This window comes from Equus caballus, chromosome 1, assembly GCF_041296265.1.
Source record: "Equus caballus isolate H_3958 breed thoroughbred chromosome 1, TB-T2T, whole genome shotgun sequence".
NCBI lineage: Eukaryota > Metazoa > Chordata > Mammalia > Perissodactyla > Equidae > Equus > Equus caballus.
Genome location: NC_091684.1, coordinates 186,134,923 through 186,207,011, shown reverse-complemented (window position 1 = coordinate 186,207,011; position 72,089 = coordinate 186,134,923). Strand labels below are relative to the sequence as shown.

Genomic DNA, 72,089 nt, shown 5'->3' with positions numbered 1-72,089 from the left:
AGAGGGTTTGGCACATAGTGGTTCCGATTATAAAAGCACAGGATGCACATGGGAGTAAAGTGTGAGAGGAGAGGAAAAGGTCGGTGAGGACCAAATCATGAAGACTCTTGCCATAGTTGGGAAGTTCAGACTTCATCTTTTAGATCATGGGAAGTTATTGCAGGATTTTAAGCTGGGAAGAAATACCATCAAAATTTTCATTCAGAAAAACCATGCTAGCTGAAGCAAGAAAGAAAAACTAGAAGGAAGAGATTGGAGACGAGGGGCTGTATGAGTTTCCTATTGCTGTGCAACAAGTTACCCCAGACACAGCAGCTTAAACCAACATGCATTGATTACCTGACAGTTTCTGTAGGTCAGAAGCCAAGCTTAGCTGAGTTCTTTGCTTCCAGGCCTCACCAAGTTGCAATCCAGGTGTCAGCTAGGTCATCAGAGGCATGACTGGGGAGAGATCCACTTTTCCAAGCTCTCTCATATTGTTGGCAGAATTCACCTCCTTGCAGCTATAGGACTGAGGGTTTTAGTTTTTTCCTGTAAGCCACTCTCAACTCCTAAAAAGTCACTCACAGTTCTTTGCCACATGGGCTTCTCCAACATGGCTACTTACTTTGTGACAGCTTATTTATTCAAAGCCAGCAAGGAAAGGCTTCAGGGAGGGCCCAGACCCTCTTGTAAGGACTTTCACCTGATTAATTCAGGCCCACCCAGGATAATCTTGATTATCAGCTGATTTTAAGATCAACTCATATGGGACCTTAATTACATCTGAAAAACCCCTTCACCTTTGCCATATTCTGTAGGCTAGAAGCAAATCACAGGTCCTTCCCACTTTCAAGGGGAGAGAATTATAGGACCATGAACACCAGGGAGTGGAAGCCACTGGAGCCACCCCACAGTCTGAGTATGACAGGAACCAAATGAAAGGGTATTTCAAGAGTCCAGGTGAAAAGTTATAAGACCCCAGACTAACTAAGTTTGATTCAAAAATGTAAGAGATACACATACACCTTAAATATAATTTGACTTTTTATTAAACTTTAGGTAATTATCAGTTTGGTCCTTTTTTTGTTATCTATAGAACAGAACTCTGATGATACGCAAAGTACATGTTTTGACCTTTAAAAGAAAAGAGCCACAAATACTTCAAATATCTGGATCATTCTAGCCAAGAGCAAAAATGAAACAAAATATAGGCATATCAGATTACCAAGCATTGAGTCCTATGCCACAACTCACACACAAAAACTAGTAATTACTTAATAGTAACACCAAGAAGGCATATATATATATGGCTATATCTATATCTATATCTATATATATGTAGCACTTTATGACTTGAAAAATATGGTGCAGGATATAATTGATAAAATTTATGTTGGATTTTTTATGGTTTTCTATCAAAACTATTGTTTCAAAACATATACAGACACAGGCTAGCTTGATATACCTATTTGTATTGTTTTTAAAGGGTAAATAATTTAAGGAGTATTGTGCAAGATCTTAGCTTATATCATCTAAACTGCAATTCTGGAAAAAATAAAACCAAACAAATGTAAAGATGTCAGCTGAGCCAAGAGCGTTGCAGTCAGGAATGAGGTACAGAGACATTTAGTAGCTATCTCAGAAAGTGACAAACCACCTGCCTCAATTGGCCCTATCTAGAAATATCAGCCACGTGTGCTCATTATGAGCCATACATGCGCATAATTGACTAAAAGGAGGGGAAACGAACCGTAAATGTCCATTGACGTCCACATGACGCTTACCCTGTTTCACCTTTAGAGACCTCCTTAATACCTGCATTCTTGAAACGAGTCAAGAGTGACCACACAATTATTTTAGATTCTGTGTCAGCTATCACACAGTTTAGCTGAAATTAGAGGCAACCAGCAATTGAGGGAGAATGGATGCAAAACACATCATAAAGAGATTGATTTCACTCCATTAGGACGAAAATGCACTGGTTGAGAAATGTGTGGGACAATCTTTAAGTGAAGGCTCAATCTCTGTGCTAATCTTTAACCTGAGAGTAGAAACCAAGAGGAAAAAACCTCCCAAGTTTTCAATATCCCTCAAAGATAAATTTCATGAAGAATCTCTGTTATCTGGAATTTTCAGGGCTCCCAAACACTGACTGGTCACAAGTGTGTTTTGCATCCTAAGCTTCAAAAAAGGTCATGTAATTTGCATCAAAGAAAAAAAAGGAAGTTAATTATTTCACGGGAAACAAATCTGCAGTTTCTTTCTAAAAGCGCCCTTTGGGTATAAATGAAAATGTCGTGGGATTGCCAGGATCCCAACCAGCCCAGACACCACCTCCGTGCGCTTGCTTTTTAGAATTCTGGGACATGCACACAGCCTGCTGAGGATGTGAAGGGAGACGAGTCAGAAGTTAATAGGCCAATTTCCAGTGTCCTCGTATTCTGTCAAAGTGAACGCTGAGAAGTGTTTATCACTATTATTTATATAACATTGAAAGAAACAACATTTCAAAATTTGTTGTTGGTCTAGAACTCTTGGCCAACACTCCAAGGATAAAAACCAAAATGTAATTGCGTAGTAACGCTGCGGTATATTATTCAAAGGGAATCACTGAAAAAAAAATGTTTCATGAACTTTTGGGCATCCCAAACTAACATTTTACATATAAAAATTAGCTCAAAAACATTTTCTAAGGATTTATGATCCCTATCACAACCCATTACTAGTAGAATAAGGAAAAATGAATATAGCATCTTTATTTTTAAAAAAACCTTTATTGAGGTACAATTGACATGACCATACAATAAACTGATTACATATGTGTACAGTTCGGCAGGTTTTAACATACGTATGTATATAGCTGTGCAATCACCACCACAACATTTCTTCCCCATTTGTATTCTCTCCTCCTTTCCCTCCCAAGCCCTACCTCCCCCAGCCTCAGGCAACCACAGATCTGCACTGTATCACTTTAAATCAGCTTGCATTTCCTACAATTTGACACAAGGGGTACTATTTGTATCTTGCTTCTTTGAATCAGCACAATTATTTTGAGATTCATCTGTGTTGTTGTATGTATCATTCCTTTTTATTTCTGAGTAGTATTCCACTGCATAGAAATAACGCAATTTCGTTTTCTAGTCACCTGTTGAGGGATATCTGAGTTATTTCTAGTTTTTGGCTATTATAAATAAAGCTGCTAAGAGCATGCATGTACAAGTTTATGTATAGACATAAGTTTTCATTTCTCTTGGGCAAAATGACCAGGACATATGGTTAGAGTATGTTTAACATTTTCAGAAATTGCCAAACTGGTTGTACTCATTTACATTTACAGTTTACATATAAGAATTCTAGTTCCTCATCCTCATTGTCTCTTGGTATGCATTTTATTTTATTTTGTATATTTATTTATTTTTGGTGAGGAAGATTAGAGCTGAACTAACACCTGCGCCAATCTTCCTCTATTTTGTATGTGGGATGCCGCCACAGCATGGCTTGATGAGCAGTATATAGGTCCTCACTCGGGATCTGAACCCACAAACCCCAGGCTGCCAAAACAGAGCACAGGAAGTTAACCACTACACCACCGGGCCAGCCCCAGTCTTTTTTGTTTTAACCATTCTGAAAGGTGTGTGGTAGTACTTATTATGGTTTTAATTTGCATTTCCTTAATGAATAATGATGTTGAGGATCTTTTAATGTGTTTATTTGCTGTCTGTATATGATTTTGGTGATGTCTCTGTTCAAATCTTTTGACTGTTTTTAAACGGGACTGTGTATCCTTTATCAGACGTATGCTTTGCAGATATTTTCTCCCGGTCTATGGTTTGTCTTTTCATGCTCTTAGAGGGTCTTTGATAAGAAGAAGTTTTTAATTTTAATGAAGTCCAATTTATCAAGTTTTTCTTTTGTAGGTTGTGCTTTTGTTGTCATATGTACGAACAAAATCTTTGCCTAATCATGATTATAAAAATTTTCTTGTATATTTTCTTCTAGCAATTTTATAATTTTGATTTTACATTAGATCTATAATCCATCGTTAGTTAATTTTTATACATGGTAAAAAGTGTTGATCAAAGTTCTATATATTTTTTTGCATATAGATATCCAATTATTCCAGAACCATTTGTTTAAAAGATTTTTTTCCACTGAATTGCCTTTGCATCTTTGTCAAAAATCAATTGTCTTAAAAGTATAGGTGTATTTCTGGACTCTCTACTCTGTTACATTCGTCTCTGTATCTATCTTTACCCCAGGCCACACTGTCTTGATTACTGCAGCTTTATCATAAGTCTTGAAAAAAATTCATATTAGCCTATGAATTTTGTTTTTGTTTTTTTCAAAATTTTTTCAGCTATTTTATAGTCTTTGCATTTCCATATGAACTTTAAGATCTATTGTTAATTTCTATAAAACGATATGTTGAGATTTCTGAGATTGCATTGAATCTATAGATCAATTTGGGAGCACTAGATATCTTAACAATATTGAGTCTTCCCATCTGTAACAGGGTACATCTCTCCATTTATATAGGTCTTTAATTTCCTTTAGTAATATTTTGCAGTTTCCAGTACATAGGTGTTACACATCTTTTGTCAGATTTAACCCTAAGTATTTCATATCTTTGACACTATATAAATGTTATTTCAATTTCTAATTGTTCCTAATTAGTGTATAGAAATACGATTGATTGTAATATATAGTATATAACATGTATTATATAATATATTATAACATTATGTAATATATATAACATATAATATATTATAACAATCAAATATATTCTTCAACCTTGGTAAGGTCACATTTAGTATCATTTTTGTAGAATCCATCAGATTTTCTGCATGGACAGTCATGTCATCTGCTGAAAAAATAGTGTTAGTTCTTCCTTTCTAATTTGGATGCCTTTTATTTCTTTCTCTTGCCTGATTACACTGGCTAGCACCTTTAATACAATCTTGAGTAGAAATAGTGAGAACAGACATCCTTGCCTTGTTCTTGATCTTAAGGGGAATGCACTGAGTCTTCACCCATTAAGTATGACACTAGCTCTAGATTTTTCATCAATGCCCTTTATCAAGTTGAAGAAGTTCCTTTCTATTACTGGTTTCCTGAGAGTTTTTATCAGGAATGGATGTTGGATTTTGTCCAATGCTGTTTATGTATCTAATGAGATGGACGTATGATTTTTATTTTTTAGTTTGTTAATATGTTGATTTTTATTGATTGATTTTCAATTGTTAAACCATTCTTATACCCCTGGGATAAACTCCATTGGTCACTCCAATGTTTGCTTTTTATATATTGTTAGATCTGATTTGCTAAAATTTTGTTTAGAGCTTTTGCATATATGTTCATGAGAGATATGAGTCTGTAGTTTTCTTCTCTTATTAGTATCAAAGCAATTCTGGTCTCATGGTACGAATTGAGAATATTCCTTCCTCTTCAATTTTCTGGAAGTGTTCATGTAGTGTAGGTATTATTTCTGTCTTAAATGTTTGGTAGAATTCACCATAATTCTACCTGGGCCTGGAATTTTCTTTGTGGAAAGGTTTTTAACTATGTTAAAAATGCATTCAACTTCTTTAATAGATACAGGAATATTCAGGTAATCTATTTCTCGTCAATGAGCTTTAGTAGTTTGCATCTTTCAAGGAATTTTTCCATTTCATGTAAGTTGTTAAATTTATTGGCATAAAGTTGTTCATAATAGTCCTTTATCCTTTCAATAGCTGTAAGACTTGTGGTGATTTCCTTTCTCATTCCTGACACTGGTAATTTGTGTCTTGTCTTTTGTTTTTCTTCATCATCTGGCTAGAGGTTTATCACTTTGATTTCTTTGAAGAATCAGATTTTGGTTTCATTGACTTTACTGTTTTTGTTTTCTATTTCATTGATTTCCATTCTTCTCTTTATTGTTCCTTTTCTTCTGTTTTCTTTAGGTATCATCTGCTCTTCTTTTTCCAGTTTTCTAAGGTGGAAGTTGAGGTAATTGAGACTTTTCTTCTTTTCTAATATAGGCACTTAGTGCTATGAATGTCCTACAAGTACTGGTTTAGCAGCAATATCCAAAAAGTTTTGATGTGTTGTGTTTTCATTCTAATTCAATTCAAAATACATTCTCTTTTTTATTTTGAATTCTTCTTTGTCACATGGGTTATTTAGAATTTAAAAATGTGTTATTTAGTTTCCAAATATTTAGGAATTCCCCAGAGATCTTTTCGTTATTGATTTATAATTTAATTCCATAGTAACCAGAGAAAATAAGTTTTGGGTTTTTTTTTGAGGAAGATTAGCCCTGAGCTGACTACTGCCAATCCTCCTCTTTTTGCTGAGGAAGACTGGCCCTGAGCTAATATCCGTGCCCATCTTCCTCTACTTTATATGTGGGATGCCTACCACAGCATGGCTTGATGAGCGGTGCCACGTCCGCACCTGGGATCCAAACCTGCGAACCCCAGGCTGCCAAAGCAGAACATGCACACTTAACCACTGCACCACCAGGCTGGCCCCAGAAAATAAGTTTTTATGACATGAATACCTTTAAACTCAGTGAGACATGTTCTCTACCCCAAGATATGGTCTATCTTGGTAAATGCTCTGTGTGCATGTGAAAAGAATGTGCGTTCTGCTGTGGGATGGAGTTTTCTAAAAATATCAATTAGTTCAAGTTTGCTGATAGTCTTGCTCAAGTCTTTTATATCCTTGCTTATTTTCTATCTAGTTTTTCTACCAATCATTGAGAGAAACGTTTTTAAATTTCTGACTGTAACTGTGTATTTGTCTAGTCCTTCATGTTCTATCAGCTCGTGTGTCTTGTATTTTGAATTTGTGTTAGGTGCATAAATGCTAAACTCTCTTGATAAATTGACTGTTTTATCTGTACGAAATCACATTCTTCATCCCTGCTAATAGTCCTTGTTCTGAAATCCATTTTGTTTGCTATTGATAACCACTCCAGCTTTTATATGATTAGTTAGTGTGGAATATCTTTTCCCATATGTTACTTTTTACCTATTGGCATCTTTATATTTAAAGTGTGTTTCTTTTAAGGAGCATATAATTCAGTTTTGCTTTTTCATTCAATCTGATAATCTGTGCCTTATAATTAGGATGTTGGAACCATTTACCTTTAATGCCATCTTTGGTATGGTTAGGTAAAATCTATCTTATTACCATTTTTTCTGTATGTTCTGTTTGTTCTTTTCCCTTTTTCTTCTTTTTCTGCCTTCCGTTGGATTGAATAAAATAAATACATTTTTGCTAGGTATAGAATTCTAGATTGGCAATTTTTCCCCTCACTACTTGAAAGAGGTTGCTCCACTATTTTCTCATTTGTATTATTTCAGGTGAGAAAGCTACTGTCATCCTTACCTTTATTCCTTGTATGTAACATGTATGTGGTAGGCAGAAAAATCATCCATACCTGATTTAGATGATGAGATTTGGACTTTGAGTTATGAGATTTAGAAGGAATTTTTTACTTTGTGTGGATGCTGTAATTGGAGATCTTGGGATAGCGTGAATGCATTTGACACGTGGGACACGTATAGCTATACTTAAGGGCCAGAAGATGGGCTATGCTAGGTAGAATAATGGCCCCCAAAGATGTTTATGTCCTAATTCCCAGAACCTGTGAGTAGGTAGGGTTACATGCAAAGGGTAATTAAGGTTGCAGATAGAATTAAGGTTGCAAATCAGATGACCTTAAAATAGAGATTATTGTGGATTATCTGGGTGGGCCCAATGTAATCACAAAGGTCTTTAAAAGTGGAAGAGAGAGAGACAGAAGAGAGTCAGAAAAAGAAATGTAACTATGGAAGCAGGATTAAAGAGATGCTCTGTGCTGGTTTTGAAGATTTAGAAAGGGACCATGAGCCAAGGAGAGTGGGTGGCCTCTAGAAGCTGGGAGAGACAAGGAAGCTGATTCCTTCCTAGAGCTTCCAGAGAGGAATGCAACCCTGATGATACCTTGATTTTAGCCCAGTGAGACCCATGTCAGATTTCTCACCTACAGAACTGTAAGATAATAAATTTGGGTTGTTTTAAGCCTCTAAGTTTGAGGTAATTTGTTACAGCAGCTATAGGAAACTAAGACAATGTCCTTTTTCTTCTCTGGCAGCCTTTAAGATTTTTTTTATCACTGGTTTTGATAGATAGCATCTTGACATGCCATACACACATTCCCATGTTTTCCCCGTAAAAGACACTAATAGAAAACGCAATTTTTTTTTTCCTTTTTCTCCCAAAGCCCCCTAGTACGTGGTTGTGCATTTTTAGTTGTGGGTCCTTCTGGTTGTGGCATGTGGGACGCTGCCTCAGCGTGGCTTGATGAGTGGTGCCATGTCCATGCCCAGGATCCGAACTGGTGAAACCCTGGGCCGCCAAAGCAGAGTGCGTGAACCCAACCACACGGCCACGGGGCTGACCCCTAGAAAATGCAATTTTTTAAAAGTTTTGTGCCATTAAAGAAAAAAAGCAATAGCTGAGAAAAAGAAGATGAGAAAGTTTAACAATGCATAGTTGGGCTATTTATACAAAACACTTTCTACCGAAGGTACACCTTGAAAGTTAACTGCAGGTGATATTATCAACATTTTTAGAATGATTATACATTATCATCAAAGTTCTAAGGTCTCAAAATAAAGGGGGAAAAAAAAAAGCATACATTAAAGCTGCTCCATAGGGGAGCGGGTTCACAAATCAATAACATAAATGTTCCTGTGTGTACCTCTGAAGGACGTTATCTTAATCTAGCCCAATAAATTCATTTCAAGAGCAACGCTTTCATAATGCTATCTATTAATCCAACTAAATTCTACTTTCTATCAGAATTACAGAATTATATTAGACTTTTAAGGATCCTTTCTTTTGAGAAACTCAGACTACTCTTACATATAATGGCTTTAAATTTCACAGTGGTCGTAAGAATTTCATCAAAAGGCAACAAGTATTCCTAGATAAAGCCAATTCCCCACCCCACCTCCACAGGCTAACATTGTTTGGAATTAAGCAAACTCCTTGTTTTCTAACTAAAGAAACCCTGAGGGTATTTTTAAGTAAGAAAGGATTGAGGGTTGAGAAGGGCATTCAGCTGTGTAGGTACAAAACAGCTGAATTCTGGCAAAGCAAGTTCAAAATTTCAGAGAATTTAAGGTAAACTATTTCCATGAAAAAACCTTTTAAACTTTTAAAAAATTACATGTCATATGTGTTCATTTTCATAAAATTAGAAGGAAAAGACAAGAACATGAACTGCTAATCCCAGTGCCCGGGATGACCTCTATTAACATGTTGCTGTACGTCTGTTGAGCTGGTCAGTTTCCGTCTACCCTTCTAGATCTGCTCGCAATCCTGTCCACCCTGCTCTGTGCCTTAGAGACTGATCTGTGGGCCACAGCAAAGAACCCCTCTGCAGCCTATCTTCTGGTTTTGCTCAGTGAATGAAGAACACCAGTAAGAGAGCAGGGGGAGGAAGGAAAGGGAGGCCAAGATATTCGCTCCCCGGCAACCACACTGCAAAGTTGCTGTGGGAAATCTACATGGCTTCAGGACAAGTCACGAACCCTGTCAAGGCAGCCTCTATTGCTCTCTCTGCCTCCCAGCCCCTTCCTCTCGCTCCTTCCAGCAGGCCTAGAGGTGACAAGAGCATCCTACCCTCCACGCCCTTGCCAGCTCCAGGAGCTGCACTATTCCTTGTTGTTTCTCTGTATCCTGCCTACACCTTGTGAATAATCCCTATATTGAACTCTGCTAAATTACCCAAGATGAGTGTGCCCGCTGTACCCTGCTGCTACCTTGACTAAAACCCATGTCCAGATTTTTAAGTACAAATTATATATATATATATATACACACACACATTTGTGTTTTTACAAAACACCTGCATAATATGCCACCTATTGTATAGCTATATCAAAATCTATACAAATTACTATTATTCAAAATTTTCATTGTTTCCATTTTTTCTGTTCTAAACAATGATACAATAAATATCTATGTACATACCTATATCTTTGCCTTTTCGTCTATATTATTGTCATAGGATACATTCTTAGCAGCAGTATTTCTGAGACAAAGGGTATGTGCATAATCTAAGACTTTGACATTGCCAAATAGCCTTTCACACAGGCCGTAATGATGTTCACCTCCCCAGGCAGTGTACAAGAATGCCCAAATGCCCATTATCCCACCCACTCACTAACACTCTACCAAAACATTTTTGCAGAAAGAAATTAACCTGTTTAGTTCTATTGTATTCACACCACTTAGTGCTGTGCAGTGAAGCTATAGCCAAAGCCAGCAAGTGGCTACTGGATAACAATTCAAACATCAGCTCTTAATTCCAATTTCAAAAATCATAAAGTAAAGTTTTCTGACATCTCCTCCCTTTCCTACATGCTCCCCAGTAAGCAAAGCCTTTTAACTCATAAAACATAATGGGTAGAAATTTGCCGTTGATTTGTTGGGAATGGAAAAACCCATCATACATACAAGTTCTAAACTAAAAAAACTAGAGCAAGTTCAATAAAATCCCTAGTTTCTTCTACAAAATGTCAAGGAAAAATAACACACATTAAGATTTAAGTCAATTCTGCAAAAATGAATCAAATCCCATGGTTGTGAAAGACATCAGCGTGAAGCATTATTGGGGATCTGGGATGGGTGAGATGTGTCGTCTCCACCTACGGCCTGCTGTCTAATGTAGGAAACAGCAACGGGCAGGAACAACCTTAAAAGTGGCTTAAAAACAGTGCAATTGAAAAATAAATCTAAGAACTGGTTCTCTGAAAAGGAAAAATGAAAACAAACTAACCTCTAGCTAATCAAGAGAAAAGAACAAATACCTACAGAAAGTAAGGAATGAAATGGGGGCTGTAACCATAGATATGGAAGGGTTTTTTCTTTACAAAATATTATCTACAACTCTATGCTAAAACTTTAAAAAAATATATGAAATATACAGTTTTCTAAGAAAATAAAAATACCAATCATTACTTAATGAGATCAGCATCCACGGAGGAAATGGAAAATGTTGTCAAAGAAGGCAGAATAGATGACCTGTGAAAAGTGCAGGCTGAAATTCCATTGTCCCATTTCCTTCCAACCTGCATAACTCCCTACCTCCTCCACTGTCCTCTGAGCTTTGCTGGAGAAAAATCACAGTCAAACAGACGGAATCTCCTATAGTTTTATGGTCATCAACCACGAATGTGCTTTCAACACTGAAAAGAAACTACTTTTTCTAGCTGTTACTTTCCTATTCTCCACATCTCTGTAAAATAGACAAAATCCTCTCTGTTCTTCTCAAACTTCTGAGTTCTACACACACACACACACACACACACACACCCTCCCAGCCCTGCCAAGTCACTCAGCAGGCAATCTGAGGCAATCAGACTTCTGTTTTTGTGGAGAAAGAGAAGCCATCAGAAAGAGCCCCCTCAAATTCGTGCCAGCAGAACAATAACACAAACCTAGCTATAGATGAATGTTCTTTTCTTCCCTCCTGTTTCAGGGAAGAAGCAGCCTGACTCTTGTGACTTTTCAAGTACCTTACTCTGTCCTGTATCTTCAAACTGCCTTCTCCACTGGCTCCTTGCCCTCAGCCTCCCAACATCTCCCCTCCCACGAGCTCCTTCCTTCTCTGCTCCCCTTCATTCCTTCCTCTCCCTTTTGTTTCTCAACCTACCACATTCTCGCTGTTAGTCCCAACAAACTTCCCCTTGTCAAATTCGTCACTGACCTCCATATGTTCAATCTCACTGACACTTCAGTTCTTCACCAGCTTGTCCTCTAGACAGTATTTGATTCTGTTGACTTGGTCCTGCTCACCTACTGCCTAATTAACGGGGTTTTTATATTCTACTTAGTCATGTCTCTGTGGATTGAATTCCCACTTTGTAATACAACTTGTAATGGTATATGGGTGCATTGATCTAATCAGTAGCACAAGGTAAAAAGTTCAAATCCTGCTACAGTAAGTATCCTTCCCACCCTGCGCCCCTGTGCCCCAGTTTTCTCACCCAGAAGTCAGGTCTGTAAGCACTGTGTAAGCCTGGAGCCGCAGGGCCGTCTTTCCCACCATAAAAACTTTGCTTGTCCAAGAGTAAAGAGTGCACAGAAGGAACAGAGCTGAGGGATGGAGAGAGGCAGTTTCCTGGTGACGTTGTTTAAATAAATGAGTCTAATTGACTCAATCTGGATTTTTCCAGAAATGAGGAAGAATAAATTCCATTTTTTGCAAAGCTAGCTTGAATGCTGTTTCTGTAATTTGCAGCTGAAGCAATCCTGCCTAATGCTGAGGGAATGGGTTTTAGAAATTTCTAAGACACAAATTTGATAGCGTTTCATGATCAATTGGATGTGAAAAGTCAAATTTTCCAAGCGTCGATATAAGCCTGGAGAAAGTTGGATAGGGTCATCGGTCCAAGCCTGGCAAGAAGGCGTTTACATTTCACAAAGTCGCCACATGTGATTGTGTGAGGAAAGGTGAAGACCAGAAACAAGTCAAGAGTCCAAAAGCTGGTAATTTGGGTGGATGGTCAAAAAATAAGCTAGAGTCTAGGAGTCAGACACTAGGGAGTCCACAGGCTCTGGGTCTGGAACAAGCCTCAGGTTGGGAAACAGATCAGTTCAGCTAAGGGAATCTGAGATGTCAACTGCCAAGAAAAAGTCAAGGATCTAGAAATGAAGAGGTCAAAGTTACACTGGATAGGTGGAGGGATAACCAGGTCTTGATGATCAAGGCAAGTAAATCACCATGTGAAAGGGAAAGAAAGTGGGTTAGATGCAAAAAGACTGATACGAGCAGCCAAAGCCGTCAAATTACCTTAGAAGAACAGGGACAGTTTGTTCTCTGGCTTCTTTTGCAGTTACCACTGAGAGAGGTAGCTCTGGCCACAGGGGACTGTATAAAAAGTAGCTGTTGTCACTAACGTTATGTGACTGTGATATCATCAATCTCATTAAGGCTAGGCTAAGGGTTGGAAAATTAGATATACTGAGGTGTTTTTACGAAAAAAATTGAAAGAATAGAAAGCATAGAAAGATCAAAGAAAATTGCAACCAGGAAGATCATGCATATTCTGAAAAATCAAGTAAAAGTAAAGCAGGAAGGAGACGTTGAAGTTCAAATGACTGGGCGAAAGCCCACACTCCAGTTACACACTGATGTTTTCTTTTGGAAAGCACAAGGAGAAAATCATGTTCAACCACTGATGTTGAAGGTCTAAGAAGTGACATTCAGCCTAGACGTCTTTTCAGATTAAAAGTAGGCAATTCTCGTCTTACCAGAAGTAATTCATTGCACAGTTGGGGTAGTGTTTCCCCACACTCTGTGTGAAGCATGAACACTGGTTCAGCTTTGGCTCTGTGCTAATTCAAACATTCTTTTCTATCTGTCCACCACCCTGGATGGAACTGCAGGCTTTACCTGAAGTTAAGAAAAGTTGTCTGTGCCATATTGCTGGTTCTTCCAAACCCGCCCGTCCTCCGTAAGGGGAAGCACAACTCAAGGGCAAGGTATGGAGCAACTCTCTGTTATTCAGTGTGTATTTATTAAACAAGAGAGCCCATGTTAAACTTTTCAATAGAAAACACATTTTATAAGACTTTGGGGATATAATTCAGTCATGAAAGAGACTTTTTTGCTGAGTGTGAGGTTCCTCAAAATACCTTGGGAGCCAGTGCAAGGTGCTCATGACCCTCAGACTCTCATTCTCTCCTCTACACCCATCCACATAAGGACAAAACAATCAGAAGTAACACAGACTATCCAAAGAGCTGGTTTACTTCTATTCATTTTTAATTGAATGTTTATTTCTATTTGTCTTAACTGAATAGTAAGAGCTGAACAAATGAATAAAGATCAACATGTTCTCTACCACGACTGAAATATTTAAACCATAAAGACAAAAAAGTATAAAACTACATCATCAATCAGTTTCGGAGCTGGCCCAGTGGTGTAGTGGTTGGGTTCTCACGCTCTGTTTCGGTGGCCTGGGGTTCACGGGTTTGGATCCATGGTGTGGACCTATGCACTGCTCATCAAGCCATGCTGTGACAGCATCCCACATATAAAGTAGAGGAAGATTGCTACAGATGTTAGCTCAGGGACAATCTTCCTCACCAAAAAAAATCAGTTTCCTTTTGTGTAGTTAAGAGGCAGCCATGGAGATTTCCACTTCCAAGAAGATGGGGTAGACGTAGTTTTCCCTATTCCTCCCACTAACTAAAACTGAAAACTCTGGATGTGATATAGAAAACAAACATAAGAAGACTCCGTAAGGTGGAAAAAGAAGGCAGACTGGCTAGAGGTCTTGGAATCTGAGGAACAGCTGATGGTTAATTCCCTGGGTTTTCATTTTGCCTCATATATCTCAGACTCAGAGCTAAAGAAGCCGGCAACCCACAGTTTCTGATGGGTGTAGACCAAAAAAGCCCCAACAAAGCCTGCTGTCTCTAGGAAAGAGGCTGCCCAGCAAGGCAGAAACTTGCAGACGATAACCGCTCTACTCTATCCAAACACCACAGAAAAAGCTGCAGTCTCACTCCAGAGAATTATGCTGAATGAGGAAAGTCAATCCCCAAAAATCACCTACTGCATGACTTCATTTATATAAAATTTTTGAAATGATAGCTTGCTCACAAGTTCAGCAAGGTCTCGGTTCCTCACCATGTGGACCTCTTCACAGGACTGCTTGAGTGTCCTCAGGACATGGCAGCCAGCTTCTCCCAGAGTGAGTAATCCAAGAGACAGCAGCGTAGAAGATACAATGGTTTTTATGACCTAGCCTCAGAAGTCACACTTCATCATCTACATAATACCCTCTTGGCTACAAAGGTCAGTCATATTCAGTGTGAGAGAGTGCTACACAAGGATGTGAACACCAGGAGGTGAGCAAGATCAAGGGCCATCTTGGAAACTGGCTACCACAGTAGAATAGAAAATAGCAGAAAAGAATCCTTAGCAAGAAATGTGCATATTGCAACAATTACTGCAGCCAATTGCTATGAGTGGTCTGAGAGAGACAGTGGAGCAGACGTGATAAAGGCACAGTGTAGAAGAGATTATTCATCATCTGAAAAGCAGCTTCTGACTTGCTACTGGGGCTCAGTAGAGGCTGAGCACCTGACCCTGCAGCTCCTGAGGAACAGCTCTGGTCGCAGAGTCACTTGCTGTCCCGTGGCACATAAGATGGGGGGCAGGAGAGACTGAGCGAACCCAGAGGGCACAGATAAGTAACACAACATGTTGCCCAGTTCCGCATTCGCCTGCCTCTGTTGCACAAACCCCTCTCCCTCAGCACGCATCTGTGGCCTACCAGACGTTCCCTACAATTAGCTGACAGGAGGGAAAACGCAAGGCCCAGTTCACAGGTGAGATGGATGAGTGTGTTGGTGCAAACCAAAAATCCATTTGGAATTTATCATTTAGAATCTTTTTATTGTAAAATAAAACGTGAAGACAGAAAAACCATATACAACAAATGTATAACTCAAGAAATTACTGTAAGGCAAACACCCCCCGGTTAAGAAGCTCAAGAAGCTGCTTCCGCGTGTACCATCCCAGTCACGAGCCTTCCTCTCCCCACATACGTCACCACCGTCTGGCTGTTACACTAATCACTGCCTCACTTTTTAAAAATAGTTTTGTTACCCAAATGTGCATACCTACACTATCAGCTAGTCTCGCTTGGTTTAAAAAAAAATTATGTCTTTTAATTATCTCTTATTCTATAAAGTTCTTCCTCTATCCTTGTCATTTCCTTATACTTTTTTCAGTTGAAGAATCTGGGCCGTTTGAAACTGTAGTTTCCCACAGACTGAATTTTGCTGATTGCATATTCTTGCTATAATCCAAGATTTTCTTCTGTCCTCTGAATTTCTGCAAATCGTCAGCTGGATTCAGAGACTAGATCAGCCTCAAGTTCAAAATGATAACAAGCATGTAGTTGCTGATTATCACCGTATTTTGTGAACTTAGCAGCCATTGATGTTTAGTGCTTATGGCCATTTATTAGAAACTGGCAAATGGTGATATTCAAATTCTGTCATTTTATTTTCATTTATTTGTTGGATTATCCTTATAAAAATCCACTCTTTTGTTACCATACCAAGTGATGCAGTTTATATAAGGAAAGGTAGGATAAATGTTGAATTCTTTGCCTTTTGTTCATCAGTTTTCAAGATAATGAATTTTTTCCTTGTCATTCTCTAAAGGTTACACACACACACACACACATACAGTTACACACACACAGACATACAATCATTAAGAACTTTTCGATTTAAACATGTTGATGGGCTTTGATCCATTGTAATTATTATCATTATTTTGCTCAAATTGCCCCATCTTTGACCATTAGGAGCCCTTTAAAGCTGGCCCCTAAATCCTTTTGACATGACTCTAGTAATTTTTGTTGGTTTTTCTTTCTCTCTGGTAATACAGATGTTCTAGGCTTGTCTTGCTCATTTCTTGCCCAAGTCCTAGATTTGATCATTTCTCTAAGAACCTCTGGTTTCTTTTAACGAGAAACTGTAATGATAATTGTAGATTGTACCACAATCTAGGTACGAACGATGCTCTTTATTTCTGGGTTGATCGTTGTTTTTAGGCCTGTTCAGTGGAAAGAACCAGTAAATATACATAAAATATTTATTGCATCCATATTGATAATTGCAATTTCAACCCAAACTTTTAGGTAAACTCTTTTCTATTACATGTATATCTCTTTTCTTCCATATGAGAATTCTGGTTCTCAAGAATGTGGAGAATGATAGAAGTAATATATCCCGTAATTACTTATTTTATCTCATACTGTTTCAGAAGAATAACACTAATATTACCAGCAATATGACTACTGAAAACATTTTAAAAATTCGTCTCTTCTATTCTTAAAATAGTTGTACTCTATTCGCTTTGTCAGAACAATTACCTACTACACACTCTCCCTCTTGTGTGGTGGTGGGCTGGAGCCAGCTCACACCACCTCAGGAGAGCCAGTTGTTACATTTTCAGGAATCTTGTGAGCTGGTTGTTAAACACATCCATTATTAAAATGAAATTATATAGATGTACAATTAAATAAATTATATTAAAAGCAAACGTAGAAAATTCAAAAATCATCATTCCCTAATTACTTTACTGCATGTTTTTACTAGCTACGCTTTTAAGGTTTTTCACATCTATGACATCTGCACGGTGGAACGCTGTGTGACTGTGGAATGGTGAGCCACTGCACGACGCTTCCAGCTCCACATTCAGTGATATCGTCTTGGTAGCCTGAAGTCAGCTGTGGTGAGAGCATTCACACCAGAGAAACCAGCAAATTCTACAAATTAGAGTTTGATTTATTGCGTTTTATAATTGTCTAGACTTAAGAAAGTGATGGAGAAGATGTTAATAATGCACATTAAACTTAAAAGTGTTTGTGTCTGTAGCCATTACATTTTGAATAGCACCCAAAAGTGAGGAAATATTTGAAAACTATTATCCAGTTCATCAGAGGTCACTTGCATTATTGACAAACGAGTGAAGTTCTGATACATATCTTCATTGTTCACATTGTTTGTCTTATTAATATAAACAAAAGTATCAACCAACCTTCATGTTAGAAGGAATCTCATTCATCAATAACATGCATGAGTGACTTCTTTGCTGAATCAGAGAGTAATCTTGCATTTACCAAGTCTGACTTCCATGACTCTGTTGTTGGGGAGATAAATTTAAAAACTGGTAATGGATTTTCCAAGAAATAGCATCTCACACTAAAGTTATAGGTATAGGCTGAAAAACAAGGTGTTTTAATTTGAAATGTATGTTATTTCTCAAACAACACGCCACTGCTCTTATCCCTCAGTCCTAGTTGTACAGTAAAGTATGTATTTAATCCCCTTATTTTGATGTGCCTCTGGGCACTTTGGTGTCTGAAGCTCATCCTCTTGTGGATTTCCGAAGTATGGTTCACTGGAATAACATGTCCTGAGTTCTTGTCTGTTGACAACAATTTGTGCCCTTTCTTTCTTTTCTTTCTTTTTTTTTTTGGTGAGAAAGACTGGCCCTGAGCTAACATCTGTTGCCAATCTTCCTCTTTTTGCTTGAGGAAGATTGTTGCTGAGCTAACATCTGTGCCAATCTTTCTCTATTTTATGTGGGATGCCACCACAGCATGGCTTGACAAGTGGTGCTAGATCCACGCCCAGGATCCAAACCTGTGAACCCCAGGCTGCCAAAGCAGAATGTGTGAATTTAACCACTATGCCACCAGGCTGGCCCCTGTGCCCTTTATTTCTGAAAGTTAGTTTTGCTGAATATAAAATTCTTGGCTTGCACTTTCTTTCTTTGAGTATCTTAAATACATTTCTCAACTTTCTTCTGGCATAGAGCATTCTGCTGAAAAAATACAATGATAATCTAAGTTTTTTCCTTATAAGTCACATGGGTTTTTTTTTTTTAGATATCCCCCCAATTTTTCTTTTTCCTAAAAGTTCAGTAATCTTACTAGAATATGTCTTGTGACTGGTTCTTCTGATTTGATATTCTCAATTATGCTTTCAATATAAAATTCAAATCTTTTTTGATTTCAGGGAAGTTTTCCTTATTATATTTTTCTGTATTTGTTGTGTTCCTTTCCTTTGGCTTTCTTCTTCAGGGATGCCATAATCCATGGAATCAATCTTCGTTGTCTATCTTCAATATTTGTCACTTCCTCTTGAATCCTTTTAATCTCACACTTCATTGATTTTTCATTTTTTATTTTTCCTCTTTTTCCCCATCTATTTCTTCTAAGGCAATATGCAGTGGGTTTATTCACTCGTGTATCTTCTAGTTTAGTCTTCACTTTTGAAATGATTTCTTCTTTTATTTTGTATTTCTGGCTGACCTCTGTCACCTCATTTCTGAGTTTTTCTAATTGTGATATGTTTTGTTCTTTCATGTTTTGTAACATTTCCTTAGTATCTTTCAGTTGTTGTGAAATAGTGGATCACAGTTTGTTGGGGGGTTTTTTTTGGTTTTTTTTTTAAAGATTAGCACCTGAGCTAAAAACTGTTGCCAATCTTCTTTTTTTTTTCTGCTTTTTCTCCTCAAATCCCCCCAGTACATAATTGTATATTTTAGTTGTGGGTCTTTCTAGTTGTGGCATGTGTGACGCCACCTCAGCCTGGCCTGACGAGCCGTGCCATGTCCACGCCCAGGATCCTAACTGGCAAAACCCTGGGCTGCTGAAGCAGAGCTCGTGAACTTAACCACTTGGCCATGGGACCCATCCCCTGGATCACAGCTTTGATCTGTTTTGAGGACATATCTTTCTGGCATAGGAATGTTATTCTATGCCTTACTCTCTTTGTCTGGTAATAACTTTGTATGGGATTTGACCTTGATACTTTTTATTTTTATACGAAAATGGCTTTTCTGGACCCCTAGACAAGCCAGGTGCAGAAAACCTTCTCCAGCATCACAGAGCTCCCTCTTCAGTTGTTTCTGAGTGGCGCTCAGTAATATGGCAGCTTGTTTTCTGGACTTCTTTGGTTCTGTTACCCCACTTCAAGCTGAACTTTCTCTTTTCCTTCATCTCTACTGTCTCTATCCTGCTCAGTTTTGATGCCATTCCCAGAAGTTTCTCCTCACTGCGGGGCCCTGACCCACAGGGCCCTGACAGGTCCATTATGAGAGCCCATGGGGCCAGACTCCTCCAGCTCCACCAGCTTCTTACTGCCGGCCTCCTGCACTCACCCGGTGTTGGAGAGAGAAAATCTCTCCAAGTTTCAGCTGCTCTCCTCACACTGGCCACCCCACCTCCCAGCGAACAACTGCTGGCTACTTTCAGGGTGTGCTTCTTCCCTGCTGCCTCCTTCTTCCTCCTCCCCACAGATGCTGTTTGTGCTTTGTGGCTGATGGCATTGGGCACCACTGCCTTGTCGGCCGGGGTTTTCAGGGAAAATTCTCCATTTAGTTTTGCTGTAAATGGAGTCCATCAGTTTCTAGTCTTCCTATCTAGTTTCTCTGACTGTTTTTATGTGGAGAAGAAAAGGGATTGAAAAACTATGCTGCTGTCATCATCATCGCTCCAGAAGTTTCCATCTGAAATTAATTTTTCTGTAAAGGTAGAAGTCCAATTTCCATATTTTCCTATGGGTAACTATTTTTCCAAAACCACTATTGAGAAGTCCACTCTTCTCATTGCTCTCAACACCCCCTCTGCCATAAATCAAACATCTGTAGATGCACAAGGGTGATGAGTGTGCTTCTGAGCTCTGTTCTGCTCCATGGATCTCATCACCTATGCTTATGCCACTATTTCACTGTTTTAATAACTGAATCTTTATTAAAATTCTGGTATCTGATAAGGGGCTATCTCCTCATGTTATTCTTCTTTGGAAGTGTTTTGGCTATTCTTGGCATTTCTTCTTCCTTATACATTTGTAAATCAAGTGTGTCAGGTTCCTTGAAAAACCCAGTTAGAATTTATTTTCTAGGTTTCATTTAAGTATTTAAGAATTATATATACCTCTTTCATACATTATAAGGGTAAATATTGTTTCAAGGCACTTTTGTTTTAGGGGTGTGTGTGGTATATGGTGTGCATACACATGGATGTATTGGGACATGTATCCCTATCAGAAAGGATGAAGACCGCCGCCCTCGGTCATCCGGACGACTACCTCAGCGTTGGTTCCCCCTCAGGCTTCCTCTTTTCTATTTGGTGTTTACATTCTTGTTGACTAAATTAGACAGTTTTAAAACCACAAACTTTGATTTCTGGGCTCCATACCGATCTCTAGGGGAGAACTCTGACAGTGGTGATGGAGTCAGTTGGAAAGAGTCTGGGAGAAAAATCCAGGGAGCCTCCTGCCTCCCTCAGATTTCACATCACAAGACCGTCTCTTAGACACCTGTGGTTCTGTCTGCTAGGAACGGCAGCTGGTTTTTTCAGATGGCCGTCTTATCCCTTGCCAGACAGTCTGGGAGTTTGTAAAACGAGACAGGAAATCATAGGCAATAAAGAAATGTTAGAGATGTCTTTACTCCTAGGAAACCCATTTGAAGAGTCTAGACTCTTCCGCCACCAACGTCTTGGAATTCTAACAGATAAACCTCAAAGCGCCCTCTGCTGGCAGCCAGTATTAACCACCACTAGTGAATAACTACAAAATAATGCAGATATCGTTGGTACATTTTAAGTTTTAAGCTGGTGATAGGCCATAGGGTGTTATATTTATATTTACTATTAAGTTCACCAACGAACGAAATGGAATTCAAGTACCATAAGTTAAAAGATCTCTAAATTATATAGAATCTATAGTTAAAAGGCGTTCTTTTTTAATTTTACCACATTTTCAAGTATTACAAACAAATAGACGCACTATTTAAAAATGAAACAGACTAGTCATTTATAATTATTGAAAATTGTTATATTAAAAATAGATGTTTTGGAAATTTTTTATTGTGAGCATGTGTCAATATTTCTGGAATAAATATATGTCATATGTCTATATTTCTAACTTTACACTTTTCCCGGTCAAAAAAAAAACCAAACCCATGACTATCCTCTTTCAGTCTCTGTAAAATTTCTAACTGCCTAAAAAAGATGACCAAAAAAGAAAAAAAAAACTTCTACAGAATTGTGAAAATTAAATTTGCATTTACTATTGTTAATAAAGTAGCTATTATTATAGTATGACTTTAAAAACAGAGTTAAATAGGGGCCGGCCCCGTGGCCAAGTGGTTGGGTTCACACGCTCTGCTTTTACGGCCCAGGGTTTTGCTGGTTTGGATCCTGGGCGCGGACATGGCACCGCTCATCAAGCCGTGCTGAGGCAGGGTCCTACGTGCCACAACTAGAAGGACCCACAACTAAAATATACAACTATGTACCCGGGGGCTTTGGGGAGAAAAAGGAAAATATAAAATCTTTGAAAGAAAAGAGTTAAATAAAATTAAGTGGAGGGATAAAATATCTTGAAAACTCAGATCATCCATATCAACAATTTCTAAACTGATAGTTATTTCCATGTCAGCATCATCATAGGGAAGTCTTTAAAACAGAGCATTATTTATCTTGCTCAACAAGACTGATTACTTTATTTTGTGTATTTACACTCTAATATGTATACTTCTTGTTTATTTTACCTTTTATCTAGAAAGGTTCTAGAAATTCTATGCTTCCTAATTTTTAAAGCTATAAAAATCTTGTGCCTATACACTGAGGTCACTAAAACCTTGTTATAATTTTTGGTATAACTCAACATACCAATGACAATGCTTATCTTCTAAGAGAAGGAACAATGAAATGATCTATTTCTAGATCTTTATATAAAAGACCAATGAAGCAATTCATTTTCCAATACAGATTAATCTTTATAAATTTGCTATTTGTAAATTTGCTATATTAAATTATTCATTAGGCCATTCTTGATTAATAATAGTCTAGAGATTCTATTGATTATAAGTAGGTCATTGGGTAAAAATACAACTATACAAAATTCTACCTGAAGAACATTGAGGATAAAATTGGAGAAGTGTGGAGCAAAAGCCTAGGGTTAATAATTTAATAGACAAATATAAACTGTCTCTTTACTGCCACATCCCTTCAGAGCACTTTGATCTGTATTAAAAGTTCTAATGTTTCCTTTTGTTTAATTACATACTGTGTTTCTATAGTAACTGTAAAGCATATAATCCACTGCAATGTTCCTAAGCCTTTTACATGGTAAATCTTTCTCAGTCAATAAACGGTAATAACAATATAATCCTTGTTTCTAACTTTATCTTCTTCCTGAATACGCCTTGATAAGTACGTAATAGAATTAATACAACTGCAGCCTCACTACATGATTTTGAATAATTAGGAGAACAAATACAAATTCTAAATTAAGCACCTAAGTCTTGTAGGAATTTACTGCCACCTTCAGGTTTTAATCAAAATGCATGGGTACTAGAGCTTTTACATTTCCAGGAGACAGTCCCTAGTTAATGTGGTAGAAATATTAACACTATTTGCTAGTTTGGAAAGCAAAGTGCTATCTAACTTCGATGGCAGAACAACAGGCTTTTCATGAAATGTCCTTTCGCCTTGTCTTTTATGATAGCGTGTTTTATCAGTCATTATAACTATAATAATATACTGGGAGCTCCCAGAAACTGTCCAAAATATACTTGAGTATCTTGAGGTTAAATAGAATGAAAAACTCTTCAACCGAAACTGGTAGGGTTTTTTTTTTTTTTTTTTGAGGAAGATTAGCCCTGAGCTAACATCCACCGCCAATCCTCTCTTTTTGCTGACGAAGACTGGCCCTGAGCTAACATCTGTACCCATCTTCCTCTACTTTATGTGTGGAACACCTGCCACAGCATGGCTTGATAAGGTCCATGCCCAGAATCGGAATCTGCAAACCCCCGGCCGCCAAAGGGGAGTGTGCGAACTTAACCACTGCACCACCGGGCTGACCCAGCCAAGACTGTTTTAAACGTGTGTCAATGCCCTCTAGCCGAAGACCACCAGGAACATGCTGCAGTCGAACAAGTTGGGCTTCTTGCTCCTTGCAGGAGGAGAGCACACACCGTAGGGAACTGTGGGTGTCTGAGACAGAACGTATTCACAAAGGGCTTTCAGGATTTGGGCTTGTGTTTGGCTTTTGGTAGGATTCAAGGAAATGTCAGGAAGTGGGGGCAATTCTATGATGGGGTGTCCTAATAAACCTTATTTATGAGGCAACAGTGTCATTAATAAAGCAGCAGCAGTTGTTCGTATTCACCAGGATGGGGGGAGGTCTTATGTTTTTGTGGTTTGCAGGCTGACCTTGTTTCTACTTAGACAAGATGATGAGGGGGAGGGGTCTTGTTTTTCTGTCTCACTTCGTCCGGTCATAGTGGCCTTCAGGAGAACACCAAGGCTTAGCAGAGAGCGCCTGGCAGTTCCTCGTAGTCGGAGGCTGCATTTCTCTTTCTCACATGTACCTTTGCAATTCTACCAGTGCCTTTATTTTTCATTCCTTGAATTTGTGGTGAAATTATAAAATTTTACTATAATTTTTTAAATGAAAATCAACAGAATATGAAGCTCTAGTGTTCATGATAAATGTTGCAAGAGTCAGAAACTCAACTCAAAAAAAATTAGAAAAAGGGAAGTTGATTAAAGACCCATTAACGTGAGGAACATTGGGGGGCTGATGGACCATGGGTCAGCTGAAAGCAGAAAGTTAAATGCCAAGCTTCTATCTGTCATCTCTCCTCTCTTCAGCTTTATGCCATCTTTCTCCACAGGGCAGGAACTTCATTGCCTATAATTCCAAAACTTTGTTGTCTTGCCAGTTTCAAGACAAGAGGGAGACTGACTCTCTTTCCACAGTTATAGTTTGAAAGATCTCAGGGAAGGGTTCTAAGTGGGGCAGCCTGAATTACGTGCCTGCTTAGTTCAAACAGTTGTGACCAAGATTGGCAGAGAGGAGAGAAACGGATGCTCCCGTTGGCACCACACAGTTGGGAAGAAGCGTTTCCTGGAAAAAGAAGACCTGGAGTGCTGGGCAGACAAAAGAGTTGAAGTCCAGCAGAGAGTAAAAAAATTAGTTCTGGGTTTTAGAAATATAACATTTGCTACAGAGGGCAAAGGCGGGAAGCGAAGAGACCCGTTAGCTCACCACGGTCATCCCAGGAAAAGAAACTCGCAGCTTGAACTAAGGCAGCATCGGTGGGACTAGAGACAAGAGGATGATTTCAGGAAATGTTTTGGAGTTAAAATCTATAGGGCTTGGTAATTAATTAGATATGAGGAGTCAAAATACATAAAAAGCCCTTACATATAGGATTTATCATGTAACAGGCGCTATTCTAAGCACATAGCGTATATTAACTCATTAATCCTCACCACAACCCTATGAAGTTTTATTATTATTTCCATTTTCAGATGGGGATATTTTAGGCACACAAAGTTAAGAAATTGCCCAAGGTCATACAGCTGATAAGTGGCAGAGTTCACACCTAGTTAGTCTTGCTCCAAAGTCCGTGAATTTGACCACCTGCCACGGCCTCTCCAAGGTCTGAATTTGGGCGGATGGAGGCATGAATCAAGGATGAGAACACAACAGGACTACCTGTGGGGTTGGGGGAGGTACGTGAAGGGGAGATAATATTTGGGATTGTAAGTGTTAGGTGTAAAAAAAAGCGTGAAGAGCAGATGGAAATGCCCAGCGGAACCGGGGCGAGGGCAGAGGTTCAGGTTTGGGACTGTCGGGACATGGGTGGCAGCTGAAGTCAAAGAAGTGAGTGGAAACTTCAAAAAGGACTTGAATGAGGTCCTAGCACGCAGCCTGAAGGTAAACAAACAAGTAAAGAGAAGGTAGAAGAATGACCTTGAAAATCAGTCACCAACAGTATTTCTGATGATAAGGAGAAAGAGGCATCCTCATACACTGCTAGTAGAGGTGTAAACTGGTACGATTTCTTTGCAGGGAAATCTGGCAATATCTAATAAAATATAAAATTCCCCTACCATTTGACCAAGGAATTTCAAGTAGACTGGAAATCTATACCACAAATATACTCTTCCCCGTGGTCAAAGATATATGTCCAAGAGTATTCACTTCAGCCTTGTTTGATAAGAAGGAACAAAGAGAAGGAGGGAAGAAGGGAGGGAGGGAAGGAACAATTATATGTCCACCACACTGTGCTGGTATTCCACACCACGGAACGCCATGTGGTTATTCCATAAGATGAACACCACGCCATCACTAAAAAGAATGTGGTAGCTCTCTAGGGGCTGATGTGGAAGGATCACCGAGATACAGTACATTAAAAAAGAAAGAAAAAGAGAAGCACAGAAGAGCACAGACACTATTCCTTTAATGTAAATAACAGGACCTGCTATGCCCTATTTAACTGGCAGAAAAACCACCAATATACGGCATAGGATCTTACAGAACCTTTTAAAGCTGAAAATGGAGGTAGAAAAAGAGAAAGTCCAGAGATCCAGGAGAGAATACAGGAGGCATCTTGCAGACAGTGGCCGGAGCAGCAGCCTCTCTTTCTTGCGTCGCCTCCCGCCTTGACAGCCTTGCCCAGAGAGTCAGCTTGGGCATGACTGGTGCCGAGAACTCCCTTAAGCAGCCACACCAGGAGGAGGGAGAGGCGAGGAGAGCTCTAAAGGAGGAGAGGGGTGACGACTGGGTGCAACCCTGTGCCTTCATCCGTGCCCAGACCCCCAACAGAACCCTTGGCATGAGAGAGGGTACAGTTCAAGTGCATGTAGGAAAGGCCCAAACAAAGTTGGCCCTTGTGTGTAGCTACTGTGATTACATATGCATACATAAGTATATTGATAAAATAAAAGTTAACACCGTGGAGTGTAAGCCTCAAATCAAAAACTGCTCTAGTCAATGAATAATTTAAACAGTGCCTGAAGCCTGCAAAAAAAAAATCACTTTTCCTTAATAAGTGCAATTACCTATAGATGTACTTAAACATAATAAACAGAAATCATAAATTTGTCATCAAACAAGTGAAAGCACTTTACTCTTTGCTACTTACAATGCCATTTTCAAATTGTTTCAATAATAAATGAAATATGATATTTCTTTCAACATCCTTCTAATAGTAGACGTCGTTGAACCTCTGCTCAAGGAGATGGTTTTCTAAGTGGTTTAACATAAATTGTAATCTTTATTAGCAGAGACGCAACATTGCCACGTGGCTGCATCTGGACTAGAATTACGGCACTTCATTCTTCAAGAGAATGCAAAAGTCTCCTGGCAAGGTCACCCACCTCAAAGCGCTATCATATACAGGAAAATGGAAAAGGAAAGGAAAAAAGAACTTTAAAGACTGTTACTACACCTTCCCCTGACTTCCTTTCATAATGTGTCTTTGAAAGAGAATACATTAGCTTCAGGGTTAGGAGCAAAGAAATTTTAGACTTATGGTTGCTTTCTAGTTCAGACAGATGGATTAGATAGATAGATGTAACACACATTTTTCAGAAAGACTAGCAACTTGAGATAATCAACTCAATTTCAGAACATTCAAAATATAAGTTCTGGGGGCCAGCCCGTGGCCGAGTGGTTAAGCTCGCCTACTCCACTTCGATGGCCCAGGGCTTCGTTGGATCGGTTCCTGGGCACGGACATGTCACAGCCCGTCGGGACACAGTGAGGCGGCGTCCCACATAGCACAAGCAGAAGGACCTACAACTAGAATATACACCTATGCACTGGGGGATTTTGGGGAGAAAGAAAAGAAAAAAAAAAAGATTGGCAACAGATGTTAGCTCAGGTGCCAATCTTAAATATATATATATATATATATATATAATATATATATATATATATGTTCTGCCACAGTACTTTGCCTCTCATGTCTTAAGAAAAACATGATGACCAGAAATTCCTAACATAGGTAAATTTATAAAAACATACCAGAATTCTTACATTTATGTTCACTTTGTTTTAAGCATGAACAATATTACATGATGATTTTTCTGTTAATTATATATTAAATATAGTTCCTGGCACATGACAAGCACTCTGATTACAAGTATTATTATCCCCAGCTGCCCAGAAGTCAGGGGCCACACTGGTCCAACAAACTGGCCAGAGTGGCAGAGCGCAGGGTATAAGAAGGACTTAGAGGGGCTGTGGGCAAGGACTGTGCAGCGCGTTAACACGGGAGCGATCTGGGTCAGTAGGGCACCAAGAAAAAAGAAAGTCAAAAGTAAGATTATAGCAATGTGTCCAGCACAAAAGCAGGAAGGAGGTACCCTCCACGAAGGACTGGTCCCTCCCTGAAGTTTCACGAGAACAAGTTTACTTTCACAAAGATTCCCCTCGAAGAAAGACTATGCCAACTAGTTGCTTTGAGGAGTCAGGTCTCCTTCTGTTATACTTCCCACTCTAAACGATGCAATTGACACTCAGCTGTCACTTCAGTCCACTGCGAATTGGCCAATCTGCTGCTTCCAGAGCTGTCACCTTGGGCACGTGTGAGTTTGTGAGGGCTGCCATGACAAAATACCACACGCCGGGTGACTCAGACTACAGAGATTTATTTTCTCACGGTTCTGGAGGATAGAAGTCCAGGATGGGGTGTTGGCAGGTTTGATTTCTGCAGACGGTTGCCTTCTTGCTGTGTCCTCACATTATCTTTCCTCCGTGCACACATCTGGTGTCAAATTTCCTCCTCTTATAAGGACACCCGTCAGATTGGATTAGGGCCAATCTACCAGCCTCAATTTAACTTACTCACCTCTTTAGAAGCCCTATCTCCAAATACAACCACATTCTGACATACTGGGATGACGGCTTCAACACATTAATTTGGGGGGGTACACAATTCAGCCCATAACAGGGTATATAGACAGAGTTCAAGTTTCTGGGCCTATCAAGTAAAGGGGAAGACTCTGGGCCACAGTGACCAATGGGGGACACTTCCATTCTTAATCCCACTTGAGGAGCCAGCCACAATTCCCCTAGTCCATCCCTAAAGACAATACAAGGAACACGCATTTTCTCTAACCTCACTCTGAGCTTTCACGTTTGGTTTTTTTTAATATTTTAGATTTCCTTATCTTTAGCAATTAAAACTTTATATTCCAATTTGGCAAGAAACTACGTACACTCTAACTAGTATATTCATTCATCCTATATCCATTTTCCTTATCTTAGAAATTCATTTGGGTTCAGTTTTAGTGCATTGGTCTTACTAGGTCTAAAAACAAAATCTTAGAAATAACAGCAAACATCCCTGTTCTTCTTTCTAAATAACCATCAATAAGGTATATACACAGTTCTGTCAGTGGTGTTTGAGTTCTGAGTAACAATGTGTACAACTTTTACACGAGGAAGGTTCCAATGAAAAGTACTCAACACCCAGGCAACCAGTGAGAGAAAGGGACAGAATGATGAGTGGGCCATTAATGTTAATGTCTGTTAATGTTAGTGACGAATTGGATTAGTGATGACTGGATTCTTTTTAATGGGAAATGGCAGGAAGGGGTTGGACTGAATAGGAAATACTGGGAGCTGTCACAGGAAAGGCCCATAAATTGATCCTAAAACAGAGGCTGATCATATACATAACAGCAGCAGCAGCTGTGACATCACATTTCACAGCAATTCTCCTAAACTGAACCCTTTGACCACAAGTCTAATGGCAAACTGCCAATAACAAAATACATTTTATAGTAGTAAAATCAAAATAAGCATATGCTTACCTGAATCAACATCAATATTATAGAATCATTGGCTATAAATATTAATGTTTTGAAAGTAAATGTACTAAAGCATAGTTTTTAAAATAAAGATAGTCCATTTAGAATTTCAGAGCATAGACAGTACATTTTTTATTAAAGTATAACATATATGCATATTTTTAAATTAAGTATAACTTAGCCATCTTGAATATCTAGATATGCCCCAACAGATGTTGAATTGTGCTTTAGGGAAGCAGAAACATTTGTTCAACACTCCAACACTCCATATCTATTAGTGTAAATTGGCTCAAATAGTTCTTAGAAGTGGATAGGTTATAAATAATAAAAGAATTTATGGACAAGTAACTCAAGACACTACAGATGACACTCAAACACATCTTTTTATTATATACTAAAGTTAAAAATACAAATCTTATTAAAAATGCTTATGAAACATTGTATACATAAGTACTGTCAAATACTATTGGATTGTGACATTATGTACATTTGCTAATGTTCATTAGAAACAGAACGTACATAACTTTGCTGATAACGAATTTCAGAAGTCAAATATTTTAACATTTGGCAACGGTGAAGTAGTGATCTGCACAGGAAGATGTTTGCAGAGGTAAAAGAGTAAGAAAATAAACGGAATAATGCAGATATTCCTGCCCTAAGTGTTAATAAGTAGATCTCTTCCTCATCCTCTTAAGTCTCGTTAGAACAGAAATTAAAGTGCACAAGACCACCAGGAATACTTGATTTGGTTGTCCCTTAAGATATACTCCAGCCAACTGCGCTGCTGTAGTGAGGGTTTCGATTCTTTGTACTGTTCCTGAGGTTTTAGAAGCTAATTTTGCATGTGGCTAAGGGAAGAGGAGCCAATGCTTCCTCAATTGCACCAAGTGGCCTTAAAGTGTGGAAAGACCAAAGATAAAAACGCTAATTTGGGAAAAGATTCAAGGAAATTATCCCAGTCTATCTTGCCCTAGGAATAAAATTAGGATAGCAACCTAATTTTACCTCTGGAAAATGCTTACTAAACTCTGTTTCAAAAGATCAGACGTGTACAGCAAGCACCACAATACTGTCAGTTACCGTCCACTGTCAGTTACCGCATCGTGAACACCAGGCGCAGAAACTTGCCCTCTAACGGGTCACGAGAAATACAGGCAGAAGCATGTTATTACTTGACACTAATGTTACTAATTAACATTCAGTGTAATTTGTAAAAATCGGTCACCACCGTCAAGTCAAGGAAGAGGAGAGGAGAGCTGCTAGTCTACCAAAGTGCTCCTTTTAGCTTTCAAACCCAAGAGCTAAATTGGGGTAAAACAAGATTGTAGAGTAAGGCCATCAGTTCTAAGTAAGCTGATGATGCCAAATATACATACTCATGTATATATGTTTAAATTTCAGTTCTGATTTAACACTAATGTACTAGTACAAACCATTTATAGGAAACATTTTATCAGGCTTATTTACAAACACACGATGAAAGACAAAGACATGGAAAATCAAAAAATGGCAGATAAATGCAGCCATTTAGCAACATAGTTCACTAAAGACAAGACAGGTTTGCATAATGTTTTTAAAAAACAAAGAAAAAAGTTCAGTAAGAAACCCCTACCATATATACCTATTGGTCATTGGACCTACAAGGCAAATAAATGTAATGATCATGATTAAACTTTTATTACTGTCTCTTAATAACATATCAACATGAGGTCTACTTAGAGTACTACCTACAAATACACAGTCTCTCATGATTCGATGAGAATATTAAGTTACTGAATACATTTTTTACTCCCATGGCACATCACATTTGGTAACACTAATAAGGTAGCTTTAGATAACACTTAAATCATGATTATGAATGTTTAATTGAATATTTTCCTTTCTGTAGCTGTGAAATGTAAAGCTTAGATTTGCTTCCATCAGGCCTCTTAAACCAAACTTCATCATGGTTAATTGTTGTAATTACGGCACTAAAAAGGAAAAAAAAAAAAAAAAAGGAATGAATGAATGAATTACAATATGCCTCCTCCACTCATTTTAGAGTACCAGCTATAAAACCAAAATAGCTGGACCACAAGAGTAGATCCAGGGATGTAACTGTCATTTACCAGAACACTGCACTATCAGCAGGGCATGCTGTTAAAAATATCACATTCAGCAACACTTAATAGATAACCACCTTTCTTTTCTTAATAGAGTTGGTAAAATTCACTACTAGAACTATTAATGCACTTTGTTCCCACTCCATACCCAGCCCACCCCCCAAAAATATAGAGTGCAGCTAAAATCGCTACTTGGGCGGTATGACACCTCCAACTCACAGCAGCCTGGGCTGTAGGAAATCTTTCCAACACCAATGCCTTATTCCCAGGGTCAAACCATCTACGGTACTTGTACGAATTTTTCTGGACACTACTCATCTTTATGTAGAAATCTCTTTAAAACTAGATTTGTGTTTAATCCTCTTTAATACTATTTCATCTCAACCACTTTCATGCTAAGTAGCAAGTAAAATGTCTCAAAAGCAATACGATAAAGCAAAGAATCCAGGGGTATCGTTTATAACCTAGTGATTAGTTCAATGGGCTTCTATGAGAAAAGTTATTGTACACAACACTCCTGGTATCCTAAAAATTTAAAGATGAAATTACAATCCAATTAAAACCACTGTGTTTGGAAAATGAGTATTCTAGACTAAATGCAAACACTTTATTTACCACTGATACCTAGGAAAAGATGTTTTCCTACTGTAGAAGGTTACTACTCTGAGAATTACATCCTAAACTACCAAAGGAACAGAAGCAGTGATTAGCATTCACATTTTCCAAAGGCCACAACCAGATAAAACTTAGAAGGCCATATACATAATTATATAAACTTTATTTAAGCCTAGACAGATTGGGTCTTTTTAAAAGGCAATTTTTACTTTCAAGCTATATTTTAATTACTGTTCCTCTTAAAGTTTTCATTAATTTTCCATTCCTTTCCTATTCTAATTGATACAAATTCTTTTTATCCAAAATACTGTAATACACCCAAAAAAGTTAAGGGTTAATATTAATAGGTCCACCAAAAATTCATAGTAGTCTAATTTAAAGGTCATAATATTAAGATCATAACAATTCATCAACTATAAGAATTAACAATCAGGATCACTTACCTGCTAAATAATTCCAACATTTCCACTTGTATTAATGCTGCATTCACGAACTTAATATGTAACTCTGGTGTATAAATACTAACACTGATGTACACACATGCCAATCAAATCATATGTCAAGAGAAAAAAAGGATCCACAGAGAACTAATGATGCACTATGAATGTATGCCTATGGAGGCAGCAAATATTTATTGATAACAATGTTGCAAACTCTAATACTGAGCAAGACCGAAATGATAAAGGCTTTTTACCTTGTAGGACATTCATCTTTTTTATCAATACATATAGTTTGTCCACGTATATACCATTCACCATCATAATACAATCTTCCCTCTTCAGATCTAGCACTGTGCAGATGTTTTTCCAGTTTCACAGGTGCTAAAGGGATCAGTTCAAAAACTGTTATATTAATAAGACATTGTCAGAAGAACAAAAGCGCAGAGCATTAAGAATTAACACCAATCCATGCATATACGTGAAAAAACACTAAAAATATTTCTTAGATAACAAACCTAAATCTAATAGAAATAAGAGAAATTTCTTACGTTTTTTATAAAATTCACTAAGTTTTTAGTTTAATTACTAAACAAAAGCTAAACAATGTACAATAAATCATTCATCAACTAGACAAGTGCCAGAGGGGAAGCAGGTATATTATCAACTACTAGTGCCAATTTTAAGTAGGATTTAAAATATTCTAATTCCAGATATAGTGTTTACTGATGAAATGAAACCCCTGCTGGGGGAGCTCTTCAGTCTGCAGACGAGTTAACAAGCCTGACTCAACAAGTCCTCATAGGGAAGATTTCTGAACTTAGACTAAATGACTTACGTTCTGTTTTCACTCTGTGTGGACCCAATGTAGCCATTGCCTTAATAAAAAAAAGAGGAAGGAAGACATCATCTGAGTTCATAGACTAAAAGTATATTTTCGTATCTATTTAATATTTACCACACTACTGATAACCTCAATAACAAACAGTGAAATATAATCTTCAGCTGCTCTAATAAACTGTTCACGTCTAAGAAATATGAATAAGGAATATATACAAAGAATAACAATTTCTCCTGGAAGTGTTATCAATACCTGGAATAATCTCTAACTCTCAACTAAGAAGTTGCTAAAAACGGAAAAATTCAATAAGGAAAACAAGTCTCCACTTTCAAACAAGCACAGAAAATCCTGTAACTCTTGAATGTTTGATGACAGACTGTAAGACACGTAATAAGGGTTCAAACATCCACTTTTGTTTATTCAACAAACATTGAGTGCCTCTGTAAGCCAGGACCGGGCGAAGGACTGGCATAGAATGGTTATTTATTACTTGTGGGGCAACCTAAATAAAGGCTTTTCTGTATACTTTTGCATAAATTGCTAATTACATTATTACAGGAGAAAATATAATCGAGCTGCTGACATGTCTCTCCTAAAATATTCTTGCAATCCACTATTATGTGTATTAGCATTAACTGCCTTAGAGAGATTGTTACAAAGTAAAGCATATTTACAATAATCGTATTTTGATATATTAGTGAAAAACCATAGAATCTTAAAAAGTAGGCTATAAAAACATACTTATATTCCATTGCTCTTTAATCATACCTTCCTAATTGTTGTCCAGTCTTCAAGAATATCAAGATCTTGCAGCATATAAACTATATATGGACGTTGAAAAGTCAAGGTCAATTTAGCTGTAAGAATTTCACACTTTGAATTATATGAGAACGGAGCGATGATTTCTGGCCATAATCCTCTGGCATACTGAATTCTGACTTCAAATTATTCTTCAAAAAACTTAGTACCAGGATAAAATATATTTCAATACTTCAGATGTTATAACGATATTCTCTTAATTCTATGATATCATTGATGGTAAGATACACCACCAACCTAATCACTGTTTTGAGGTGCAGGGGGCAACATAGGGAATGCCGAGATTGAATGCATCTATTAATTTAATTTAAAGGCACTCCAATTTCAGAAACATTAAAAATGTTAAAAAGTACACATCAGAATTAAACAATCGCGCTATATACTAAACAGCTGTTGCACATCTAAGCCCTTGTGAACTGGAAGGCCATATGAATTTTCAAAGTTGAGATTGTAACTAAATTTCTACTCCTCCCCACCCCTCTTAATCTAATCTTACCCTTAATCTACCCTTCTGCCTTCAATCAGTTTTATAAATCATCTTTTGCTTATTCCAGGATCATACAAATAAAGTCAGTGTACTAACAGAAGTTACAGAGGTATGCACAAGGCAAAAATTCACATCAAGGCAAAAGAACCCCCCGAGAATTTAGGAAAGGATATCTGAAACCACAACTGGCTTCTTCTTATCAGGACTGAAAGGATCCTTCCTCTTTTTTCTTGACTGGAGCTCATCATTCCACAGCTCTGGCAAGTCAATAAAAATCAAGTATTAGCTGATTTCTGGAGATCAAAGGGGTTGAAAAAAGGCTATATAATTTCCTGGTAGCAAAATGGCATTGGTGGCTATGTATATACACATATGACTATATAATTTCATGAGCAGCTATAGATAGATGAATTTTTCTCTGCCTTTATTAAAGTAAACATCAACTTGGCACTTAATGACTAATAATTGATGAACATGCATCAGGCACTTTGTTAAATACACATTACATGCATTGTCTCATCTAATCCTCAAAGCTACCTCTGAGGTAGGTATTCTTATCATTTCAGTTTGACAGATGAGAAGACTGATTTAGAAAAGCTAAACTGTCACCCACTCACCCAGCTGGTAGATGATGGAGCAGGGGCATTAAGGCTCAGCTCGTCTGACCCCACTATGCCTACTCTATACTAAAGAAATCAAACTTACAACAGTAAAATAATACATATGCAAGAACTGTAGGATAACCCAGTAAACCTGCCACACAGTGTAGAAAGCCTTTTCATAATACCCCTGAAAAAGCCAATTTCACATTCGATTGATCTAATTATTAATAAGTCTTTTTCCTTTTTATGAGACACAAACCGGCCTCCCTGAAACTTCTATCCATTCGCCCCGATATGCACGGTCCTAACGAGAAAAGGTTTCTGTTCCTTCTTCCACGTGACGGTCTTTCAAGACTCAGAGGAAAGAACATATACTGTGACTGTCTCCCAATACTATTCTTACTGTCTTCCAATCCTATTCCTATATTATAATAACATTCTTACTGTTCTCATTTGCACAGTTCCTGTCACATTTCGATTTTGTCCATTTTCATGTGCTCCATTTTCTATGTCCTTCTGAAGTGTGAGCTCAAATCAAAGCAACAATCACAATCCTGTCAAGTTCTTCAGAAGTCTCCCCTTCCCCTCATTAGGAGACCTCACTTTACATACCCTGATAGCAGGAGGCTAAGCTATCACGAGGCACGACAGTAAACCAAAGGCTCAGCGTCACTTAACCAACCACGCCAATCCCATCACGGCCTTCACCTGAGGTGATGTCAATGCTGTGCCTGTCCTCTTCGAGCCTCCTTATCTTCTCCTCCAGCTCACTCTGGACGGTATCATATAACAAAAGCTTTTCACTCTGGGGAAAAAAAATAGGTTACACATAAGCAGAAAGGAAAAATCAGTCTATCTTAATGAAGAGTACTAAATAACAAAGTACTTTAACATATGGCGCTTTTGCTTTTTTTAGCTCAACTTAAAAATGTTAAAGATGAAATGTCAACTACGTGAAAGAAATGAAACTATAGAATAGAGAATCTAAATACAGATTTAACTACATGCAATTGTTTAAGAACATCTAAATTTATACGTGATAAATAAAGAGGCAAATATTTACCTAATAAAAAGGTAAAGTAAGCTCTCATGGCCCCTTTTAAATATAAGCAGGTCCCACCTGTCACCATAATGGAGAAGCTGTCCTATAAAGTACATCATTATAAAATGGATCATGTTTTCTCATTGGAACAATAATCGGGCCTTTATTCCTCACTGACATCTCAGCATCATATTAAAAGAGACTAATATATACCATAGAAAGAAAGATTCAAGCACAAATTTTATAATCATTTTAAATAACCCAATTATTTACAAAATCATAAAATTACACACTAATTATATCCAAATCTCTCAACAAAACTATAGAAAGATCGAATGACTTTCCCAAAGAGACAAGACTGCTCACTGGCAAATCAAACTAGAACCCACACCTACTAATTGTAGCCCATTGTTCTTCTAATTAGAAAACACTGTACCCCTTATTTTATTTTATTTATTTATTTATTTATTTTGAGGAAGATTAGCCCTGAGCTAACTACTGCCAGTCCTCCTCTTTTCGCTGAGGAAGCCTGGCCCTGAGTTAACATCCATGCCCATCTTTCTCTACTGTATACATGGGACGCCTACCACAGCATGGCATGCCGGGCAGTGCCATGTCCACACCCGGGATCCGAACCAGCGAACCCCAGGCCGCTGAGAAGCGAAACGTGTGAACTTAACCGCTGCACCACTGGGCCGGCCCCTGTACCCCTTATTTTAAAAACCATAAAATGTGCATAAGTCTAATATACAGATTCATTATGTAAAAAGCTTATGTCAGACTCCCAACCCACCCACCACATGCTCATCTCCAGTAAGGATATTAGGCTATTGGGATCTAGCTAGACACGATTGTCTCATAGAGCCTACACAGTTAGATATGATTTAAGCGGAAGGCATAGACCACAGCCATTTGGCAGCATTCCTGGTGTCAGTCATGAAGTCCTCTCTTTCAGGTTTGAAACTGAGAGTCCACACATACTTGAAGGTTCTCCTGAGTGGTAGAGAAGATGGCTTTTGTCAATCTCAAGCCAGGAGCTAGAGAGAAAGCAAAGCTGAAGAAGACTAAAACTAGATCTCATTTGAGAAATTATCTCATTGCTACTCTCTATGCTTACCCCCTTTTACTTGTTCCTCTGTCTTTGCTACAAAGTCTTACGAAATATTCCAGCCTTATCTACATTGTGCTAGAAGAATTGGGAAATGTTATATATCAGAGAAAAAGGGAGAGCAGGCCCCAGCCATGGTCCAGAGAGCATGACCGCTGTAAACATACCTGGACTGTCCAACCAAGGCCGACTCTGAATGCAGAGCAAGAGCGATAATGCTTTTGCTTTTATGAATATGAAAGTTTAACTGGTGCATTCTCTTTCCTTTCAATTGACAAATTTGTCCTAGGCCAAGCAGAAATTCTAAAATAAATCCACTAATCATCCTTTATAATTAAAAAACAGAGCCACAGTGGGACTGAAATGCCTGAAGCTTTGAAGGCATCTCTAAAGATATTCTAGGTACACTTTCAGGTGTACAGAGAGAAGGGCCTTGAATCTATTCTCATTCTTATTTCTGTGTTCTTCTCTCCTTTATCCGCACCGCCACAAGACCCTCCAGAGGCTTCCCTACGGAGGAAAGAAAGTCATAATGGAGCAGCTGGAAGACGCCTGGAAAAGACAAGGGCATCCAAACTCCTTGCTTTGGTGCCTGCAGAGGCTTCTATGTTCAACAGGTACTTCAGCTTTTTGAAAACACTAATTATAACTACATATCTGGCTTCCAGATCCCATACCCCTCCAATCCCCACACATGTACTTAGTGAACCTGCTCACTGAGCCCTTCCAACGCTGACACCCCTGCTGTCCTCATCAGGGCAGCTTCGAAGGGCCCCAGGAAAGTGGCTCCGAGGTTCCGCGTTTGTGCTGGTCTCCCCCCGGCCTGTGTTCAGAACCAAGTCCCCTTTGGCGGCGCCCTGACTTCAGGACTGGTGTTCTGGGAGATTTTGAAGGGCTAGCATCACCAGAGAGCAAAATATACTAAAACTCTACAATCATAGTGTTTTAAAAGCGTACTGCACTGGAATAAAAAGATAAGCAGAATAGAATTTAAAAGCTCAGAAACAGATCTGATTATGGGAAATTGTGGTATATGATAAGGTAACTTTTCAAGTCATCTGGAAATCTGATGACAATAACTGACAACAGAAAAATGAGTTTAACTATAAAAAGAAACAACTCTGGTTCTTTGCCTCACATTATACAAAAAAATAAATGGATTAAAGAGCTAAATTTACAAAATAAAATCTAAAAGAACTAAAGAAAAGGTGGTGACTACTTGATGCTGGGATGAAGGAAGCCTTTCAATGCACAAAATTAGAAGGAGAAGTCATAAAGGAAAAGACTAATACATTTAATCACATAAAAATTAAAAACACATTAAAAAGCAAACAAAAGTAAAAGGAAGGCAATTAAAAAATATTTGCAAGATGATAAGAGCTTAACCCTAAGATAGCATTAAACAAGCAGGGATAAATCAGTAAGAAAAATCTAAGTATTTTCCATACTCTCTGCCAAAATAGGCCAAAGAAGAGAGAGTGAGAAAACACAAATGCAAATTAAAATGGGTACTATGTGATATTATTGTTCAGTTGGCAGGGTTGTTCTATTTTTTCAATTATAATAAACAATGTTGACTAATACTGAGTGTATAAACCAATTCAACACTTTGGAAAGTAACTTAGAAACAAATATTAAGGCCCTTAATGACTGTATCCTTTGATCTACTAATTATACTTTGAGGATTTTATCCTAAGGAAATAGAAACCTCAGGTAAAGGTGTATGTGAAAGGATGCTCACAATAGCAGTATTTGTAACGCATAAAATGAGGAACAAAGTAAAATCCACTGATAGAATACTGGCTATACAAATTATGGTGATCCATATTACTGCTCTGCAGACAGTAAAAATTCAGAGTTCAAAAAAGTAGGGAGAGACTTCTAGGATAAGATTACAGATGAACTCAGATCATAAACTCTCTCTTCCCTTAGACATAATAAAATCAACAAAAAATATGTACAAAATAAATCAACAAACACCACTTGTAGTTCTCACAAAGGGAGGGGCACAATCTCATGCCATAATCTCTGAACAGGGTAACTAAACTAAGACAGGACACCGAGATCTGCACTATGTTACGCCATCCACGAGTGTGCACTTTGTAAAGAAAGAATGTGAGAGAAGGGACAATGTTCTAAAAAGTCTGAGGACAGCTGTCAGATCTAGAAAGAAAGGAAGGAGGGTCGGGATAGACGCTCTAGGGGAAAACAGACAGAAGGTCCTAGAGAGAAGGCCCCTCCTCGTCATGTTAGGCTCAACGGTGAGAAGAAAACTTCTAGAGCTCAGTAGTTGACAAGCTCTGCACACAGGCAGGTTTTACTGACTCACTCTTAAATATGAATAATGGCCAAAGATGACTAGTCATTTGCGAAAAGCATACAAAGCGAAAGGCAGAGAGAAACACAGAAAAGAAGTATAAAAAAACAGAGACAAGTCAAGAAGGAAAAAATTTCAAAGTAACTATATTTAATACTCAGAGAGAAAAGAGATTACACTCATGAAAAAAGAACAAGATGTTATAAAAAATATAAAAAATGAGTAATCAGAGGACATAAGAGCTCTTGGAAATTAAATATATAACAGAAATAAAATATTCAGTAAACGAATTGGAAGAGAAAGTTGAACACACTCTTAAAGGGAACAAAATAAGAAAGGGAGGGGGAGGGACAATAGGAACAAAAAAAAATTCAAAGATCAATCTTGGAGGTCCAGCATTCAACCAATAAGAGTTCCAAAAAGAGAAAACAGAAAATTACGGAGAAGAAAGTATTAAAGAAACAATACAAGAAATTTCCCAGAACTAAAGATAAGAGTTTCTTGATTAAAAGGTCCTCTGAGTATTCAGCATAATGAACGAAAAGAGACCCACATCGAGGCATGTCATCTGTGCTATTCCACAGCATCAAAGGTTAAAAAAAAGATCTGAGAGGTGTTTAGGAAGAAAACAGGTCCCATACAAAGGATCAGGAATCAAAATGATAAGAGGCTTCTCATAAGCAATACTGGGAGCTAGAAGACAATGGAACAATGCATTCAACATTCTGAGGAAACATGATTGCCATCTAGAATTCCATATTCTTTTAGGTATGAGCTTTTGGACATGAAAGACGTGGGAGTTTTAAAGCATGTCCAATAAATCTTTGACACTCCTGCCTTCAAAAGGTACAGGCTAACTCCTCGCCCCTTGAATGCGGGCAGGACGTAGTGACTCACTTCTAATGAACAGAATGTGGCAGAAATCTAGGTCATAAAAATCACAGTCACTTCTGTCTTGTTTTCTTGGATCACTCACTCTGGGAGAAGCCGGTTACCAGGCAGTGGGGGCCCTCAGTCAGTGCAGAGGCCCCTGGGACTAAGGTTTCCAACCAACAATCAGCAACAACTGGACAGCCTCGTGAGAGTCACTGTGGAGGCAGATGCTCCAGCCCCTAGTCGAGCCTTCAGGTCTGTGCTTCCCTGGCTGACCTCTCCACTGCAGCTCCATGGGATCCCCTGACCCAGAGCCACCCAGCAAGGGCGCCCCCAAATTCCTGGCCACAGAGACCACAAAATAATAAATGTTTGTTGTTGTTTTGAGGAAGATTAGCCCTGAGCTAACATCTGCCACCAATCCTCCTCTTTTTGCTGAGGAAGATTGGCCCTGAGCTAACATCCATGTCCATCTTCCTCTACTTTATATGTGGGACGCCTACGACAGCATGGCGTGCCAAGCAGTGCCATGTCCACACCCGGGATCCGAACCAGCGAACCCCAGGCCACTGAGAAGCGGAACGTGTGCACTTAACCGCTGTGCTACCGGGCTGGCCCCAAGTTTGTTGTTTTAAGCCACTAAGTTTTGGACTAATTTATTACAAAGCAATAGATAACCAATACAAAAGGTCTCAAAAAACTGAGTTCTATATACCTTTTCTCAAAAAGCTACTCTACAAACTGAAAAAGAAAACAATATCTAGCAGGAAAAATGTAAAGGGGAGCTCCAGGGTGATGCTGAAGAGACAGCCCATGAAGACAGAGATGCAGCTGGCCTGGACAGCATCTGAAGGATGGAGCAGGAGGACAGGGGATCCAGGAGTTTAGGGGCTGCTCCCATGAGGGAAGATTCCAGAAGAAAATAGGACTCATGGATTACTTGATGCACTTGATCACAGGGAAAACAGCATTAGGGGGCTTTCTTAGATCTGCTGGAATCTGGAAGGAATTGGTAAAGACAGAGAAAACTAACAATAAATGAAGCAATTATTAACTCCAAGGTTAAAAAATACTTGTACAAGAAGGGAAGTTTAAGCATAGTATAACTCTTGGCTCAGTAAACAATGGTTAGTTACAACAGAAACAAAAATTGTGGCATAACAATATTAGGAGAATGGGATGAGGCAAACTATCATGGAATCCTCGGCTTTCATAACAGGAAACATAAACCTGATATTATTTAGAAACATGAGGATAAATTGCAGAAGCAGTAGCTAAACGAGAGAGAGAGAACTGCCGCTGGGACACAGGACTGAGAGATGGGAAAGGGGACTGCTGTTGCTCCTTATAAGCCTGTGCCTTCAGAAATGTGTACACACGTTATCTGTTCAAAGCAAATTTTCAAAGAGTATTTAGAGATGTAGGGAAAGGCTCATGAAATGCTGCTCGTAAAAAAGTTAGGTTAGTCGTGGGGCCGGCCCTGTAGCTGAGTGGTTAAGTTCTCCTGCTCTGCTTCCACAGCCCAGGGTTTCACCGGTTTGGATCCTGGGTGTGGACATGGCACCACTCATCAGGCCATGCTGAGGCAGTGTCCCACATGCCACAACTAGAAGGACCCACAGCTAAAAATACACAACTATGTACCGGGGGGCTTTGGGAGAAAAAGGAAAAATAAAATCCTTAAAAAAAAAAAAAAAAGTTAGGATACAAAATAGTATATATATAGTCATACCAGGTACATGAAAAACAATTTTACAAACATATGCACACTTTTTAACAGTGATTAACTCTGTTTAGCAGATTATGGTTGATTTTATTTCCTTCTTTAGATTTGTTTCTCAAGTTTTCTCAGTAGACACATTAATGTTATAATCAGAAAAAAAAAAACCAATTAAATGAATAGAAACCAAAAGATCAGAGCCCTGAAGAGCTCTCATCAATCTTCTCAAGAACTGAATCCTAACCCTGAACCCTAAGAGCCTGACGGAGACCTTGCTCCCTCCTGCTGTCAGCTCTTAATACTCATCTCCAGCCCTGTGGGGGCTTAAATGAGATAACCCAAATAAAGTACCTCCCCGTTTCAGTGTCTGGCACATTGTAGTATTCTGTCAACGTGATTTCCTGCCCGAATTTGACACAAACCATCCAGTGCCGTGGTTGCCTCTGTGGGTCTGGGCGTGCTCTCTGCACACGCACCTGTGTAAGCAGCTCCAGCCTCTGCTCCTGGCCCCTCCTTCCTATCTGCTGCTCATCAAACTTTTATTCCGACAGTTGGCAGCGTGTCTTCCTTCTTCCCACTTCCCTTGCCTCTCAGAGTTTTTTCTATATGAGTCAAACGCAGAACTAAGGGATAAGCAGGTGAAAAGCCCTGAATAATAAGATTCAGATTTAATGATAAACTGCACGAATACTAGAAAGATCAAACGATTTCAATCCTGGTTCTGCTGCTCATTAATTGTGTGACCCCAAGCAAATTACTTAACCTCTCTGAGCCTCATTCATAAAATCAAGATAATTCCTATTCCATAAGGTTGCTGTAAGGATTAAAATGAGAATGTGAATATAAAACACATAACACTCTAAAGATAAGTTTCCTTTCACCCTTTATTTCCCTCTGTCTAAAATGTCCTTGAATTACTGGTGAGTACCTTCAGATTAATTATATAATTAAACCATTATTTATAACATTAATTATACGTTAAACATAAAAAACATCAAGCCATAACCAAAGTAGAAGAAATTTAGGTAAATATTTAGCATCTTTATGGAGGAGGGAAGACTTTCAAAGCTGAAAAATGATGGAACAGAAAGAATATCAATCTATTTGTCTAAGTAAAAAATATTACTTGAAGCTATCTTGTTGGCTTCTATTTCTGGCAATATAGTGGACTAGATATCCCCAAAACACAAACAAAACTCCCAAAACACCTAGATAGATACTCTAGATAAAATATCACAAAGATCCTTCTAGAGGTACAGCTAAGCTGTTAAGAAAATCAGAGAGACCCTCAACGACCAAAAGTAAACACGGAGCCAGAAACCAGCATGCTAACCGGATGGTGAAGCTCGGGTCTTCTTGAGTGTATTTGCCGGTGTCAATAACAGAAAGGCAGGGTTTTTAGTGGCTGTTTGAGAAAAAGAGAAAGATCTTGGGCAGAAGCAAAGTGGGGAGTGAGAACTAGGATCCTGCACAGCTCTGAAGGGTTACCGCCTTCCATGAAAAGGCAGACTAGAGAAGACCCACCTGAGGGAAATACAACTGTCTCAGCCCAGGCAGTAAGTGGGGAAAAACGTTTTCCCTGAAAAGATGTCATCTCAGGCCTGACCTCCACGTATTTGAGATTCTAATACAGACTACCTGCATCTTCCAGGAAATCCCAAGCCAAAAAACCACAGCAGTCACGTGCTGGTGGCAGGCCAGGATGCCTAGCTGAAACAACCTAGCGGAAATAAAAGCAGACACTATCGCTATATCCTCTGCCCAAGGCTCAAAGAACTCCTACCATTAAGCCTGCTTTAGTCCAGAATGATGAAGTAAGGAAATAAGCTGTGAGGTCTGGCAGAAATTTAAAGACAGCAGAACTAGATTCTAAAGAACTTCAGGTAATGATTTATTGAATAAAAAATATGAATTAAGTATTAAGCAATATGAAAGACACAAAGAGGACTTACATACAGCTGATTAGAGCTCCTGAAGAAAGAAGTAGGGAAAATGGAAGAGAGGCAATATCAGAAAAGATAACAGCTGAGAAGAATAATCTCTGTGGGGACACACAGTAGAGAAACTTAACAGTAACAAAGAAAAGAGCTTAAAAGCAGCCAGTGAGAGGAACTAAAAGAAAGTTATCTACAAATGATTGTAGACTTCTAAGCACAGACTGTGGAAAGTAAGATCCTAAAAATGTTAAGAAGAAATAATTGTCATCCTAGGATGTTATATCCCTCTAAACTGTCCTTCCAGAATTACTACAGATAAAGCTATTTTTGGAAAAATAAAAATTGAGCTTACCACTAAGAGACTCTCAGTGAAAGAATGCCTAGGATGTTCTTCAAGAAGTAAAAAATAAACCAGCAAGGAAGAGTTGCATCTCAGAAACAGTGAGCAAAATAACTAGTTAAATGTAGATAAACCTAAAAAGAACTACATCTATGAGCTCAAAATAACATCTCATTTGAAGGGTGAAAAAACAAGATGGAACCGAGATAGTGAACAATTATCATCTGTAATTTGGGAAAGAGTAATTGGAGTTAGAGACTTGTAAGGTCCTTTATAGCTCAGGAGGAGGACAGAGTTATTGATTAATATTTAGATCCTACTAAGGTAGGTATGCAAGCTGAAAATTTAAGGTAATCGTTAAAATAATAGAAAGAGAAGGTATGGGGGCAAACATTAAAATAATAGAAATAGGGGCCGGGCCCGTGGCCGAGTGGTTAAGTTCGCGTGCTCCGCTTCAGCAGCCCAGGGTTTCGCCGATTTGAATCCTGGGTGCGGACACGGCACCACTCGTCAGGCCACGCTGGGGTGGCATCACACATGCCATGACTAGAAGGACCTACAACTAAAAATGCACAACTATGTACCAGGGGACTTTGGGGAGAAAAAGGAAAAATAAAATCTTTAAAAAATAAACAAATAAATAATAGAAATGGTATGATTTTATGATGTTATTTTTTACGGAACTCAATAAATCATACACACCCCCAAAAATGTCAGGAAAGAATAAAAAAGGATAAAGCAGAACAACTAGAAAACACAAAATAGGTTGGTATTAAAAATCAAAATAATCACTATAAATATAATTAGACTAAATTTACCAGTTAAAAGACATGGATTGTTAAGATGGATTTTTTAAAATCAAGGCATATACTACTTACAAGTAATACACCTAAATATAAGGCCAGAAAAAGTTGGAGGATACAAAAGGATAAAAAAAACCTCTTATCAGGCAAATGCCAGGCCAAATAAAACTAGGATAGCTGTTTTAGTTATTTCTAATGATCAGACAAAATAGACTTCAAGGCAAAAATCATCATTACAAAGAAGAGCATTAAAAAAGGATAAAATGTTACACTTATTAAAAGATGTAAACCTCTAAAATGTGAGAGTCTGATAAAATAGCCTCAATAGACATATACAAAGCAAAAACTCCTAGAAATATAAGGAGATACGGGAAATTGACAAACACCAATCCCATTTACAAGAGCATCAAATACTTAGGAATAAACTAAGGAGGAGAAAGACTTGTACACTGAAAACTACAAAACACTGATGAAAGATATTAAAGAAGACACAAATAAATGGAATAGACATCCATGTACATGGATCAGAAGACTTAACATCGTTAAAATGCCCATACTACCCAACGGCAATTTACAAGTTCAATGCAATCTCTATGAAAATCCCAAAGGTATATTTTTATAGAAATAGAAAAAACATTAAGTGGACATTTGACACAAAAAAGAGATGGAAATGCTGATTGGCAGAAAAACAATGGAGTATGTAATAAGTAATGTGGAGATTACCTATCCACAAGCAAACAATAAAATTAGATCCCTACTTTATACCACACACAAAAATTAAAGGTAGTTTAGCAATCTAAACGTTAAAAAGCAAAACTTCAACTTTTAAAGGAAAATACATCTTCTTATCTCAAAACGGGGAAGACACAAAAAGCACATAACATAAAGGAAAGATGACAAATTCAACTACATTAAAATGTAAAACTTTCATTCATCGAGTCATCAAAAAGAGTGAAAAGACATCTCACCACTGGGTAAAAATATTTGTAAAGCATATAATCAGCAAAGCATTTGTATCCAGAACATATAAAGAACCTCCACAGTCAATGAGGCAAAGACTGATGGCCCAACATAAAGGCAAAAGATATGAACAGGTACTTCTTAGGAAAGAAAGTCCAAGCAACCAGTAAACATCAAAACATAATTCATCCCAGTTGCAATCAAGAAAATGAAACAAACTCCATCATTTTTATACCCATCTACTCTTAGTATTTTGATAACTTATAAAGATTTGGTATATTAAAGGAAGATAAGAATCAGTATAGAACTTGTCATTTTATTTCCACTAGTATATTTATAATCTTGTCTAGGCTTTATGAAAAGTTATCTGCCCTAAGATGCAGAAATAGATCTAGAGAGTCAGAAATTAATAATATAGACCAACATCCTAACTATAGTCCTGGATATACATTTTTTTGAGTCTTAACTTGATTATACTAATTATACTAATATTTTCAGTGATGCTATATGACATAATCTTTACAAAGTCTTTTTAAGGTAATAGTTGCAAAACTTCTAAAATTATCTCACTTAGTTTTTTTCTATGGTCTCTTCTGTGTGTCCTATACAGCTTCCAATGCAACTGTATTTAAAAAAAAAAAGAAAGAAAGAAATCATACAAGCGATGAGCTAAAGTACTATTTAATTTTATCTCACTTATTTACTTTTTTAACTACTGCACTCAGAAAAAGACTTGAAGAGCTGAAATTAGCTTAAAAGTTAAGCAAAATAACAGTACCTCACAATGCTGGCGAGAAGCTTGAATTTCACATTCATATTTGTTCTTTACAGATTCTAAGCAGAGTTCTCTATAGATTCCTGCAACCAAACACAATTACTCTGATTATGTTAGGAATAAGGAGTTTCATTATCACTTCCCTACAGAAACTCTGTCCTAACTGTATTTTATAAGATGAATCAAGAAGAAATTGACAAGTGATTCTAACTCTATTTTTACAAACTAAAAATTAAAAGGCTCAGTTAAAATATAAATCAAAGAAGAATAGAAAACTTAAGAATTTAAGAGCTAGACAGAAACTACACTGCAAATTTTACTTCTTATCCCATTCTTCTAAAGAATACTCCAAAATGTTTGATAAAGAATGATCAAAATGAAAATAAAACTCTTTTCCTACGAAAAACAAATTCTTAGGACTCATAATGAAAACAGAGTCAATAAATTCTGGTTTCATTAATTATGTATATTCAAAGTAACAACTGGATACCATAACCACTAAAACTAGTATTTTTAACTATTATTTATTTTCAGAGTCTGAAACTTCCAAGAGGATTAAATATATAAACTGATATAACAAAATGTGTAAACTGATATGCAACAGCATAAAACAGGCAACATGGCCATGCAAGACGCCATCACAAAAATGGCAAACAAAGAGCTCTAGATGTATATGCTAAACTCTATGCCATAGTTGGCCCTAGAAATGTAATTCTCTTTCTTGTACAGTAAAGGCAAGAGACAGATATCTGGAACTATGCCATTAGCAACACATTCACACACACTACTCTCTGTATAATCAAAAAGTAAAGGAGGCCACATAGTAGAAAAGTGATAACTGACTCAAGTAATATTTCCTAAACACCCAGTGAGTCTCACTTAGCTCTTTTAGAATGTCGAAGAAAAGTAAGGACATGTTTACTTTTAAGGGTACACTAAGGTAATATATAAAAATAGCAGGTTAAGTATCACATCATCTACATACTTAATATTAAGCACTCGAATAAAATTTGGTTTAAGGTGGATTTAGTACAAAAAGAATCTATTACCAACAATTTGTTAGGTGTTACATAACAGGCACATGAGGATCAATTAGCGTCTCCCAAAAACAAAACAATCAGCATCTCCATTGATTAAAATTCAGTTTTTAGTTTGATTATGAAAAATCATAAGAGACCTACAAATAGACACATCCTTTGTTATGAGCCCTAGGACACAATACCGAGGCCAGACCCCAGTTATAAACAGAAGACTAAAATTTAACCATACAAATACAGCACATCTTCATTTTATTCTTCATTTAGCCACAAAAGAGTACACAAACGGATCCAAATAAAAAATTATCATTAAATTACAGAGTTAAAGGCTAATTTCCTGTTCTTAATATCCCGATCAAACATTTTTAAGTGTTCTTATAAATAAAAAAATCCTTATCACTCCTATAGATGAAATATACTAAGTACTTAAAGTGAACCTTAATTTACCTAATAGGAAGTTAAACTGTGAGAGTAACAGTATTCCTTAATGAAAGTATCATGGTTTCTAATTGTTTTACATGAGAAAGTATCTTCTGAACAACACTGTTAGTAATTTGAGGCCTTTTTTTTGATCCCCCACAGCAGCAAAGAAAAAGCAAAAGTCATTTAGTAAATAATTGTGGGCTGACTGATAGTGAAATACTCTGGTCAGTGTAAATATATCTGTAATTCCACTAACAGCAAACACTCAGTTGATAAAACCTTTTAAATCTATCAGAGTCCATATTCTACCACATGAAAAGATGTTGCACTTTCCTACCTGCTACCTTTGTACGAATTTGCATATTTTCTTGTAAAGTTGCCAGTGGTTCCAAATATTCTGGTGCTTTTCCAGCTATGACTTCTTGTAGTTTTGCATCCACCTGACTTAAGCGTTCTTTATAAAGTCTTAACAAAGCAAAAATTAAGATATTAATTTTAAAAGCCCAACAAAGGCTAACAATTACCATTTCTATACATTATCTCTTCCTAATATCATTTATATTCTAATAAGCTACCAAATGTATTTTTGCCTTGATCTCAAGAACTCAGTGACATTATTTGACTTTTGCACATAATCACAAAACAGATGTTTTTCTATCTTTTTTAAGATATATCACTAATGGTTAATTCACAATACAAAAAATACAACTGAAGTAACTACTTTTTGGCACTTCAGATTTTTATTTTTGTTTTAATTGTAGAACAATAAATCGATTCTAAGAGAAAAGGTCATTTAAGCACTGAATTTAAAAGAAACAAAGAAATTATTTTGAATAATTTCGATATAGACATTACTAGTTGTGAAAATAAATTATTCCCTGGCTTCTCTCCACCTCTCCTGAAAAGGAGTCAGTATTACAATATTCAGCCCACTTGATTTTTAAAAAGAACAAAGAGGAAGCACAGTGATGAAGGTAAAACCCATGACTATAGAACATGTGATCTGACGCACCCAGGCTGTCTGGACTGCAGATGAAGAAGCCATAACAAAACGAGCTGCTCAGTGGATGGGGAAATGAGAAACGGGGCAGCGGATCCTTGCTGCCATATTTACGAAGCTACATAAAAATACTCTAATTTGCCAGCTGTCACACCAATACCTTTAGCTTGATTATCAAAGACAAGAGTATGTGAGACAACTCTTTATTTTAGAACAGAACTAACTCTTTTTAACAGAAAAATGTTTACACTGTCATTCTTTATGAAAGGCACTTCTAATCCTGGTTTTGTGGCATTTCAAGGATATCTTAAAAATTTCAAAGCCTATTAACAATTTAAGATCATTTTTTTAAAAATTCTTTTTTTTGCCGTTTATTACTTTATGATAGGTGAAGACCGTGTCATACTATGTCACAAGGATGGCATATAGTAACTTCCAAAAAAAGCCACCAATTATGCTTGCAGGTGCTGGCATAACTAGCAGTTGGCTTTGAAAACATGATACCTGGCTTTCATATAAAATTCTCCTCTTTCCTCTTGAAAATATAAACCAATACAATTAAGAAAATCAATATTAATTGTCTATAATTGATCGTTATAATTAGCATAAAGATTTATATGATGATTCTGAAGGAACAAAGCAAGTTTGAGTGTTAATGCAATAAATATTCTTTTTTTTTCCAAACAAAAAGGGAAAAATTATCTGAGTTAACTGCCAAAACAATACATTGTCACATTTGGGTTATATTTTTCTAAAACTCAAGATACAATAATAAACAAATGTGTAAAGTCAGAAAAGTACAACGTGATACTTATAGTAATTACAAATACAACTTTAGGCAAAATGCTAAAAATTTGATACAAAGGATGACTGCACCTGAAAAATATCAAACTTACACAAAATATTGATAAAGTATCCTGAATGGGTGAACAGCATCTTGAAGGAAGAAGATATGTGAATTAACAATATGCAATTAACTACCCTTTTAAAAGAATAGATTCCTCAAAATCAGTATAATTTCTACAACCTTGGAATTCAAGTATAAACTCATCAAATGCAAGGATCCTTAGTCCCTCAGCAGCAACCACAATACACTTCATAGAGTAGATGCTCAATTAATGTTTGTTGGATATTGAACATTGAAATGAATGGAAACTCAGGTGGTATAAGTTCCTCTATCTTTTTAAGGAGGTGGAAGAAGTCACTTTACACCACTATACAAACTGCAAACGGTGCACTTTCTGCCTTATGAAAGGAGTGCTATCGTGTTCTGTGGTACTAGAACAGGAGAAACAGAATAATTACATCATCATCATCATCATCATCATTATTATTATATTTCCCACCTCTTCTAAAGAGGATTTGAGACAGCTCACAGAGACACACAGTGCAATGGGACAAAATAACAAACAAGCTAATTGAGGCAAGATGAAAAAATTTATAAACCTGGTGTAAAGATTAATTATTTTTTTCCAAAACATTATTTCTGGATACCAATTCCTTGAGAAAGAATCCTATTAAATAATAGTAATGGGCCTACTTTTAACACTTTCACAGATGAATGAAGCTGGTAGGGGAACTGGCTCGTGTTCACAGGGAGCTACGATAAAGCAAAAATCAAGGCAACCAGCCCCAAGATGAACAAGAGGCCTAATGACTGACTAGCTGCAAAGTTCTGTGTAATATGTTGTACTAGAGCTTCAAAGTAATTTTCATTTCTTGGATTACCATAAAATACACTTTAAAAGCTCAAGAGCATATCTTAATTGTATGAGAATTATTCATTCACAGATTACTTGTGCTAAAATACAAAAGCACAAATTTACTTCCTCTTTTCCAGAATGATCCTGGATGAATTCTCCATGTTGTCCAAATAATGGATTCTTTAGGGATCCAAACTAATTTTAATTTAAAATCAATAATGTAAAGCTTTAAAATAGGAAAACAATACCATGTTTTTTAAAGCCCAAATTTTAAACCTGTAATTCTTTTGGATTGTTTACATTAATTTGTTGTACTAGAATGGAACATTATCTACACATTCATCCTAATGCCAGTGAAAGTTAAGGCCAGAAATGGCATAAACAGCAGGATTTAGATGGTAAACAAATCTGTCCCATTTTAGTGTGGAAATTCTAGATATTAAACGGGTTTTCGTCTCCTCTTTGGGACTCCCTAGGGAAGCAGTAGGAGAAAAAGAATAAGCAGCAAAATCATGAAGAATTTATAAACTGAAGAGCAGCTTCTGAATAAATTAAGGTGTCTATATCTCAGAAGTTTCTCTCTGTCATTCACAATTCCTAAAATGCAGCTACGCCCCATGACCTTGCCAGCAAGTTCCAACGTGAAAGCTCACCTTCAAGATTTTTTTAAATCTGCATCTGCATCTATTCTGTTCTCTCAAATCACTGGGGCCCATTCTTGTGTTACCAACTTCACATAAGAGTTCTGGCATGATAAAGAGGGGAAAAAACAGTATCTAATAAGCACTCACTACACGCCTGGCAGAAGGCTAGGAATTTTACATATTGCTCATTCATTCCTCACGGCAGATAATAAGGAAGCTATTATTTTTCCTTTTTAATCTTTCAAAAAAGCCTGGGTTCAGCACCTATGCTCTTTCTACTCCTCTACATTTCCTCCAGTGTAATATGCCTCAGTGGAAGGAACACCACAGCAGCACAAGGAGGCAGAAAGCCTGGCTTAATTTATCACTTTCTGATATACTATGGGCAAATCACTTAGCCTCTCTGAGCATCAACTTTCTCACAGGTAAAACGGAGATAAGACTATCTATCTTCCAACCTTATGGAGCGCCTGCAAGAAGCAAACTAAACAACGCATGTAAAAAACACGTAATGTGTGTACTATTCAATGTTAAGATATAAACAAAAATCACTATGCCATCTTTGGGAAATATTCTCTCTTATTCTCAAATTTTAACAATGCTATCTTTATCCAATTATTTAACAAAGGAATGAACAAAGCAGATTAGAACCTGGGTGCAACAACCCAGGGGGAATATTTTAACTACCAACATTCTCATAGAAATCTTATTTCATCCCCAAAAACCTGCCTCGAAACCCTGAGTTTAGTTAATACGGTCTTCAGCAGGCAAACAATGGTTGAAGCCCCTTTCAGATCACTCAGTCCCATAAAATACAAAAAGGGAAACAGTTCCGAGGGAATACCATTTCTCTTGCGCTGGAACACATGTGACATGGTTGAGATTCAGTGACAATGACCTTCTGAAGCCACTACTTACTGATCCTTGAGATCGGTGAACTGTTTTTCAAGATTGGACATTTCATCTAAACATTCCATTCTTCTTCTTTCGCAGTCCTCATCATCCATTTCTGTTAATAAAAAGGCAAGTATCAAAGATAAAATTAATTTTATGTTCCAAATATATCTGAATGTTAATTCAAATGGTAAAAAAGAACAAAAAAAAACCTGTAACATGAAGTTAGATGTGCAAAGCCTATATTAAGCGTTAAGAGAAAATAAACATTTATCCAAAATAATTTCCACTATAGGTTTTAACCTAAAATACAGATGAGAGTTAAAACTAGAGCATTCTCTAGACCTTCTTATTTTCATCCATTTTTAAATCATTTTAAAGGGCTACATTAAGCTATGACTATGAAGTAACTAACCCACTTTTTTTGGTTTGTTTTCCACCACTCACCAGAACTTAAGTACCAAAATGATGACATCCTTTAAAGGTTAAAATTGCTCAAAAACACTTTGGGAATTCTTCTTTCAGAACTGCTCACAGGGCTGATTGCCCAGACACATAAAAAAAGAAAACTAAACTCATTACATTTACCACAGGATATCTTGGTCTCCTCCTCTTATACTCCCATTGTTCCCTCACCCCACATTACTGTCAGTCAGTGAGAATGAGAAGAAAACAAGCCAACGCTTTAAGGAAAGCAACGGTTAATTACCAGGTCTGTCCTATATTCCATATCTTCTATTTCTACCTCACATATATTCAACACATCAAAATAAATGAAGTGCAAAGTGATCTGCATCTTGATCTTCATCAAATAAAGGTCAAACTATAAGGATCAAATTACGTCCAGTTATTTTCATATAGCAAGAAAGTAGATGATTCATTTTTTTAACTTTTCTAAAACAGATTAAAATTCTTTCTGGCTCTCAACAGCTTACTCTTTGACTATGTAAAATTTGGTCCCTCAAGATGACTCACTCCCCAATATCTCTGGATAGCAGAGTTTTTTCTGTAGCCTTAAGACCTGCTCGGTAGAAAGGTTTAAGACTAAAACTGTGCAAGTTTAACATGCAAGACATATGGCAGAAAAGAGATGCTTTTACAAGAAGCAAAACTCTGAAATTTATTTAAATCATTTCTTTGCACTTAAAAAATCTCACTTGTAGTTCAAATTATTACTACATTCTTCACAAATTAAGTTGTCCATTATTTTCTGGGATGGAATAAAAACCAGTGAAAAATCACAACAGTCAACATAAAAACTAGAGAGGGGGAATTTTAACAAATAGACGTCATTTTGCGAGATCCTAGCTCCCATCAAAAAAACAAAGCACACTTGATGATAAAGTGTTTTACAAATCTAGGAAATGTATTCAGACAGTCTAGATGTTCCTTCTTTGTGTTCCTCACTTTTGAAATCTCACCTACTTTCAAAGCTAGACAGAGGACTTCCAAATTATGTTTCCCATCCTAGACAGGTTCCACTGCCACATTTCCATCTGTCAGTTGGGCACTCTGACTTAAATACAACACCATCACCTCAAAAGCAACATGTCTGAACCACTCTCTCTTTCATCTTCATTTCAAACCTTTTACTTTCCTATTTCTGTTCATGCTACCACCATTCTCCTTGTATGTGGGTTTTCCCTCTTACCTTCATTCCTAAACTTGCACTCATCAATCCTGTTTTCTCCTTTTTTGAAATCTTTCACATCTATACCCTCCTTTTCCTTTTCTAGCTCAAATCCTCCTCCCAACCAAACTGGTTTTCTCACTGTTCAAATAAGCCTTAAGCTCTGACCTTTGCACTTTTTCTTACATTCCTCCACCTTTAGAAACAACTGGACCATTACCACCCCAATCTAAATTGTACCCATTCTTCAAGATAATTAAGGTAATCCCACCTTCTTCAACTAGCCTTTGCTGACCACCCTATTCTGCCAAGATTGCCTCTGCCTCTGAATTCCTACAGCATTGTTTATAATTAAGCATTCATTTGGCAATTTAATCAAGTGGCAATTTAATCAAGCTCTTTAACTGAGATCAAATCATAACTATTTATTTATACCTCACACTGAGTAGTGCCCAGTGCTGCACGAGGAAGCTACTCATAAACACTTATTTTTGGATAGCTAGTTTACTGATTGAAATTACTTACTTCCATGCAGATTTGCTTTAAAAGGGAAACCTGAAAAGAGAGCGTCGGGGCGATAACAGACTGTCATCAACCTGTCACCAAGCCTTGCTTTACATGGCCAAAATCAAGCCAGGAAAGAACTAAGTCTCATCCTCATCATGTGGATAGAAGGAAAAGAATCTAGGTAATCACAAGTTCCATTTATTTTTTTAATAACCGTTCCTAAAAGTTTGCAAAATTGATTTGTGGTGTTAATGTGCCCCCCATTCCTTCTGCCACCCCGACCCCCAAAAAAACCTGAAACAGCCCAAAGTTAGAAAAGATTGCAAGGAAGAAAAGATTTGGAGAATTTCAAAGCTGCCGAAAATCAGCCAATTTACACGCATAGGAAGATCCAAAATCGCTCCTGATGTTGGGCTCTTCTTCTCAGTCCTGAAAAGTTCAGAGAGATGCTGTAAACTGGCCACATCCCAAGTCAGTCCCCGCAAGAGCACCGAAGTGCAGGGCTGACTGACAGGCTGACTTGGACGCTGAGGTTAAGTTCTGAGCCAGCCAAGAGCGGGTACAATCTACCGTCGGCCCGACAGCACACCCATGTTGAGAAGTGAGGGTTGCACAGGAGAAAAATAAGGGAAGAAGTGGGCGGTCTGGGTAGAGGAGGCGTTTCCAGGGTCTCCCAGACAAGCTGCGGGGCGTTCCCCGCGTCCGTCGAGAGCCCCGAGCAGCGCCCGGAGATCCCGAGGGCGGGTCCGACGGCGAGCAGGACTGCGCGGCGTCCCGGAGCGGGGCGAGCCCGGACCCGCACCCTGCCCCGCCCCACCGGCGGAGACCCGCCTGGAGCCAGCAGCGCCCCGCCGCCGGTCCGGGTGCTGCCGAGGGCCGGGAGCCAGTCTCCGCCCCTTCCCTCTCTCCCCGCCCCGCTCTCCCAGCAGGACGCAGCTGCCCGGCGTGCCGAGAGCGGCCTGTCGCGCGCCGGGCGCGAGCACTCAGGGTCCCAGCCCCGCTGGGTCGCGCACCTGAGCTATCTCCATCCTCGGAGACCGACGAGCTCTCCGTGTCCTCGTCCTCCGAGCTGCTCCCCTCGTTTTCGGCGTAGTCCACCTCCATCTCATCGTGATGGTTCGTCTCCTTCTTATCCCCTCGGGAATGGACTGGCATTTTCCAGCCGCGCCGCCGCTTCCCACTCCCGGCGCCCAGCCCGGCCACCGCCGCTTCAATGAAGGGCGCGCCGAACGCCCCGACCCACCCAGCGGCCGAGCTCGGTCTGAACCCCCTCGGCTCCTCCCCGCCCCCGGCCCGAGCCTCACAACCTAACCCGCAGGCTGTGCGCTGGGAGCTCTGCCATTGGTGGAGGCAGTCCTCCGAGCCGGGGGGCGGGGCTTGCCCTGCTCGGGTACGGTTGGTTGCCCGTAATTACAGCGCGGCCTTGCGGTGGGTGTCGGGGGTTGTAGTCCTTGCTGCGCAGACCTGCAGGTTCTGCTGGCTTCCAAGCCTCGACAACCCTGATCACTTCTTCCCTCTGGACTTCAAGTCCCACAAGGCACAAAAGCTGACAGCCTTGATCGCAGTTTATAAACTAAACAGAAACAGATTGTGCGAATTTGGTCTGTATTTAGTCTTTTCCCGCCAAATGATTGTCTGAGCTCCCTGGCTGTCCAAGATGTTACTGTCAGAGGTGAAAAGATTTCTAGCTTGAGGAGTTTTTCTCCTCTTTGAGCTTGGGGGAACTGGAGAAACGTCTCTTGTACCTAAGAACCTTTATTGCTACTAATAAACTATTATATTGAATTAGTAACTGCAGACGATAACTTGCACTTTCTACGTTGCACAAGAATCTTTAAATTGTTCTTGAAACTTCTGCATCAATAATATAGAAGGGACGGAAGTTTAATCTAGGCATTTTCATCTGGTATTTTTTGCATTTATTTTTTACCAAATGCAACCGAAATGCCACCGGTCTTGATTTAACTTCAGTTTTCAGTTAAAACATATATTTGACTTAATGAAATGTTATATTTTCTCAATGACAGGGATGACAGACAAAGAAAACTCAATAAATATCATAATCATAATAACATATTAATTGACCACTTTTACTCTGTATCAGGTACCCTGGTAAGCTCTTTACATAGGTTATATTGAGTTTAATTCCCAATTTAATAGCCCTGGGGTAGGTGCTATTATTATCCCCATTTGACAGATGAGCAAACTTCATTTGCAGACAAATCTACAATCTATCCATTATAAAGACAGGGTTGCTTTTTTCTTTTTCTTTGGTGAGGAAGATTGGCCCTGAGCTAACATCTGTTGCCAAACTTCCTCTTTTTTTGCTTGAGGAAGATTGTCACTGAGCTAACATCTGTGCCAGTCTTCGTCTATTTTGTATGTGGGATGCTGCCACAGCATGGCTTGAGGGGTGGTATACAAGTCTATGCCTGAGATCCAAACTCACAAACCCCAGGCCGCCAAAGCAGAGCAAGAGAACTTAACCAGTAGGCCACCAAGCCAGCCCCCTCAGGGTTTCTTCTTGAAGTGGCAATTTGCTATTGAAAGATATTTCATAGAATATTGTGGATTGTACAGCATTTCTTTCTCAAACATGAGATCCAAAGACATTTGATGGAGTATGGTAAGAGTATCCAGGCATAATTGGATAAAGTTAGATTTTAATTAGATAAAGTTAGAATTTAATGACAGAGAACATTTCAAGGGCTATCCATCTCTTACAGGGTGAAATCCAAATTAAGGGGTTTGTATTATCTAGTGTCAGCCTACTTCTCCCTTCTTACTATATTCTCCAAAACTGAACTCCTCAGTTGCTAAACACACAAACTGTTTCCCATTTCAATGTCTTTGCACATCCTATTCTCTCTGCAACCCTCTTTCACTCCTTTTCTTTTTCAAAGCCACTTTCTTAACATACATCACCAGCAGCACCTCCACCATCCAGTACACACTCATGTTCTTTCAGGCTACTACTGTACTTTGTAGTAGTTTGCAACTTTGTACTTGTTTCTATCATCCTGTATGGTGAATTGTTTAGCAGACACATCTCACCTATTGGATTGTGAGTTCCTTGGGAGCAGGATTGTCTTAGTCTGGGATGCAATTTCAAATGCATGTGGTAATCAGGCAGGTAAAGCTAAGATGGAAACTGGAAGGGTGTGAGTACATGCACATACATTATGGGAGTGGTGTGGACTAAAGGGGGCAGCTACTTTCAGCTCCAGCCAATTGTTACTACATCAGAATTCTCGTCTAGATGTCAGACTTTCCAATGTTCAAGAGAAACTGGAAATTTAGATCTCTATGTGAAATATTCAGATTTGTAAACATTATCTCGGGTGGTTTTTGTTGTTGGTGGTTTGGTTTGGCTTTGTTTCTTAAACTTCAGATCAAACAAATACAGCTGTGGGTAAAACCCCTGGCCTCTGTTCATCTCTGTTATATCAGCAGCCAGCAGAGTGCATGCTAAATTCTAACAGTAGCTTACATTTCTGGTCACTCTTTACGTGTCAAGCACTGTTATCTGCTTTAAAAACATTAATTCATTTAATCCTTATAACAACTCTATGAAGTAGATACGATGATGCCTTCCATTTTGTAGACAAGGAAACTGAGGCATGGAGCAGTAAGATTATTTGACCAAGTTCCCACGGCTAATAAGTAGCAGATTTAAGGTTTGAACTTGGGTAGTCTGACATCAGAGCCTGCACTTAACCACCATCATATGGCACCAATCTAGCAGGTGCTGTTTCTGCTGTTCAAAGAAAAGCAGAAGGAAGTTGGAGAAGAGACATGGATTCTAGCCCTGGTTCTGCTAGTAACCAGCCAATAAAATTTAGCCAACCACATAATCTCTGGTCAGGTGTAAAATGAGAATGTTGCATTATGTTATCTTGTGTGTGTGTGTGTGTGTGTGTGAGGAAGATTGGCCCTAAAGTAACATCTGCTGCCAATCTTCCTCTTTTTTCTCTCCCCAAAGCCCCAGTGCATAGTTGTATATCCTAGTTGAGGTCATTCTAGTTCTTCTATGTGGGATGCTGCCACAGCATGGCTTGATGAGCGGTGTGTAGGGTGCACACCCAGGATCCAGACCAGTGAACCCTGGGCCTCCAAAGTGGAGCAGGTGATCTTAACCACTCGGCCACAGGGCCGGCCCCATGCATTATGTTATCTTTACGTTCTCTTCCAGCTCTACAATTCCTGTCATCACTATATTTGTGTTTAAGGCAAACAGAATAATAGGAGATTATGCAGTTAGAGTTGCCTGATGGTGTTTTGCTTAAAAATAGAGTTTCTCTCCCCCTCCCCAAATAGATTTTAGAAAAGATGTGTCGGGAATTGTAAGAAGAACCATAAGGAAATAAATTAATAAGGCTAGAAAAGAATATTGTCAATTTAGAAAATACAAATTAATGTAAAGAAAACTATGAAAGCAGAATGAAGTTTCCTCAGTTGAGGCAGTTAAGGAGGTAGTAATGATGCCTTACATTTATGTAGCACTTTACAAATATTTTACATAGGGCTTACATAATCATTAGATACATTTTAAATGTCACTCTTCATTAATCCATTCATAGTTACTCATTTACAGAGAGCCCTCTAGAACTAATGGTCAGTCATCAGCAAAATCCACTATATCGTCACCCTCTACTCTGAATGGTCCCTTAACTTTCTTGTTCTGAAGGAAACATGGCCCTCCCCTAGGACTCTGCTTCCTTTGCACCACTACTCCCACTGAGCCTCGTCAGGGAGTAGGAACGCTCCTTGTCCTCCTCGTTCCTTCCAGCTGTCCTCTCTCCTCCCTAAAAACCCCCAGCTTGTCATCAGGATATGCCACACAGTATCTCTCCTTGTGACTGTCATCTACATACTCCCAAGGTCACTCCCCCTCATTTTTTGAAGATTTGCATTCTTGGCTCATTCTCTGCAATGGTACGCCTATCGTAATTCTTGGTCACTGTAGTGTTCACGTAGATGATCCTAAACCACTCCATTTCTTACTGGGTTTGCTCTGGCACAAAGTAGACCTAAAATAATTTTGGCTTTTTCCTTCTAGTTTTCCTCTCATATCTTCTTTGGGGTAACATTTTTCTAATCTGTTTTACTGAATATTTTAATATTACATAATTTAAACACATAGATAGGTATTTAGATTATATATATATATATATATATATAAATAAAACACAGTACTCACCCCTAAGCTTTGTCAAATCTTAGCACTTTACCACATTTGCTCCAGACCCCCCCTCAATCCCAATTCTCTCCTTCCCTTTCCAGACTAACCGTTATCCTGTCTTGGGTGTTTTTGATTGCCATGCATGTGTACATACAATTTTTGTATATGTATGTATCCATAAATAATATGTAGGATTGTTTAATACGTTTTAAAGTGCTCATATTTTAAAGTGGCCTCAATACTACATATCATGTGACAACTTCCTTTTCCCTCAAAAATGTTTTTGAGATTTATCCATTGTGACACAGGTAGCTCTAATCCAGTTATTTTAACCTGCTCTAAGGTATTCCATTGAGTATATATATTCCACTGAATGAATATTAAGAATTTTACCCATTTTACTGTTAATGCACATTTAGATTGCTTCAGATGTTTTCATTTACAAGAGGTTGCCTCAATGAATATTGTTGTATCTATCTTTTGGGGCATATGTGTGAGGATTTTTCTAGGTCACTAGTCTCCAAAGTGGGGCATTTGTATTCAGGAAGTATTTTCTGAGGAGCAGGAAGAAAATAGTAAAACTGCCATTTTATATTATTCTTAGTTTCATCTTTGTTTGGAATAAAATAGATATACGGAAGCAGCTAGAAGTCCATTTTTTCCTCTGATTTACCCTCATTATATTCCTTGCGCTTGCTTCTTTTTAATCAGCAGATCTTGCCTCTGAAGGGAAGCAAACTTAATTCCAATCACAACCACATGGTGGAGCTGAGACATCAGCTGTACAATCGACAAACCTTGTCCCTATGGATTGACCCAGGCCAGATGGTGGTAGCTGGAAAAACAAAGGCAGGAGACCAGAAGCTGTGACAAACAGCTAGTACTCAAATCAGGGTAAACATTTCAATCACTCAAACTAAAGGGCCTCTAGGGATCTACAATGACAACTAGATGACACCAATTTATAATTCTACCAATTATATGAGACCATAATTTCAACTGACTACAAATGAAACAACCCAAAGGTGCTTCAAACAGCCCATTCACTGGTACAGGACCCATCCTTGTATTATTTCTCTATTTGCAAAAATTAGTTCTGGGATTAGTTCAACTATAAGTCCAGAACTATAAATTAGTTCACTGTCTCATGGCTCAGCTCATCATGTGCTTTTTTTTTTAAAGTAGAAAAATTTTCCTTTTCTCTAAGATTTTTCTCAAAGGTAAATATTTTATATGCAGTTTTATTTTTAATCTGTACTGTCCTTCTTCAAATAATTTTTCCGGATAATTAGTAATGTAGATACCTTTTGTTTTGGCCTCCCCAGTATCCACCCCCTCATTGAGATAATTGTTCCCTGACTTTCCGTCCAAGAACCCCCTCTACTCCATTCAGCTCATATGGTTCAGGTGAGCAGTCAGAATATTATATTCTCCTGGTTTAGGGATGGACATGTGGACCAACCTAGGCCATGATGGGCATTGCCAGGACTTTTAATGGAGTTATCAGGAGGGAGGAAGTTGTCTTTTGAAATTAAAAGTTCCATTAAGCTTGTAAGCTTCAGTTTGCTAGGGCCATTTTCCCTTCCACATGTGACTCGGGGAAGGGAGAAGTGGGATGAGAACCAACCTAGAGGAAAAGCAGAGCTGAAATAGAGAGGAGGATTCCTGATAACATTATGTAGGCACTTGGATCTATATGTGTTCAATGTTAATCCTCAGACTTCCAGTGACATGAGCCAATAAATTTGTGAGTGTGTGTGTGTGTGTGTGTGTGTGTGCGCGTGAGGTTAGCCCTGAGCTAACATCTGTACCAGTCTTCCTCTATTTTGTATGTGGGATGCTGCCACAGCATGGCTCAATGAGTGGTGTGTAGGTCCATGTCCAGGATCCAAACCCACAAACCCTGGGCTGCAGAAGTGGCATGTGCAAACTTAACCACTATGCCACCGGGCCAGCCCCTAAATTCTTTTCATTGAAGTTGTTTTGATTGGTTGTTTGTTACTTTCAGCTGAAAGAGTTCTGACTAAAACAGACAGCTAATTTTTTCTTTAAAATGTGCATGTTTTTTGAATGGAAACAATGAATAAAATATTTTAAAATCTCCCATCATAATTTCTTACCTATTATTATCAAAAGTCCCTCTCATATTCATTTCTATATTAACTATTTATTGAATGTCTATTATATGTCAGGTACTGGCTGGTTTCAAGAGATTCATTGGTGAACAAAACAGACTCAGCCTATGCTTGCACAGAGCTTACAGAAAAGTGCAGAGATAAAGATTAAACAATTAACCACTATACAAATTGAGGAATGCTCTCTACTGGTGTTATATGAGAGTATAACACAGAGACCTGATTAAGATGGGGAGTGGCTGTCAGATAAGGCCTCCTAAAGAAGGAATATTTCAGCTAAGACCTGAGAGATGGGTGGGAGTTAGCCCAGCTGGGAGGGGAAGGAGGAATCATAAGCTGAGGGGCTAGCCTAGGTAAGGTTTCTGATGTAGGAAAGACCTTAGGGTGTTTATGTGCCAGGAATTAAGAGATCACTGTGGATGGTCATTAGTGTTCAAGTGTGAAAGGGGCACAGGATGAGGTTGGTGAGACAGGCAAAGGCTACATCTCACAGGGCCTGGTAGATTATGGTAAGGAAATTTGATTTTTCTTTTTGAATCCTAAATGCAGTGGGTTGCCACTGGAAAGTCTGTAGGACGGGAAGATGAGATTAGATTACATTAATTTAAGATCAGATCTTTTAAAAAGATCACTGGTTGCTTAGCAGGAAATGGATTGGATAGGAACAAGGGAAAGGAATAAGTCAATCAGATGTTGAGGTAAGATAATGGTGGCTTGGACAGGGGTGGAGGCTGCATGGTGAAAAGAAATGGACAAATGTGAGATAGTTAGGAGGTGAAATTGACAAAACTTAGTAATGGATTAAATTTGGGGAATGAGAGGGAGGATATAGATATAGTTTACTTATCTCCCTTCTCTTTGAATTTGATTCATTTCCTTATACTAAGAAATAATGTCAGTAGCCTTTGCTTCAACAAATCTCCTGAAAAATATATTTCATTTAAGAAGTTCTACACTCATTGTATATGATTTTCAGCTCTCTCTGTCCATAACCAATCATACTGTTTCTTCTAATGCTTCTTGACTTGTGTGTGAATGTTACCTGTTTTCTCTAAAAATTAAATCATAATCCATGAAATTACAACAGAGAAATTACAAAATCTATTGACGTTGGAACAGATGGTGCAAAAGCAATGATAAGTAAAATGGTTGGCACATTATCATGAAGGCAATGGTACCAAAGTGTTCTAACAGTCATTGTATTCCTCACTGCCAGTTTCACTTATGAATGTCCTTGATGAAGCAGTAAAAATTATTCTTTATGAAATCCCAAGCATTGAGTGCACATCTTTTTAATGTTTTCTGTGGCAAAATGGGAAGTAGCATAAATAATGCACTAATGCTGCCTACTGAGGTACGACGGTGGGCTTAAGGAAAAACACTTGTGCAACTGAGCTGTGAGCTCACCTAACAACTTGATTCAAGGAACGGCATTTTTCCTTGAAAGAACTGACAAACTACAGTTATTCAGACCTGGATACCTGGCAAATATTTTCACAAAAAATCAAATAAACAAAGTGAGCCCATCACTTTTAGTAAAACAATTGACAGTATTTGTTACCAAGGATAAAATTCAAGCTTCCAAAGGAAAACTAGGAATTTGGAAAACTTTTATCCACCACAGTGAGAATGACAACTTTCCAATACTTAAAGGATTTTCTGATGTGTGTGATGTTTTTTAGATATTTATATTGTTTAACGAAAGGTATTAACATTTGGAATATCTGTATAACTCGGTGAACAGTTATTTTCCAAATGGCAAATGCATAATGTTACAAAATTATGCCTGGGTAAAAGGTCCATTTAAAGTGCAAGATTTTTGTGTAAAAAATACAAAAAGTTTGCTGATATGCTTTCATATTCCACATTGCAATCGATCTTTAAGAAACTACCACTTGTTGAGTTGAGTTTAGTTTTAGTGTGATGTCCACAATTATCTGAAATGGTATAAAAATATTCCCCTTTTCAAATTACATATATATATGAGGTCAGATTTTTTTCATATACTTCAGCCAAAAGAACATATTACATTGTAAGAATAAAATTGTCTTCTCCTAAGCCAAACATTAAAGAGATTTGAAAAAAAAAGTAAAAGTGACACTTTTCTCACTAAATATGTTTTGAAAAATAAATATTTTTATTTTTTCATAAACATATCTTTTCATAAATACATTTTTCAAAAAATCATTAATGTTATCATGCAATGGCTTATCACTGTCATTTTTAAGCATATTAAAATATTTTTAAAATTTCTCGGGTTTAATTTTTTTAAGAGACTCTAATTATTAGAACAGTTTTAGATTTATAGGAAAAATTGAGCTAATAATACAGAGTTCCCATACGCCCTGCACATGGTTTTCTTTACTTACAAATGGTATAGTACATTTGTTACAATGAATGAACCAATAATGATACATTATTATTAACTAAACTACATAGTCTATCAGATTCCATTAGGTTTTACCTAATGTCCTTTTTCTACCTCAGGATCTCATGCAGAATACCTTCTTGGATTTAGTCATCATTTCTCCTTAGGCTCCTCTTGGCGGTGATAGTTTCTCAGACTTTCCTTGGTTTTGATGACCTTGACAGTCTTGAGGAGTACTGGTCAACTGAGATTTATCTAACTTTTTCTCATGATTAGACTGAGGTTATAGGTTTGGGGGAGGAAGACCACAGAGGTGAAGTGCCATTTTCATCACGTTATATCAAGGGCACACACTATCAACATGACTTATCACTGTTGATGTTGACCTTGATCACCTGGCTAAGGTAGTGTTCGTCGTTTCTCCACCGTAAAGTTACTCCCCTTGCCCCTTCCATACTATACTCTTTGGAAGAAACTCATTATGTGCAGACCACACCTAAGAAGTAGGGAGTTATTCTCCACCTCCTTGGGTATCTATATAATTTTTTTGGATTTCTTTTTGCATGGGAAATTTGTCTCTTCTCTATTTATTTATTCAATCATTTATTTATATCAGTATGGACTCATGGATATTTATTTTATTTTGGGGTGTTATAATATAATACTATTTTATTTTGTTGTTCACATTGTTTCAGCTTTGAGCATCAGGTGCTCTTTCAGTTGACATACTCCCATCATTTCTGTGTGTGTGTGTGTGTGTGTGTGTGTGTGTGTAGCACTTTACTTTCTGGCACTACAAAATGCTCCAGGCTCAGCTTGATATGTTCTGCTCCAATCCTGGAATCGGCCATTATTCCAAAGAGCCTTGGTTTTTTAATTGGAAAATGGTCTTAAAAACCAAGATCTGAGCGCTAGGAGTGCTTGCTGCTACTAGGGTGTCACTGCTTCTAAGCCCTCTCAGCTGACAGAACAAGGAAATATATATGTTTACTAATCTATCTATATACACATATCTACAAATATTTCTATATGTAACTATCTGTAGATATTAATTTAAACATGAGTTCATACTGATGTCTTCAATTCGAATCCACTCCAGGTGGATCATTCTACCCTCTTCCCCATGCTTATCTGAAAAACTCCCATTCCAACAATGAGAAACTTGGGTCCCACCATCTGCCATCCACTTACCTAATTATTTAATTCCAGTATACATGTATAGCAGTATCAGAATTGTTAACCCATACCCTCATGGGAAACAACTTTGTCAACTAGAGTGCAGTGTCGATGTACATTTTCTTGAGCCTTTAGTCTTACAGATTCCACTCATTTCTGAACGAATACCTTTCCCACACCTTTTCCAGTGAGGCTGTTTCATACATTGTAAAACAGTTAAATTATTTTGTCATATCCTGTGTTCCAACCTGGGATCCTCTGATCTCCTAAATGATTTCTTTTAATTTGCATATATTGAGCTGCATTCTGTGTGCTATAAAGCTCTATGAGTATTGAGAAATGCCTAGAGTCAAGTATCCACAACGACAGTATCATCTAGAATGATTTCACCACCCTAAAACATCCCCTGTGCTTCGCCTATTCCACATTCTCTCCCTCCCCTCCAAGCCCCTGGCAAACACTGATTTTTACTGTTGCTATAATAATGCCTTTTCCAGAATGTCATATAATTATAATCATACAGCTTTAGCCTTTTCAGACTGGCTTCTTTCACTTAGTATTATGTATTTAAGATTCATCCCAGGCAGGCCCCGTGGCCGAGTGGTTACGTTTGCGCGCTCTGCTGCGGCGGCCCGGGGTTTCTCTGGTTCGGATCCTGGGCGCGGACACGGCACCGCTCATCAGGCCACGGTGAGGCGGCGTCCCATGTGCCACAACTAGAGGGACCCACAACTAAAATATACAGCTGTGTACTGGGGGGATTTGGGGAGAAAAAAGCAGAAAGACAAAAAAGATTGGCAACAGTTGTTAGCTCAGGTGCCAATCTTTAAAAAAAATTTTTTAAAAAAATGATTCATCCCTGTGTCGTCATGGCTTGATTTCTTTTAATTAGTGAATAATATTCCATTGTTTGGATGTACCACCATTTGTTTATTCATTCACCTTTTGAGGGACATCGTGGTTCTTCTAGATTTGGGAGTTATGAATAAAGATACTATAAACATTTGTGTGCAGATTTTTGTGAGGACATATTTTCAAATCAATTGGGTAAATACCTTGGAGTGCCATTGCTGGGTCATATGGTAAGACTATGTTTAGCTTTATAAGAAACTGCCAAACTGTCTTCCAAAGTAGGCTGTACCATTTTACAGTCCCACCAGCAATGAATAAGAGTCCCTGTGCTCTGCATTTCCACCAATATTTGGTGTTGCCAGTGTTTTGAATTTTAGTCATCCTTATATGTGTGTAGTAGCATCTCACTGTTGTTTTAATTTGTAATCCTCTAATGACAAATGATATTGAGGATCTTTTCATATGCTTGTCATTTGTATACACTGTATCTTCTTTGGTGAGGTGTCTATTCAGTCTTTTGACCATTGTTTAATTGAATCACTTGTTTTCTTATTGTTGAGTTTTAAGAGTTCTTTGTATATTTTAAACAAGTCTTCTATCAGACATGTATTTTGCAAGAGTTTTCTCCCAGTCTGTGGCTTGTCTTGCGAGCCTCTTAACAGTGTCTTTCACAGGGCAGAACATTTGATTTTAATAAAATCCAACTTACCAATTTTTTCTTTCATGGATCATGCTTTTGGTGCTATGTCTAAAAACTCATCACCAAATGAAAGCTCACCTAGATTTTCTCCTAAGTTTTCTTTGAGAAGTTTTATAGTTTTGCATTCTACCTTTAGATATGCTCCATTTCAAGTTCACTTTTGTGAAAGATGTAAGGTCTATGTCTAGGTTCATTTTTTTGCATGAGGATGTCCACTTGTTCCAGCACCATTTGTTGAAAAGATTACTCTTTCTCCATTGAATTACCTGTACTCCTTTGTGAAACATCAGTGGACTATATTTGTATGGGCCTATTTCTGGGGTCTCTATTCTGTTTTGTCCATTGCTTTGTCTGTTCTTCCACCAAAACCATACTGTCTTGATTACTATAGTTGTATAGTAAGTTTTGAAATCAGGCTGTAGCAACTTTATTCTTCTTCGGTGTTAATGTTGGCTATTCTGGATCTTTTGCCTTTCCATATAAACTTGAGAATCAACGTGTTCACATGTACAAAATAACGTGCTGGGGTTTTGATTGGTATTGTGTTGAGTCTACAGATCAAGTTTGGAAGAACTGACATCTTAAAAAAACTGAATGCTCCATTCCATGAACACGAACTATCTCTCTGTTTATTTATGTCTTTGATTTCTTTCATCAGAATTTTGTAGTTTCCTCAGCTTTAATTTTTAATAATGTAATAGATTAGCAAAAGCTCTTTGAGAGTCCTCAATAATTTTGATCCTGAGCCCAAACGCTTTGAGAACTGTTGGTCTATCTCTTGATTACTTCTTTGGTTCTTAATTTTCTAATGCTAAATTCAGATCCTTGCCATTTGTGTTTCATTAGGATTCACTTGGTAAGCATTCTGCTCCTACTCTTACCATTGCCTCACAGTTGGAATTTCAACCTTCTCATTCACAAGTAATGAAACTAAAACAGATACAATGTCGAAAGCAATAGAAGTAAATGTACAAGCTTTATAATAAAATGCAACCAACTAAGAAATAATGGCTGCACAAAGGGATTTCCCTCCAAAGAGTGCAGTATGGAAAAGGCAAAAGAACAACAACAACAAGAAAAACCACTTTGCAATGAAGAAACATGACACATAATACTTCAGCCAGGCGATCAAGGTCAACAGCAACAGTGATAAGTCATGTTGATAGCATGTACCATTGATACAATGTGATGAAATTGGCACTTTACCTCTGTGATCTTCCTCCCCAAAACCAGCAACGTTAGTCTAATGAGAAACTATCACTGCCAACAGGAGCCTAAGGAGAAATGATAACTAAATGTAATAAAGTATCCTGGATAAGATCATGGAACAAAAAAAGGATACTAGATAAAAAATAAGGAAATGTGAATAAACTATGGAGTTTAGTTAATAATAAGATATCACTATTGGTTCATTAATTGTAATAAATATACCATACTAACATAAGATGTTAATAATGGGGGAAACTGAGTGGGAGTTGGGCGTATGGGAACTCTCCATACTATTGGCTCAATTTTCCTATAAATTTAAAACTGCTTAAAAAAATAAGTCTGTTCAGTAAAAAGATCAGTGGTTGCCAGGGGCTGGGGGAGGGATGAATACATGGAGCACAGAAGACTTTTAGGGCAGTAAAAATACTCTGCATGATACTATAACAGTGGACACATGTCATTAGACATTTGTCCAAATTCATAAAATATACATCACCAAAAGTGAACCTAATGTAAACTATGGTCCTTGGGTGACAATGAAATGTCAGTGTAGTTCATCAATTGGAGCAAACGGACCACTCTGGTGGGGGATGTTGGTAAGGAGGGAGACTGCACGTGTGGAAGCCAGGAATACGGAAATCTCCACACCTTCCTCTCAATTTTGCTGTGAACCTAAAACTGATCTACAAAACTAAAATCTATTAAAAAAATTAGCACAACAAGAGGCACTCTCAACTGGAATCTACAACTATGTCCTGGGGGGCTTTGGGGAGAAGAAAAAAAAAGAAGAAGACTGGCAACAGTTCTTAGCTCAGGCGCCAATCTCTAAAACAAAAAATTAATCTATTGGTTTAAAAAAATCTCTTAAATTTGAATAAACCTGACCACAAAAAATTGTAACCTAGCATATTCATATTTGGGAGATTGAAGATTACCTATTTTTCTTGGGATGTTCATGACTTTAAACATAAGTTTGAATTCTAGTTTTCACAAGCAATATTTCAAAGAGAATTCTCTGGGTTTTTCTTTTCATAATAAATATATCTCCAGTGGGCAGAGCTTATACTTTCAAAGAATTTTAGTACTTGAGTCATTGGGAAGAGAAAAATCAGGCAGTGGGCTCGGCATGCTGTATCTAAATTACATTTGTGCCAGTTTGTTTTGCAATGATGTTTCCTTTTTTCCTCGGGCATGCCAGCCATATAATTATTATTAATAACATGTTACATTTTTTATTTTTTAAAATTATTTCATTCATTCACCAAACATTAAACTGAGTGCCTCTGCAAGAGAAAGGGAGGGAAACGGACATTCATTCTTCCATCCAACAAATATTTATCGAGGGCATTTTGTAAAGGGCACCCTGTAGGAAGATTGGCACACAGCTTTAGACGAAACCTATATGGTCTCTGTCCTCAGGGAGTTTATAGTCTAGTGAGAGAGCAAATCTTGAAATAACTAGTATACAAAATGCTCTATTAAAAGTCTACGAAGGAAAGGAAAGGAAGATTACAAGATGTGTCAGCCATTATAGAAGTAACTTTCCATACCATTTCTCAGCTAATTACCACAATTACTGATGTGGTTTACATATGAGGAAAATGAAGCTCAGAGAGATTAAACTATGTGCCAGGGATCTCAGAGAAAGTAAGACCTGAAAGAGACTATCTAATTCCCATCTATCTAATTCTAAAGATCATAGTTGAAAACACTATTATTTCCTGAATTTTACAAAAGCCTGAGTGGCAGACCTTATCTTGATTTTATTGAGAAAACTGATGCTGAGAGGAACTGGAACCCAAATTCCTTGAATAATTCGTTTCTTTTTCCATATATCATAATGCTTCCTCAAAACAAGCTCTGATGAGACCGACATACAAGCCGTGAATGTGGGAACTGAATAAATTTTTGTAAACTTAAAAAAAAGTGATAATATTGTTGTTTATACAAGCTACTATTAAGCAAAGTATTTTCTTTTAAACATAATTTTGGCAAAAGTCTTACAGCCCTCTTCTTGGCTGAATTTTTTAATTTTTCTCTGATAATCAAATATGCCTGTTGTGGGGCTGGCCGGGTGGCGCAGTGGTTAACTGTGCACGTTCCACTTCGGTCTCCTGAGGTTCACCAGTTCGGATCCCGGGTGCGGACATGGCACCGCTTAGCAAGCCATACTGTGGTAGGTGTCCCACATATAAAGTAGAGGAAGATGGGCACGGATGTTAGCTCAGGGCCAGTCTTCCTCAGCAAAAAGAGGAGGATTGGCCACAGATGCTACCTCAGGGCTAGTCTTCCTCAAAAAAATAAATAAATAAATAAAATATGCCATTGTATTTTGGACAGGGCTATTGCTTTGAGTGAGAACATAGGAGAAACACAGTCCTGCAAACAAGTAGGCTCACTCCTGATGAAGTTATTTTATAGAAGAAAGTTTCCAAGAGCAATTTTAATTTATACCATTCAGAATTTCTCTGATTTTTTTCAGCTATTGCAGATTCTTTGGTTGACTCCATCAATGTAACAGGATATCTTGAATTTTTCTTTGTAGAGGAGAAAATGACAACATATCCAGGTTTATGTGGGGTGCAAATAGGAAAAAGAGGATTAAAAACAGACAGAAGTATGGGCCAGCCCTGGTAGCCTAGTGGTTAAGTTTGGCGGTTCCCAGGCACAGACCTACACCACTCATCTGTCAGTGGCCATGCTGTGGTGGTGGCTCACATACAAAAAGAGGAAAATTGGCAGTAGGTCAGGGTTCCTCAGCAAAAAAAAAAGGACAAGTAATAGAAGAGGAAACCAAGTTAATTCTGTAGAAAACATACATAGCTCTGCTTAAAAGTCTTTTTGTTGTTTGCAGCAGAAAACTGGTACTGGTATATGATATGACAGAAAAAAGATATGAAAGAAAACACATAAATAGCATATGAAAATATTCTTAGTAACAGATTTAGGACAGAATGAATTGCCCAAACTGTAGCCTCCAAGTTTATCCTTCTGCTAGAGTCTCTGGTGACCACAACTTAATGTTCATTTTCATGATAAATCACGGAAATGTTTAATAAAGACTACTTTTCTTTTTCTTTTCTCCTATTCTTTCTATCTTTATTCTTGTCTCAACTATATGTAACATTCTGATATTTTAAGACCCTAATAGCAATTTAACTTCCGCAGTGGAAACACATCAACACAAAAGACAAAAAAAATTCCACCTCAAACCCTAAGGAAGGCATAGAACACATTTCCCTGTGAATCAAAACCTGGAAAGTAAAAGACTGGCTCTGCTTACATTCTGGTCTGTCCGTATTAAGTACGGTTTCTCCTTTCTTTGTCCTCCTTCCACCATCCTCTCTGCTCCTCTGGTGTTCCCTCCACCCCCATCCCCACCAGGCAGGTTACTGTTCCTGAATTGACAGCAGAAATAGCAACTTTATTATATTTGCATAAATTCGGTAAGTATTTACTGAGTGCCTGGTGTTTACTCATTCTTCCCATGAATATGTACTGAGTGCCTACCACATGCCAGGTACCACTGGGGAGGGCAGAGAGAGAGAGAGCCAGAGACAGACATGGAGACAAAGGCAGGAAGACAGAAGGAGAGAGAGAAGGAGGGAGGGAGAGAAAACAGCCTTTTAGAGCCTGGGATTGTGGAACACAGAAAAATAAAAACC

General features: G+C 38.0%; 1 protein-coding gene across 4 annotated transcripts; it reads right to left on the bottom strand.

Annotated features, from left to right (window-relative positions):
- Nucleotides 1–29,550: 29,550 nt before the first annotated feature.
- On the bottom strand, nucleotides 29,551–56,585 carry BRMS1L (BRMS1 like transcriptional repressor). Of its 4 annotated transcripts, none has more exons than XM_070242220.1 (11): nucleotides 55,816–56,164; nucleotides 52,690–52,780; nucleotides 50,321–50,360; nucleotides 48,762–48,889; nucleotides 46,968–47,047; nucleotides 35,798–35,894; nucleotides 34,661–34,744; nucleotides 33,950–34,014; nucleotides 33,179–33,218; nucleotides 32,598–32,724; nucleotides 29,551–31,156 (listed from the first exon to the last, which is right to left on the bottom strand). In XM_070242220.1, the coding sequence occupies exons 2-11, from the start codon at nucleotides 52,733–52,735 to the stop codon at nucleotides 31,039–31,041; spliced, it is 825 nt and encodes a 274-aa protein (XP_070098321.1). In that variant the 5' UTR covers nucleotides 52,736–52,780; nucleotides 55,816–56,164; the 3' UTR covers nucleotides 29,551–31,038. The 4 variants fall into 4 exon arrangements, with proteins under 4 accessions (XP_070098321.1, XP_023479857.1, XP_014589676.1 ...); XM_023624089.2 differs by having other exon boundaries at nucleotides 32,598–32,745; nucleotides 55,816–56,162; XM_014734190.3 differs by lacking the exon at nucleotides 50,321–50,360 and having other exon boundaries at nucleotides 32,598–32,745; nucleotides 55,816–56,585.
- Between the last annotated feature and the right edge of the window lie 15,504 nt (nucleotides 56,586–72,089).

Coding starts and splice junctions, on each gene's coding strand:
- BRMS1L (XM_014734190.3), bottom strand. CDS start 55,957: ATGCCAGTCCATTCCCGAGGGGATAAGAAGGAGACGAACCATCACGAT. Junction 52,781..55,815: donor CGAGGATGGAGATAGCTCAG/GTGCGCGACCCA, acceptor TTTTATTAACAG/AAATGGATGATGAGGACTGC. Junction 47,048..48,761: donor AATTCGTACAAAGGTAGCAG/GTAGGAAAGTGC, acceptor GTTTGGTTGCAG/GAATCTATAGAGAACTCTGC.